Source organism: Hibiscus syriacus, unplaced genomic scaffold (assembly GCF_006381635.1).
Source record: "Hibiscus syriacus cultivar Baekdansim isolate YM2019G1 unplaced genomic scaffold, ASM638163v2 tig00110607_pilon, whole genome shotgun sequence".
NCBI classification, from domain to species: Eukaryota; Viridiplantae; Streptophyta; class Magnoliopsida; order Malvales; family Malvaceae; genus Hibiscus; species Hibiscus syriacus.
In genome coordinates, this window is record NW_024062799.1 from 665,424 (window position 1) to 737,512 (window position 72,089).

At 32.2% G+C, this 72,089-nt stretch overlaps 2 protein-coding genes and 1 pseudogene across 2 annotated transcripts; 2 read left to right on the forward strand and 1 right to left on the reverse strand.

Annotated features, from left to right (window-relative positions):
* The first annotated feature begins 8,320 nt into the window (after positions 1 to 8,320).
* LOC120135320 lies at positions 8,321 to 9,770 on the forward strand. The gene has a single exon (XM_039151603.1). The coding sequence runs from the start codon at positions 8,444 to 8,446 to the stop codon at positions 9,611 to 9,613; it is 1,170 nt and encodes a 389-aa protein (XP_039007534.1). The 5' UTR covers positions 8,321 to 8,443; the 3' UTR covers positions 9,614 to 9,770.
* A 1,699-nt stretch (positions 9,771 to 11,469) lies between these two features.
* Positions 11,470 to 26,242, reverse strand: LOC120135382. The gene is made up of 7 exons (XM_039151652.1): positions 26,005 to 26,242; positions 25,853 to 25,901; positions 24,071 to 24,215; positions 23,552 to 23,848; positions 23,174 to 23,433; positions 22,079 to 22,345; positions 11,470 to 11,481 (listed from the first exon to the last, which is right to left on the reverse strand). Exons 1-7 carry the CDS (start codon positions 26,240 to 26,242, stop codon positions 11,478 to 11,480), a joined length of 1,260 nt encoding a protein of 419 aa, XP_039007583.1. The 3' UTR covers positions 11,470 to 11,477.
* Positions 19,999 to 21,797, forward strand: LOC120135267 (annotated as a pseudogene).
* Positions 26,243 to 72,089: the final 45,847 nt, after the last annotated feature.

A 72,089-nucleotide genomic window follows, 5' to 3' on the forward strand; every position in this document is an offset into this window, starting at 1 on the left:
TTTCATTGTAAACTTCATATTCTTTATCCTTTCCTTTTTCAGACAGAAGAAATCATCCTCATTAAACTTGATTGTTCTTCTTTCTTTTAGTTATCTCCACCAATTGAAAGGTATGTAATTATTTAGAAATTTTATTTTTTTAGATTGAGAGAACTTGAGAACCTTGAATTTTATTTGTTGTTTTTCTAAGTAATTTCGACTGTGAATTCTTCTAAGGCAGATGTAATTAGTATATAGATTCATGATAGGTTCATTCTTAACTTGTTTCAAATAAAAGCTAAGAAATAATAAGTATTTTAACGTGCAATTTAATGTTAAATGATCTTTGTTTCTTTTACTATTAATGGGTAATATCTTTCATGTATGAAGTTGTCTCATGTTTGTTGGATAAATGCTACTAATTGAAGATATTGACAAGTAGCCATAGGAGTGCAGTAGTTCCTACTCTGTTAAGCCAAGACTACAAACTATCCATTTGTTGGTTTCCCTTTAAAACATGATCAAGTCTCCTCTTCAATGATTGATTGTGAACGTGTTGTCTACTTTTTATTGTCAACACTCAGACTTCTGAATAGTCTTTTCCTATTCGGTTCTATCTTCATACAGACACACTTCAAACCAAATGTTCTTTCATAATCGATCATGTGTGCTACCTAAGGATTCTTTCTCATTCCTAATTGTTAAAATGTGATTTTTTTTTTTGTTTCCTCATTCGGTTTACAATAACAAATTATGCCTTATTAACCAGTCTTACCATGAAAATATAATCAACGTGCTGTTTTTTTTATAAGCTGCCAACTAACTCGCTTTACTTAACAGATGTTAACAGCACATAATATGAACACCATATTAGTTAAAATGATGACTCATTGTAGTAGGTGGAATTCATGTAATTGGTACTGCAGTTGATCAAAATCCATGTTCTTCAATAGTTGTACCATAGTTGATTAAACACTTTTTCTCTAGTTCCAGGCCCATTGTAATCGGTGGAATTCATATTTAATTGACTTCTTTTTACTTTTTCAGTATAAATTGTTGAGATGCGTCTTCGTTTGATCTCAAGTAGTTGACAAGCACCATTTTCGTCCAAGTTCAAGTTGTAGATCGAAAGTTTCCATGGAGCTTTGAAGGTCAATAAATAGAAAAAATGTTTTAATTTGTATTTATATCAGGATACTTTTTTATGTAATATAAATGCAATAAAATCTTTATTTTTTAGATTTTTGCATTAGTATACTAAATAATATTAACAAACAAAATAATCAAATTGAGAGTACTATTAGGAAAGTATGCAAAAGGCTTCATTTGTGAAATTTGACATCTCATAAATGAGAAAAACAAACGCAAATAAAGCATTTTGATCATGGGATGTTTCGATCAGGGAAAAACAATATGTAACTATAGAAAGAGAGTAGTTTATAAATTAAAAAAAATGAAATAAATACATTATACGTAAGAAGAATTCTTTGATCCTCATAATGTGTTGAAATAATTCTCAAATATTTATTGTTATTATATTCACTAATGTCTTAAAAATATAATATAAAAAATTATGTTTTCAACCTCACATTTTTTTTTAAAAAAAAATTGATAGTCTCGTTAAAACCCCCTTCATACTTATCGACCTACCAAGGAAATATATCAACAAATAACGGAAGGAGGAAAAATGTATCTCATATATTAAAAAGGGTCCAAATTTCAATACAACCAAAGATGAAACAACATTTTAAACATGAATGAAACAACAAAAATAGAGCGCTAACACCGCCTAAGCCGAAAAGAGTTACTGCATCACTCGTCACATTCATGTTGATAACTATTAGCATCAACTTGATCTATCGCCAATCAAATGTGAACCTGAAAAAATATTAATAATTGATTTTGTTATAATATTTTTCATATGAAAATAAATATATGTAAACTTAACGGATAAAAAATGTATATCTTTCGATCTAAATTACTAGATAATATATTTGTAGAGTTCTCTATTCCTTTACAATTACGTTTATTATGATCGTATCCTCCACAAATTTGACATGAACGTCTTTTCACAGTTGTATGTCTCAAAGTTATCTCAAGACCTTTAAATCTTCTACTCTGAGACCCATAACCATCCTTTAGTTTAAGAAACATTTGGATCACCAATATTAATAGTTGAAGGATTGTTATTACCCCATGAGTTTCTTCATTTGTCAATTGTTGACTTGAAACAATATCTTTCTCCATAACACCAATGACTTCAGTTTCCATCATGGGAACTTTTTGATTTATTTGATCCAAGTCTCTCACAATAATTTTATACATATCTTTAGATTTTTTAGCAAAAGAGGGTAATATGTTTACAAGACTACAAACGCGCAAACTCTTTAAAGCAATTGATTTTTCAATATCAACTTCAAGACTTGATCCATTTTCATAAATTCTACAACCTTAATTTGCTTCTTTTGTCCAACATCTCAAAACATAATGGCTTGGTATATCTATAATATTTTTGAAATGAAAATTTGCTAACATATGTCTGCACAAGCCAAGTCTCAAATAACTAAATGAAACTTTGCTCAGCTTCATCTTGCAATAAAGCACAACAAAATAAAATTGACTGACAGTGGTGATTTAATTCAGCAAAAGGAGCAAACGGCATGCTATACTTATTTGTCTTATAAGTAGTGTTGAATGTAATAACATCACCAAAACATTCATAAGCTAACCGAGATTGAACATCAACCCAAAACAACTTCAGCATCTCCAACGTCTAAATATTTTCTACTTAAATGTCTAAGATGATTCCAATAATCTCTATCTGTGAATTGTTGATTTGCACTAATAAACAATGTTGCCACTTTTCCTGAAAAAAATTCTTTCTTCGTTTGAAAATGACTCTATAACCTACTTCTAACTTTTCTTTATCTTTGTTATCTTAAGAAATGTTCCACATCCAGTTTTTAAAGTTGAACATCTATGTTTAGTTGTTTGGACATCATTGTGATTATCATTTTACTCTTAATTTTTTTCTTGTACGAACCTTCAACAGCATCTTTGATTGTGTCGTCCATGGATTTTTTTTATAAGGGGATGAAATCAAGAAACTGAATAAGATTGATCAGGGGTGCAATGTTCAATTATTTCAAAATCTGCAAACCAACAACTAAGTGTGTGATTATTTTGTACTATGAAAGCTTGTTTGCACACTGTATTATTTTTCATAATAATATATTGTTGCAACATAAAACATTTACACTATTTTGGGTTTGGGTATTCCACCAATGTAACCTTCATGCTCAAGTGGGAAACAAAGTAGAAAGTAAGAAATGGATAGGTTGTGGCATCACATTTTAACAATTAGGAATGAGAGAATGTCCTTAGGTAGCACACATAATCAATTATGAAAGAAGATGTAGTTTGAAGTGTGTCTGTGCTAAGGTAGAACCGAATGGAAAAAAACTATTCAGAAGTGCGAGTATTGACAATAAACATTAGACAACACGTTCACAACCGATCATTGAAGAGGAGGCTTAGCATTTTTTTAAAGGGAAAACCAACTAATGGATAGGTTGTGGTCTTGGCTCAACAGGGTAGGTACTAGTGCACTCCCATGGTTACTTGTCAATGTCTTTAATTAGTAGCATTTATCCAACAAACATGAGAGAACTTCATATATAAAAGATACTACTCATTAACTGTAAAAGAAACAATGATCATTTTACATTGAATTGCACGTTAAAATACTTATTATTTCTTAGCTTTTATTTGAAACAAGTTAAGAATGAACCTAGATTTCATGAATCTATATACCAATTATGTCTGTCTTAGAAGAATTCATAGTCGAAATTACTTAGAAAAACAACAAATAAAATTCAAAGTTCGCAAGTTCTCTCTCTCTCTCTCTCTCTCTCTCTCTCTCTCTTCTATATATATATATATATATATATATATATATATATATATATATATATATATATATATATATATATATATATAAAATTAAAATTTCTAAATAATTACATATCTTTCAATTGGTGGAGATAATGGGTAACTAAAAGAAATAAGAACAATCGGGTTTAATGAGGATGATTTCTACTGTCTGAAAAAAAAGGTGGAAAAGATGAAGTTTACAGTGGAAAGAAGAAAAAGAATTCTTAATTTTTTTAAAAAAAATCTACATATGTCGGTTCCTGATTCTTCTTTCAAAAAATGGGTAAGATAAAAAAAAATAAGAATGATCAAATGAATGGAAATTCATAGTCGAAATTACTTAGAAAAACAACAAATAAAATTCAAAGTTCGCAAGTTCTCTCTCTCTCTCTCTCTCTCTCTCTCTCTCTATATATATATATATATATATATATATATATATATATAAAAATTAAAATTTCTAAATAATTACATATCTTTCAATTGGTGGAGATAATGGGTAACTAAAAGAAATAAGAACAATCGGGTTTAATGAGGATGATTTCTACTGTCTGAAAAAAAAGGTGGAAAAGATGAAGTTTACAGTGGAAAGAAGAAAAAGAATTCTTAATTTTTTTTAAAAAAATCTACATATGTCGGTTCCTGATTCTTCTTTCAAAAAATGGGTAAGATAAAAAAAATAAGAATGATCAAATGAATGGAGATGATTTCATTTGTCTGAAAACAAAGAAAGGAGGAAGATGAAGCTTACGGTTAAAAAGAAGGGTTAGAGTTTTACCGTAAAAAAAATGGCTGTCCCTTCTTTTTTTTATATGTATGGGTAAGGAGAGGTAATATAGTAGGATGCCTCCAACATCAAGTTGAAAGCAACTTTCCTATAAGACCTCTGAATTATGAAATATCCTCCGTGAGAGTAGTTTTACCGTAAGTTTGGGAAAAATTCTTTCATTGATTATAATTTTTTATTAAATCTAGACCGTCTATTTATTTAAATTTAAGGGTTATAAATATATGTAAAACTAATAAATTTTATATCGTGTAAAGATCTTACCCCCTATATATATAGAGATGGTCATCATATGTTATTTTATTAAATTTTTATACAAAAATATTGAATAAATTTATTTTTTTACAGTATATCTTTTTGTTCTTGGAATTAAATTTAATATTATTTCTCTAATAATTATTTATTTAATTATTTTATTGATCTACTCATACTATTATGTTGATTTTTATTTATTAATAGATTATTTTATTGATCTACTCATACTATTATGTTGATTTTTATTTATTAATAGATACTTGCAATCATTAAAGATAGATTATGATTCAATTGTGATAAATTTGACTTATCAATATGTGTTATTGTTTTATAAAATTTTATGTTAGTGTTGACGTTTATTTTTCACTATTAATAGTAGTGTTTGTATATATAATTTATTTTAGTTATTTGGTTAAATTTTAAATATTTTAAATGTAATTTTATTTTATTGTTTAATGATTAATTTTGAATTTTTATAATTTTTAAAAATAATTGATTGATATGATTTAATTTATTTTGATATTACAGATTATTTTAGTATACTTTCATTTTATTTAATGAAATCCATGATTATTACTACTGGAAATAGAAATTAACGGCTAAAGAATTTTAGATGGATGTAATATAGCATCAGCAGTGAAGATAGAAATAAATGGTTGTGAATAAACAGAACCGAATTGATAGATGGGGCGTAAATTGGGAGAGCATATTCATATTTCACATAATAGAATAGTATGCAGATGGGAAGTCAGAGTCAAAACACAAGACAATGAATGTGAAAATACTGCCATTCTTTAAGAATTTAAGATTAAAGGTTTGCACGGGAAGGTGAATTCACTTCACATTACATATTTTATTAATGACTTTAGTATAATTAAGGATTCATATAATACGCGTCTGAAATATATCGATTTTTATATTTATTTTTTTTTGGCTAAAATTAAGTATATAATATTTATAACATTATAATTTTAAATGTTTAGACCGTAACGATTATTAAATTGACTGCTATCTACCATGTATCGTGTATATAAAATTAAAAAAAGATTTAATATTATAATTTAAAAAATTCAAAAATCTTAAAATTTCACCGTTGATCGATAGTCGTCGGTCCGTAGCCATCATCGTTGATACTATTAGAATCGTCTCGCCGTCGTGACCAAAACTCAGTCTCTCACCCACCATGTAACTACGTTGATCGTAGGAAAAAATGCCGCGAAGAGTCGTCGATTTTTTAAGTTTTCCTTTGTTGTTTTTTGATGATTTCGATAACTACAGTTGTTTATACGTTACACAGTCGTCAACATTGAGCTCCTCATCCTGTTCCAAACAAAATTTAATCGGTAGTGATCCTTTGTCTTTGTCGAAGTTGAGGATGGGAGGAAGAGGGATGATGAGATATTTGATTTTTTTTTTGAAATTTTTTCTTTTTTAAAATAATATTTTTATTTAAAAATAAAAAAATATATAACAATATACTCCTAAAAGTATAACAGTTAAAAAGTTATACACCTAAAAATATCTTAAGACTATAATTAATAAGAAATACAAAAAGTAAAAAAAATCTATGGAAAGTGTGAGCCGAGGCTAATTTAGTCATATTAATCATTCTTGTAATACTCTTTCAAAATTATTTATAAGAATAATATATATTTTCGATAATTTAAGTGAACATTTAATAATGTATCATAGTTGAGAGACTAAAATAAAAAATATACCATATTCAGGGGCTATTAGGATAGTTTACCCTAAATTGTATTCCTACATTTTCCTTTCTCACTCTTGTTTTTTTATTGCCATACATACCCTCGTTAATCTATCAATTATTCATGGTAGGATGTAAGGATGATAAGATAAAATTAAATTCTAATATTAATAAATTTCAATTTTTCAATTTTTATTGATTAAAACGGTATTCAATTTTGGATTTTCTTAATAAATTGAAATAATTTTAAAATAAATGTAAAAAATATTTTTAAAAAAATATAATATTAAGTATTTATTATTTAAATTTATTTTTACAATAATATTAATAATAATTTGAATTCATATATCAATTATTCAAAGTCGAAAATTTTAATATGACTTTGATAGTGAAAGAATTGTTGAGGTTCTTAGTTCGAGCATCATAAATGTTAAAGATGTAAACATTTAAAGTTAAATTATTGAGGGTTATATTTTAAACTGATATTATCTTATACTTATCTTTGATTAATATTTAATCAAAAAATATGTGTGTTATAGTTTAAATATATGGTTTACTTTAGCCCTTGAATTGTACACAATGTTTATTTAAATATCTTATTTATTTAAATCTATTTAATTAACTTTAATTATACATTGTAGTTTTATTCATTAATTTTATATAAATTTGTCTGATACATCAAATCAAAAACTCTAAAAGAATAAGAATCATATTTTTTTAATATTCTCTCACGGTTGCAAGATAATATATGTTCAAAATTTTCTTAATTAATTAATAACACATATACTCTACAAAAACAATTACTCGAATTCGTTTAAAAAGAATAATATTTTCTTTTATCTTTAAATCCTATTGATAAATTTTAAAACGATATAAATTTACTTTTAAAATTAGAACAATGGATTAAACAATCCATATTAGACATTGAATATCCATAATTTACTTTTTACAAGTTACAACATATGCTTATTATTTATGGATTATTGCAGAGTATGGCCCCGTTTGGCCACTGACGTGGTTCTTTAAACGTACTTTTAGTTGTAAAATTTGTTTCGACTGTAAAATTAATATTAAATGGGTAAAAAATGGTGAAAAATATATTTTAAACCAATAGTAAAAATTAGATTCGTAGGTTTTTCATTTTTAATTTTGGTTTGAAAATAAATTATAATTTTATTTTTACGAATTCTACTTAATTATATATTTATATTTTATTTTAATAATTTAATATTAACATTCTTAAAAAATAATTTATTACTTAATATTTTATTTTAATTACTTGAAAATAAATAAAATTCATAGTTTATATATTAAAATTCACTTTAATTTACAAACTCTAATATATTTTTTTGTAAATTGTTTTCGTCAAAATAAATATTTAAATTATTATTTCGTAATAATTTTATATCGACGTATTTAAAAGTATTGATAATATATTATCTTTAATAAAATATTTTATTTTTAAAAATATTATTAATAAATTATCTTAAAATATTTATTTTATATTTTATTATTATTTAAATTAATATATTTTATATATCATAGTATTAATAAATATAAATATAATTTAAGATTGTTGGATTGGACAAAATTAAATTCTGTCCGTATATATATATATAAATACTTCAACCTCTATTGCTGTTAGTCGAAAAAAGCAGCCTATTACACAGCGCCTTCCTCCTCGCTCCCTGCGCACTGTCTACTCCATTATTACGTGCACCGCAAGCTATTCCACCAGCTTCCCTCACATCTAAATCTTATCTAAGCCCTTTCTCTTTCTCAATATGGATTTAACTCAAAACCTTAACAATAATCATAGTACTGGAACTGGAACTGGAACTGGAACTGGAACTCACCTCTCTTCTTCTTACAATGATGGCGACCACACTGAAACGCCGCGTTTCAATGAAGACTTTGGTTCAACCTGCTCCACTCCCTACGTTAGTGCACCATCGAGCTCCGGTCGTGGCCCCTCCTCGGGATACTTCTTCAGTGCGCCGGCTAGTCCCATGTATTTCATTCTGTCTTCTTCTTCTTCCCCAAACTCTCATCTTTCGTCCGATTCCTCGTTTGTTCCGTCTCAATCGGATGCTTCGTCTCTGGAGTTCGAGTTCTCGTCTCGCTTCTCCAGTAATGGTTCTGTCACCGCTGGATCCATGAGTTCGGCTGACGAATTGTTCTTGAACGGCCAGATCAGGCCCATGAAGCTCTCCTTTCACTTGCAAAGACCCCAGAATCTAGCTCCTTTATTAGATCTAGACGTCGAGGAAGACGATGAAGGTGGAAACAAGCAAGACGCTTCACGAGGAAGGGATCTGAAACTTCGAAGCAGATCACTTCATAGAAAGGCGAGATCTTTATCACCGCTTCGAAACCCATATTTTCAATGGGAAGATGAAAAAGAAGAACAATGTAACAGAGAAGAACGGAAAGAAGTCAATAAGCTCATTTTGGAAGGATTGAAAGAAACCGACGTGTCAAAGGAAACGACACCGTCTTCCTCTGCATCTTCATCAAGATCTTCATCTTCGGGCAGAAACTCCAAAAAATGGATATTCCTGAAAGATCTTTTGTATAGAAGCAAAAGTGAAGGGAGAGCGAATGGGAAGGAAAAGTTCTGGACTTCCATTTCCTTTTCACCATCAAAAGAGAAAAAGGCTCAAATGGAACAGGAAAAGCCTCCACCTTTGAAACGTAAGCAAAAGGAAATCAAACAAGGCGCGGGCAATAAAGCGGGTTCCGGGAAACCGTCCAACAGTGTAGCAAAACGACGAGTCCCGCCGTCGCCGCACGAGTTGCACTACACTACAAACAGAGCTCAAGCCGAGGAAATGAAGAAGAGGACTTACTTGCCTTACAGACAAGGATTATTCGGTTGCTTGAGCTTCAGTTCGAAAAGTTACGGTGCACTTAACGGCCTCGCCAGAAGCTTGAATCCAGTCTCATCCAGTTAGTTCACGGTGGACGGAGCAATACTGTTTTATGAATAGTTCCTTAAATTGTATAATACTGTTTTATGTATTAATTTGATCTTTTTGTGGTAAGCCTATAGTTACAAAGAAGCTATGTTATGTATTTAATCAACATTGTTAAAGCTTCTTTTCGTTGTGATTCCGGATTTAGACTCTGTGTTCATGGTCTGAAATGACTGTTGAACAATAGCGACATGTTTAGGGCCATTGTCTACTTTTCGTAGGGTAATGTTTGGATTTACGTAAGTTGATCGATGTGTGTGGGGTATTCGGCATGTATCACCGTTCACCACTCCTTTCCAAAGATGTGATTTGTTATTTCAGGTCATTTTTATCAAATGTGCAAGTACCTGTACCCATGGTATCAAAGGCAGATGACCCACATGGATTACGTTCTTATTTGTTAGTTGAGCTGTAATTCTTTGTTATTATCTGAGTAATGAACTTCCATCAGACCCACATGGGTTAGGGGAGAGGAGACCTTGAGTGGTTTGGTAGTAAAGATAATGACCCATTTTCCGTTGTGTTTGCCGGAGGTTGAGGGTTAAATTATGCTTAAATTAAAAGATTTAATAAGAAAATAAACGTTCAATCTGCAGGCGTTTTTATCTAAAAACCACCCATTTTTCAAAGAATGGTGCCTTATATGTTACCCACTAACCCCTGACTGATCATAACTCTTACTATAGTCTCAAAATTCAAAAATTTTAAACTCCTATAGTTCAATCTTTAATCTCTGAAATCCCAACCCAATTCTTAAATCTTAATAATAATCATCGGCCGCCCTTAATCTGGAATATAAAGTTGTCGACCCGTCGGCCACCATTACTTTTATTTATTGTTCTAATTGGGGTTTCAAGGTTGTTTCAGACTTTCGGTCGGGGGTTTGGGGAGAGAGGGAGGGCACGAAGGGGTGAGGGGAGGGGGCATGTGGGTTTTGGGGTGGGGGTGGGGGTGGGGACGTGAGAACTTTTAAAAAAATGATGTTTAAATAATGTTTAAATTTTTATTTAAAAAATAAAATTACAATAACTTGACACTTGTCCTACAACGAGATTTTTTAACTATCAATATAATCGATACACCTAAAGTAAAAAAATTATAACGTTAAGTATATGGATAAATAAAAAAAGAGTTTGAACACTTATTTTATAATTAATTTAAATAAAAAAATTTAATTTAAATATTCAATTTTTTTAGTTAAAACAAATGCTTAACCATTTTAAAGTTAATTTTGTCACCATCATAAAATAAAATTATGAAAAATTAATAATTAATGTTTGACACGAAATATATTATTTTAATTTTTTTTAAAAATAAAAATAAAAATCATTTTTTTTTCTAAAAAATCACTTGAAATTTGTAAAGTTCTTTATATACCTTCAAAATTGAGTTTATTTCGTTATTAGCCACCATCACCGTGAGAGAACACTGATCAATGTCAAAAGCCATTGTCCATTTTCCAATTTAATTCGGCTGTCACCGAGGAGAGTGGATTCCCCATCAACAAGAGGACATGAGATGATCATTTCGAGACACATGACGACCAATAGGCATTTCCGACGAGACTTGAGAAAGTAACTCGAATTAGACTTATTGATTGTGAATTTGAAGTATTTGAGATTTAGTAACTTAAGGAATTAGTAACTTGAGGAATTAGGGAAGTTATATCGTACGATAGTTTTAATATACGATTAAGAAAAGATGTTATCAATTTTATTAATTTTTTTAACAAAATCGGTAAAAAATTATCAAAAATATTATTATTTCTACCCAAAATATTATTGAGCGTTTTACCGAGTTTAGTAATATATCTAATAAAGCGCTATCTAAAACATTATTTTTTCTACCTGATATATTACCAAGTCGGGTAAAGTGTTCATTAATAATAAAATCAATAAAAATAATAATATTTTTTATAATTTTTTTATCGATTTTATTAAACAAAAATAATAAAACTAATAACACATTTCTTTAATAATTGCCGTACGTAAGACTTCCGAAGAATTAGGAAATGACTAAGAATGAAGGTTTGGTAACAATCGAGTAGACATCAACGAGTACATACAACAGAATTGATGCTTTAGGATTAATAATTTTATTTCTTCTTAGAATTTAGAAAAACTTAACTTTTCCATTTAAAATTTAAAATTTTATAAATAAATTATATCCCATGCTCTGTTCTGGATGATGAACGAATATTTTTTTAACTACTGTTAACGGTGAACGTACATAATCAATTACGTCTCATACTTTACTAAAAAACTGATGGTAAACTACGTATTTAGTATATAAATTATTAGTTTTAGTTTGTTTTAGTACTTAAATTTTTAATGTTTTTTAAAATCATATCTAATATTTATTTTTTATTTCATTTTAGTACCTCCACCGTTAAAAACTTAACATGTTTAGTACGTAAACTATCAGGTTTGATATGTTTTAGTATCTAAACTTTCAATTTTTTCAAAATTAATCATTATATTTTGAATGAGGTACTAAAATGAAATAAAAACAAAATTTTAGGTATAATTTTGGAAAAAAATGAAATTTTAGGTATTAGAACGGATCAAAACTGATAATTTATATACTAAACACGTAATTTACCTAAAATTTTAAACATCTTTTTTAACATTTATTTTTGGAAAAAAGTAGGGGTGTAAATGATCTGAGCTTGAACGAACAAGGTTATGTTCATGTTCGTTTGCTTATTTTTGAAGGTTTTCGTGTTCGTTTAAATTTTCAATATCGTGTTCGTTTATTTATTTTTGAAGGTGTTCATGTTCGTTTATTTCTTGTTCACGAACATGTTCATTTAATGTTCGTGAACTTGTTCGTTTATATGTTCATGAACATGTTCATTTAACGTTCGTTTATATGTTCATGAACACGTTCATGAACATGTTTGTTTAGCGTTCATTTAGTGTTCGTTTAGCGTTGTTTTAGTGTTTGTTTATCGTTCGTTTATATATTCATTTTTTAATTTCATTTGCAAGCTAAACAAATGATAAAATTATGCCATTGGTGCTTAAACTCATTAAAATTCATAGTTTAAAATACAACTTTTATCATATGTTCTATTTAATCCTTATATTCATCAAAATTTAAAATGTAAAATATAAAATATAAAAGGAAAATGAGAATTGGGTAAACGAGTTTGTTTCAAGTTGATAAACGAACTCATAAATGAGCTTATAAATGAGCTTATTCATGAGCATAAACGAACCAAACACGTCTTTGTTCATGCTAATTCATTTATTAAATGAACATTACTTTTTTTTGTTCATGTTTGTTTATTTAGCTTAACAAACGAACATAAACGAACGTTATACGAACGATTCACGAACAGTTCACCGAACGTTCTGTTCATTTACACCAGTAGAAAAAATACATAAGAGATCCATGTTCTTTTAAAAAAAACCATTTGTTGCCCTTGTATTATTTCTTCTCACAATGTGACACTCAAACTTAAAAAATAAACTCAATATGGCCCTTTACCAACGTTTTTCATCATATGACTATTATGATACTGATGTGACAGTTCATAGTGTTGACATGGCAATTTACGGTACTGACATGACAATTCATCTACCACGTTTGAATTATCAATTTAGTTCATCTACCATGTTACACGCCACATTATCAACCACTTCGGATAGATACACGTCAACTCCATAGATCGTCACATCAACTTTCGTATCAGTACAATAACGATTGAATGATGAAAACATTGGTTAAAAGATCACATTAAACTTATTTTTTTGGTTAGAGGACTAAATTAAAAAAATGATGTGATTGTCACATTAATTTCTTTTAAAAGCACAACAACCTCTATGTATTTTCTATTTTATTTTTAATGAAATTGATAAATTATAATCTTGAGATTGTTGTAAATCCATGACCACATTTAACTGGGACCATACGTTTCCCTCAGCTGGGTTTATGTGGTTGGACCGTCTATACACATTTGGGATTTCATTGAAAATGGAACGATATGCACATGGCACTGAGATCAAGAATGATGGTTGCTAAGAGGGGAATTTGGGAACACCTAACCTTTGTTGGGAATGAGGTTGGATCTTCCTCATGGGTAATTGGGGGGGACTTCAATATTATTGCAAAAGCAGAGGAGAGCTCTGATTTTGATATTATGGGTATTCACTGCACCCCTGACATGAAAGACTTTCAGGATTGCTTGGAGAATCTTGACCTCATGGACCATCCGTTTATTGGGCCATTATTTACATGGTCGAACAAGCAGGATGAATCTTATTTAGCTCATAAATTAGATAGGATGTTAGTCAATGATCAGTGGCTGCTTGATCACCCCTGATTCTTTTGCTGAATTTGCTGCCCAAGGAGTTTCTGACCACTGCCTTGGTTTACTCTGGTCACACAAGGATGGCATGACCAAGAGACCTCGCCTTTTTAAATTCTTTAATTGCTGGACCGGGCATGAGCAATTCTTGGGTATTGTTAGAGATACTTGGTATGGACAGAGTGGGGATAATGCCATGAGCTGCTTGTTCCTCAAGTTGAAAAGGCTCAAGCCCCGTCTAAAGGAATTGAATAAGGAGTACTCTTTTGATATCTCTGGCAGGGTAAGTAGCAAAAAGGCTGAATTAGAATTGGCTCAAATTTTTAATCTGACTCACCCGGAGCAGCGAAAAGTTGATGATGAGAGGAGGATTCAAGCTGAGCTAGTGGATTTGGAGATTGCAGAATCTATTTTCTACAAGCAAAAAGAAAAAGCTCACTGGCTTAGGGAAGGTGATTTAAACACCAGATTCTTTCATCAGAGGACACAAGTAAATCAGAAAAAGAATACAATCAGATTAGTTATGGGTGAGGATGGACAGAGATATGATACCTTTGATGGTATGGCTGCAGAGTTAGTGAAGTTATTCACTAATCTTATTGGCTTCACTGACCCTTTGGTTAAGGGTTCTCCTATTGAGAGTTTGAAAGATTTACTGAGGTATTCTCTGCCTGATGGAGCTGTTTCTTTTCTCACTAAGGAGGTTAGTAATTTGGAGATTAAAGAGGCTTTATTTAGGCAAGGGAATGACAAAGCCCCGGGTCCAGATGGCTTTACTTCTGGTTTTTTTCAAAGCTGCATGGGAAATTGTGGGCAGTGACTTTATTTCTGCCGTGAGGTATTACTTTTAAACTTATTTCTTGCTGCCTGCTTTTAATGCTACAACTTTAATGTTGGTTCCAAAGTCCTCAAATGCTTGTTTTGCAAAAGATTTTAGACCGATATCTTGTTGTTCTGTAGTCTATAAAACTATAACTAGAATCCTTGTAGATAGACTTGTTCCCTACTTTCTTGAAATGATTTCCAAGAATCAGACAGCTTTTGTTAAGGGCAGGAATATAGTGGATAACACTTTGTTGGCTCAAGAAGTGGTTAGAGGATATTCAAGGAAAAATCTTTCTCCTCGGTGTGCTATTAAAATAGACCTCCAGAAGGCTTTTGACTCTGTTAATTGGGATTTTTTGCTGAACATTCTTAGAGCAATGGGTCTTCCTGAAATGTTTTGCAATTGGATCAGTGGTTGCATTACTACTCCTATGTATTCTGTTTCTTTGAATGGCAGCCTGGTGGGGTTCTTTAAGGGGGACAGGGGGATTAGGCAGGGTGACCCATTGTCACTCTATCTTTTTGTTATAGTGATGAATGTGTTGTCTTCTCTCTTGAATATTACTGCTATGAAGGGTGTTTTTAAGTATCATCCCAAATGCAAACGAATCCAACTCACCCATCTTTGTTTTGCGGATGATCTATTGGTCTTTTGTCATGGTTCTCTTGAATCTGTGCTTGGAGTCCAAAGTACTTTGGAAATGTTTTATGACAGGGCTTAAGTTAAATGTCTTGAAAACTGAATTCTTTGTTTGTGGCTTGAGTGAAAACACCATTGATCAGATCCGGTTAGCTACTGGCTTTAGAGTGGCTCAGCTTCCAGTTCGGTATCTTGGGGTTCCCCTAGTCACTCGAAAGCTCACTGGTAAGGACTGCACTGCTCTGCTTGAAAGAATTAAGGATAAGTTGAGCCAATGGTCCAGCAAAAAAACTCAGTTTTGGAGGGAGATTGCAGCTTGTTAAGTCGGTCATCTTCAGCATTTTTAATTTTTGGTGTAGGCAGCTTATCATACCTAAAGGGATCATTAGGGATGTTGAGAGGCTTTGTATGCGGTTTTTTTGGAAGGGTTGTGACGCCTCGGCTAGAGGAGCCCGTGTAGGCTGGAACCAAATTTGCTCCCTTAAGTTTGAGGGTGGTTTGAGACACAGGGATCTTTCTCTTTGGAGCAAATCTTGTTGTCTGTTGCTTATAAGAAATATCTTAGCGGAGGAAGGCTCATTGTGGATCGCCTAGGTGAAAGCTTATTGTTTTCAATCTGCGAATTATTGGGAAGCAATTTGTAAACCCCACTTCAGCTGGATTTTGGCTAAACTTTTGAGGCTGCGAGATCTTGCGAGTAATCTGTTTTCTCCTGGTACTAATTTGCGCCTTATTAAAGGCATATGGGTATGGGACTGTATTAGAGTTAGAAGGGAGAAGGTGAGTTGGCATAAGCTTATCTGGTTCACGTCCCATATTCCCAAATTCTCCTTAATCTCGTGGATGGCCATCCTCGATCGACTGCCAACTAAAGACAAGCTTTCCCGTTTTGGTTTAACTGTTGATGTTGCTTGTTTGGTATGTGGTTCGGACTCTGAATCAAGGGATCACTTATTTGCTGCTTGTCCTTTTGTTATGGATGTTTGGAACACTGTTATAAGCCTTTGTGGTACTCGTTGTGCTGCTCTTACCTGGGATCAACGCCTTAGCTGGATGGTTGGAAACCTGAAGGGCAAAACTTTTCGGGTACAGATTCTAAAACTTGCTTGGACTGGTTTTTTGTATTATATTTGGGAAGAGCGTAACTATAGGCATTTTATAGGCATCTCAAGCTCAAGTGAGGTAATTGTAAAAAGAATTAAGGTGGCAGTGAAAGCAAAATTGTATAGCCTTAGTTTACATAGAGTAGATGATGGTCAAGTGAGGTAATTGTAAAAAGAATTAAGGTGGCAGTGAAAGCAAAATTGTATAGCCTTAGTTTACATAGAGTAGATGATGGTAATAGATTCTTATACATAAACTGGGAACTTTTTAGTTTGTGACAGTTCATTTTGTAGCAGCTAAACTGCGATTTTTTTGGATGGAATATAATTTACTTATAAAAAAAAGAAAGAATGATGGTTGTTATCTTTTTCTTTTTAACTTAGGAATATGGGTAAATGGAAATGGTGAAAATAATTAAAATTTATGGACCCTATTAAGCAATGTGTTTAAGGTTTTATTTTGAGGGAATTAGGATAGCTGTAGCCTGCAGTGGGTGGTGGCCTCATGGGTTGTGCAGTTGTGCGTCAGATATTTATCGCCAATTGCGCCGACCGTGGAGCCACACTACCACACAGATTCCTTCCCGCTGCTAAACGCATCAAAAACATCAGACTTTGGTTTACCCTTTTACCTTTTTATATTCCCTATGTGCATGGAATCATTTTTTTACTATTCATTTACCGTTTTGATTCACTTCATTACGATAGTTAATCGATCAACTTTTAAGCCACTAATAGCTAGGTCTACCCCCGTTTTAGAGCCCACATTAAGGCCCATATCACTTTCTTCTTTTATGTTTCATTGATAAAAAAAGTTATATATCAAATTATGAGTAAATATTATTTTATAATTATTCAAAAAAAAGTTATAAATTAAATTATGAGTAAATATTATTTTATTATATGCAAAAAAATCAAATTATGAGTTTTTAGTTTAATTTATATATCAAGTTATGACTTAATACCCAAGGGGTGGTTTTCTCATGTCAGATCATTCATTCGTTTATAATTTATTTCTATTGTGATGGTGAGAGTTTGGGTACATCATTTAATTTGCCTTTTTATATTTTTTATTTTTATATGTTAAGTTTGGTTGAGGTTGACATCTCACTTATCTTATATGCTTCTTCAAACGAGTCGATGATTTTTTTAATGTAAAAACATAGTTTTTATGACATATATATTTAGTAATATATTTTTAGTGAAAAATTTGATTTGACTGTAAAATTATTATTTATTAGGTAAAAATTTAAAAATATTATAAAATATCCATTTCAAACCAACATAAAAAATTAGGTTTTTTAACTTTTTCACTTCTTACTTTGTGTTTAGAAGCAATTTTATACTTTTACTCTTATTAATGTATGAACTCCAATCATTTACCTTAGAAAAATAACTTTGAAATTTAATTTAATTTATTAATTATATATTTATATTTATATTTTAATAATTTAATGTTAACATCTTAAAAAATAATTTTTTACTTAATAATTTATTTAATTACTCAAAAATAAATAAATTTTTATTTATATATTAAAATATTAATAGTGAGTTATTATAAAATATATTTTTATTATGGTTATATTGTTTATTTGTATTTGTATATTTTTATTATGATTTAAATTGATATATTTCATATATAATAATTTCTTTTAAATTTATTTATAATATATTTTTTTTAATTTTTGAATGGTTGAAAATATAATTATATCATTTACATTATTTTATTTTAAATTTTAAATGAATAATTATGGTTAAATCAAAATAATTAAAATATTATCTTAAATTTCAAATGATAAATGAGTGGTTGTAGTTAAATAGGAAGAATTATTATTCCACAATAATTTTAAGTCCACACGTTAAAAGGTATGATAATATATTTTTTCTTAATAAAATATTATATATATAAAAATATTATTATTGACTTATCCTAAAATACCTTTTTATATTTTTATTATAGTTTAAGTTAATGTATTTTATATCATAGTATTAATAAATGTAAGTATTACTTAAATATTATATTTTTAATTTATAACATAATGTATATAATATACATTTTATCTTTTCAAAATCGTCATTTAGTAATAATTTCAAACAATTAAATTTTAAACTGCATTTGAAAAGAAGTTTTAAAAGTAATTTTCTACGACAATTTTAAAAGTTATTTTTCAACAGTAATACCAAATTGACCCTGTTCGAGTCAAAAATCACGTTTCAAACATAAATTTTAGTTGAAAATGAATTATTTAAAAATACTTTTATAATAAAATGAAATTTTGGACAAAAACAATTCCATAAACATTCCCAAAACGAAAAGCTTTCAAAAAGAGCTTTGCCCATTTTAATTTAAAATTTTAATTTAAAAATAAAAATAAAAACCATAAAATTAAAAAAAATCATAAAAATAAAAAGAAGTCCATAAAGATTCTTTAAAAAACCAGTTTTTTTTTCTTCTTCTTCTTATGATTTTCCAAACTTTTATGATTTATTTGTTAATTTTAAAAATATAATTTTAATGATTATAGAGGTCAAAATGAACAAATTAAAAATTTTAGAATCCAATAGTTATTTAGATAACAGTCAGTAGTGAATGGCAATGAAGGTGGTGAGTCGTAGATCATGAAAGGAGATTTTAGTTGAATTTAATGGTCAAATCGATATTTTACATACGATTTAGAGAATAAAATTATATTTGATCTAAAATTTAATATTAAATTAATATTTTATCTAAAATTTTAATAATAAATTAAAAATTAATATCTTTCATTAACATGTCACGTCAACAAATTAACATAAATTAAAACTCAATGATTAAAATATAACAACTGCTGACATATATGACCAAAACATAACCTTTTTAAATTTATTGAAGAATGTACAAATACAAAAGGAAAATGGTAGTTTATCCAATTTTATATTAAACAATGACCTCCTCCCATCCTATTAAGTATTAGGATAAATTAAATATTTAGTATATAAACTATAAGTTTTAGTTGGTTTTAATATCTAAACTTTCAATTTTTTCAAAATCATACCTAATGTTTAATTTTCATTTTAGTTTAGTATATCATCATTAAAAGCTTAACGCGTTTAGTACCTAAACTTTCAAAACTTAACTTTTTTTTATTAAGTTAAGGTGATTACAAAGTAGTATTCATTCTAAATATTCTCAACTATTTAACAATGAACGCTTAATCACTTTACTATAGTCGCTGATGCTCGAACTCGTGACATATAAGAATAATTATCATTTGATTCATTAAATTTTCAAAACATAACGTTAAATTTTGAACAACAGTATTAAAATGAAACAAAAACTAAATTTTTTAACAAGTATTAAAATGAAATAAAAATTAAACTTCATGAATAAATTTAGATACTAAAACATATTAAAATTAATAGTTTAAATACTAACGTGTCAAAATTCCAAACCTATTGTATAATCTCAATCTTACACCGGCGGAACGGATCACTATTAGTCTCATTCATCTTCCTGTTATATGTCTCAAATCTCCAGCCAAATATTTCACTTTATTTTCTGCATTTTTTCCCCATCACTCAATGTCCCCCAATCCCAAATATTTTCCTTCTTTAATGAGATTTAACCCAAACGAAACAAAGAATTAGAGCTCACAATGCGTGCTGAATCAAGCTCCGCAACAGCGTCGTCGTCGTCGGCGCCGTCCCCAAGTGGGAAGAGAAGCAGAGATCCCGAAGATGAGGTTTACGTCGACAATCTCCATTCTCACAAGCGTTATCTCAGTGAGGTTTTTTTTCTTCTTCCTTTATTTTATTTCACTCGTTTTTAAAATACCCAAGCTCTCAATCTTTAATCCTTATTTAATTCTATCCTATTAGATATTCGTAGTGTAGAAAGTTTGATCATCTAATTTTTTTTTCTAGTTTAATTTATCTGGGTAGTTGACATTTCTTTATCTCGGTTTATTTTTTTTGGGAAATTGCATTAAAGGGTTTCAAATATTGGGAAATTGAAGTATTTGCTTGCAGATAATGGCGTCTAGTTTGAACGGATTAACAGTTGGGGACCCACTTCCTGAATATCTCCTGGAATCTCCTGCTAGATCCGAAGCTACTTTCTCTCCAAGGTTAGTTGTTGCAGATAACCAAACCCAGAATTATGAAAGATTGAAGAGACTAAATGTTATGACCCACCCTTGGATTTAAGCTACTGATTGATAAATGTTGATAACTACATCAGCTTGTTATACATGCTTTTCTATGTTGATCAATGGCTTGAAGATAGCAATATATAGAAACACATTGTGCAATATCTGTCTTTGGCATTGTGCTTATGTGGGAATCCATCTTTTCTAACAAGATGCTGATATTATGTTAATCTTGCACTAGCTCTTATTTCGATATCTTGGTGATTCTTGTGTTGAATTTTGCCTGTGACTGGACTGCATTCTATGAAGGTCTCGTCTTCAATTTTTATGTGATGAGGATGGATTGTATTTGTATGAGGTTAACCACTTAGCTAGTTATCTGTAGGTTTGCTTAAGTTGGATTAGGTTTCAAATGCTCAGTTTTGCTAGCATTTCCGGATGCTAATTTCGAACTTAATATTTGTATGATTTACTTCAACGGTGTAAAATATCTGTTTCTATGTTTCTCCTGACAATGTGATTAAGCTTTTGCATCTTTGTAAAACTCATCCTCATTTTTGTTTCTAGGGATGAGATGGCATGGCAATATTCACCAATGTCTGAAGATTCAGATGACACGCGATTGTCCGAGACACCTATGAACACTTACTTCTCCCATCCTGATAGTCGGCCTACAAGTCCTGTTTCTCCATATAGAAAGACCTCTGAACGCATTCTGCTCCACTCCTTCAACCAGTTCACACCATTTACCTGGAAATGTCGGCGCTGGTACTTGTTCGCAGCCTCGTAAAAGAGGGTCCGATACAGAGGGCCGGTTTCCATCCTCACCAAGTGATATTGTCCACTCCTCTGATTTAAGGAGGGCAGCACTCATGCGGTCTGTTCAGATAAAACACAGCCAGCTGGTCAATCATCATTAGAATTGCAATTTGGTCCAGGTCAAGAGAATTCGCCTAGTATCGAAGTTGAGGAACAACGATGCTCATGTGTGAAGTCTTTAATCGGTATGTTCCTCACTGGGTATGTCTGATCCTGAATTTAGTCGAGAGATCGTTTGGAGAGTCTAATTTGAATTTGAAAGCGGATGAATCTGGGGATTAGATGCTTTGAGAAATCTTCGCCAGCCTTTTTCATAGCAGTATGCATAAAATCTCGAACGAAAATCCTTTTTTGTTTTCTATTGTATTAATAACTTGATATTAATAGAATACTTTTTATTTATATTAAATTATGATAATATCAGTAATGATTAATGTGATCATGAATTTTATGAAAGCAATGAGAGGGAAAATTGGTCACGTTTATACGGGTTAAACCCCGATTGAGGCTCTAACAGGCTTATCTCGGAAGCTGTCGTAAGCAAATGCCGTTTATTTGATACTCAAATTCTAATGAACTCATTCTAGTAATTTGCTGCTGCCTACTGAGATTCACAACTCAGATTCTTTTGATGGCGGAAAGCTAGCATCTGCCTTCAGAGGGTGATCTTCAAGGTGAAGCAAGCTATGATGCAGAAGCTGCAGGTCGTTGACACAAATCTTCTTCATCCGTATTTCCCTTTCCCAGTAAGTAAAATGTCCACCAATTTTAAACGCCAAGTCATCATCTTCAGCATTGCCATTTTCGGTCATTGCCATTGAGGGAGACTCACCATCTTGTAAACGGGCTGACCATTTGGACTCATCCATGACTATAGAGTTCAATCTAACAATAAGAATATCTACAATGTTAGTATGAACCAACTTACAACATGCCTTAATGTTACTCAAACCATAATATTGGCAAGACCTACCGAAAGCAAACCATTTATTGAATGGGTTGAAATCAGAAGAAATTATATATTTGATGACAAAACTTCAATAATTGTGTAAATCAAACACACTATTAATTGATGCAATCGGAACGGTTCTTCTTCTATGGTTCAACTAAGCTTAAAAAGGTTGCCTTCCAAATATGAGATTCAAATCTGCACAGAAAATTTCCATTCATATGAGACTAACCTCAGCCTGCTTGCTGCTCACCCCTCTCTCTAGTGGAGCTTACGCCTTCCACTTGTTACGACTAAACAACTAAGCTAGGAAAGGAACATCAATTTGCTAATCAGTGACTTCAACATGAACAAACCTCCAGTGATTTCTGATTTAGACCTGAAGACACCCTATCCCTCCCACGCTAAAGAGAAATTCATTTCAAAAGTGGAGGAAGAATCTCCTCAGTTTCAATAGAAAAATGTTTCATTTTAATATCACATTTCTAATATGGCACTTAATTACCTATCATTATCGAGAAAATCTAAAAGCAACAAGAGCAAAGCTCAATGTGACTAGCATTGCCAACAAGAAAAGCGCTAATAAGCTTATTAAGACTTTAATTTCACTCAGATAATTGCCTGTGGACTTCATATCTGCCCCACTAACAGCTTACCGCAAGGGTGACAAACATGCATGACCACGATTATATCCTAATAAAATAAATTTAAAAAGATCTGCAAGATTGTAACCACTATTAATAGAAATGGTGAATGTTTCTTACTTTTTAAGTATGGTCTTTGTGTCTGTCTCACCATTCACTCTAAATGAGGCATCCACAACATCCTCTTTCAACTTCACAAGACCCTCGAAAAGACCACATGATTTGCATGTAAAGTGTATTGCTGATTCTGCAGTCTCTAAGCTGATGTTCCTAATTCTAATTATAACAGTTTCCGAAGACTGCAGTGGCCATATTAGGAGAGAGACTTCCTTCACTGTTACATAGCCCATTGATAATGCTTCCTTTCTTGACTTCTCAAGCTGGAAAATCATATATTAACACTTTATGTTTTACCCAAAAGAATAGGTGACCGTATGAAGAGGGGAAAAAGACATGGAAAAGGAGGAAGGAAAGTTCTATAGTCAAGAAAGAAAATACCTTAAATTCAATGTCACAACAATCAAGTCCGTTTGGAACTGACCTTTTGGAAAACTTTGACACCTTGCCAAAAACTGAAATTGTTTTCTTCAACTTGAGACAGTCGATTATAGAAGGTACATTCTTAATCGTAACAGAATGTGAAGTTCTGAAATTAGATTTTTCGTCATTATTGTTCTGAAGATCTAGAGAAGGAACAGAAGACTTTGCAACTTTATGTGACACATCCTTGATGTTAAGGTGGCTGTCTGCCTTAAAATGTGACCCATTTAACTTCTTTTCAGCACCACCAATTTTCTACATAAATTAGAGAATTTAGATGGTGATCAAGTCAGAGCACAATTGACAACATGGAAAGCGGAAATAGCAGTGAAAGTTTATTCATTATACATGCACTAGCAGTGAGATGTCAAAAGGAAAATACACAAAAGAACATGCAGGAATGATCGCGCACACACAGCCAGCTCAGACATGATTGGCAATAGAGAGAGGAAAGGGAGGATAAGAAAGAATGCTTACCACAAAATGCTCAGGCTTTCCCGTCTTCAGTTTCCGAATAATACCTCCAACCCTTTCCTCTGGTAAGCCTAATTCTGCAAAATCATCATCATCTGTTGAAGTATGCAATGACCGCTTTAAGCTCTCAAACCCTTTTGACTGAATGCTGCAACCACCCGTACATAAGATAACTTCATATATAATATGTGCAAATAGAATCTATGAATTCCAGTATTAGATATATAATGCAAATAGAATCTATGAATTCCCGTACATAATGCACTACTTGAATGTATGATCTTATTGGAAAATAAAACAGCAGCTTGATTCTGCTCCTAAAAACTGCAAGAATGTTCGCACACAGAAAAGCTTTTCATTTACAAAGCGACACTAATTATTGCATTATTCTTATCTTCTCACACATTCCAAAATACTAATATTAAAAATGAAAGCATGTTGATGAAAAACAGGAGCACGATGCTAGTAGAGAGTATTGATTCAAATGACTCCCTCATTAATGCAATCATATGAGCACGTCAAAACAGCTGTGGAATAATAAAGCATGCATTACAGAAGAATTGTAGAAACTCTTGAACATACTACTGTTGAAATCACACTACATCTCAGAGCCAATACTACCGAGGCATGTCAACAAGCATATCCAAATAATGGCCTCAACTTCACATAAATGAAGTTTCATCCATCAATATACTAAAACAAACAAAGTAAAACAATGACTCCTATCATAATAACAAATAAGCTTTCTCATCCTCCAGCAAGAAACCATGCTAGGTGCCTTACTGTATTCTTTTATGCGATAATGTAATAAAGGCGACAATAGTTGCTACACTCATGTTAATCCTAGTCTATAGTGTCCAAATTCCTTGCAAGAGAGAAATGACTTACTACTACTAAGGGTGTGTTTGGTTCACGGAATGTAAGATTACCAGTGGGAATAAAAGATTACCAGGGAATATGATTACTGGGAATGTTGTATTTTGTGTTTGGTTGGTTTAGCAGGAATGTAAGATTACCGTGTTTGGTTAAAGGAATAAAAGATTATTGGAATGTATATTTGACCAAATTATCCTTATTATATATTTGTATAATATTACAATTGTAAATATTTATATATTTTCTTTAAAAAATTAAATTCATATTTTAATTGTTTTACAAAATAAAAAATATAAAAAAGGTTTAATGAAAGGGTAAATTTTTTTAACCCCTTAACTTCATATAAAATTTTAATTATAGGTCTTTTTTGTAAATCTAAAATAATTTAAGGATAAATTTATAATTTAACCTTCGTAGAATTTTTATTATTCAATGACAGAAGAATGATATTTTCGAAAAAAAATAAAAATTTAAAATCATTTTAGTCCAAAACGCCGGTAATATTACAATACATAAGGGGAGGGAGGTAATGACATTCCCGGTAATACACCCAAAAAATCTACTATTGGTAATAAAACATTACCGGAAATGAGATTTCCGGCCAACCAAACATGTCCTTGAACCAAACACCCCCCTAAAAGATAAACCCTTAACAGAATCACCCACAAATGGTTTTTTGTCAAACATCATCCCATCATGGTATGAAACTTAAGAAACAAAGCACAGCTAAATTGTCAAGAATCAGATTTACAGAGGAACGTGAAATGCCGAAACTCCTTTTCGCATAGTTCGATCAGTTAATACCATAACAAAAGGAAATGTATAGCATTGAGAAGGCAAAATTGTAAACGAGCCATAATAATACATTAAAGAAAAGCAAGTCGTAATAAAATAAGCAGAGAAACTTGCCAGGTAATAGGAAGCGCTGTTTTCCTCGCTGAAACAAAGCCACTATAACCTGTGGGGAAATTGTTCGGTGCGTCAGTTTCATCGTTTTGGGTTTATTGCGAGTTAAAAGATAGGGAAGAGGGGGGAAAGGATACAGTTTTTTTAGAACTTACCGGTGAATAGATGATAGACTGGAACTCGGAATCTGCACTTAAGCATCGCCTCCGAGCTTGCTTGCAGCGCTCTTCTCGTACGATAAACGAGCGCGGCTTCAGGGCATCGAAACGACAAAAATGGAGAATCGAAACGACCGTGTTTAAAACCATTCTCCAAATAATGGCGTGCTTGTTTAGGGCTAGATATGGGTCGGGCATAGTTGGGTTTATTGCGGCCCGTATTTTCTCGTGACATAATATTTTCGTTTATTTATGATTCTATCGTATATGTTTAGAGCTAGGATTGATGTAATTTGATGATGGTTTCTTCCTCTTCAAATCAGCTCTCAAGTACTTAAATCCACCTTAATCTGCAACTCTTCACACACCTTAGTAATCCTTCAAATGTCGAACCACACACAGTCAATACGCAGCCCAAAGGATTCTAAAACCATCATCCAACAATGCCAAAAAGAAGGAAAACTTTGGTTACATATACCTGCATTCTTGGGCAATGATCTCCGGGAGCCTTGTCCATGAGCTTGGTCAAAATGTCATCCTCTTCCGCCGTCAATCTCCCGATTCTCACAACACTGCGCCCGGCCCTCCCCCATGACAAGCACTTGCGCCACTCAGCTCCAAAAAGTATACAACTTTGTCCCTTGCTGTAATCCGATGAGAGCAACAGGAAGATAGTAGCAGTTTGACTAGCGGAGTGGTTACTTATTGAATTGCTTGTCGTTATATACTAGACAATGATCAAATTATAGTTTAAGAAATAAAATTAAGTGTAAAGGGTACCTGATAGCTCGAATTTTAATTTTGTCGATCTTATTTTATAACCTCGATTATTAGTAATGCAAGGTATCATTTTAATAAAAAATTGAATTAGTTGGGGAAGACAAATGCTTACCTCTAAATTTGTCATTGGATGATTTTTATATTTCCTACACCTAAATAATTTTTAACTTTTTTTATTTGTAACTAATTAATCTTATATTTCAAATGAAAAGTTTCTCTATATTTTACTGAATTTAAATATAAAATCACAAATGAATGATTAGAGGCTTATATGGAGATTTTTTTATTAAACATGTAGGGGACTTCTTTCAACCGATTATATGGATAGAAATAAAATCAAAATAGAAACTTGTACCTCTCTCGATGTTTAGAATTTCTCTCTGCAACACGCTGCCGGCCGAATCACCATAGAAGCATCGGAGCAACAGGATGCGACCAAAACAGTCCGCTTCAAACCCCCAAGAGAGGCAGAGGAACAACATGATGAGATGGATGTAGAGGGTGGCGAAACTTTGGCTGAAAACATATCTACCCAGGCGCCTTCATACCCACTAGTCCTAACGGGCAGTGGTAACCAAACGAACGGTTCTGATTCGGATAAGGACTCTTGGATGAGGATATAATCACTGGAATCCAATCCGGTTTACCATCTATTCAATTTTACGATCGGGCTTATAAGCTCATGGAAGCGAGCATGGCCAGGACTGCTGTGTTGAAGTTGCTGGGCAGGAACATAAGTCTAAACGCTCTATCCAACAGAATTTTCACGCTATGACAGCCTTCTCAGCCGTTTACTCTTATGGATCTCGAGAATGGCTATTTCTTAGCCAGATTCAAAATGAAGGAGGATTACATCAAGGTTCTAACAGAAGGTCCATGGATCATATTTGACAAATATCTCACAGTTCAACCTTGGTCGATGGACTTCCGTACATCCCAACCTTACCCGACGTTAGTCATTGCTTGGATTCGGTTCTCCAGTTTACTGGAATATATGTATAATAAAAAAATTCTCAGCAGCATTGGAAACCTAGTGGGTCGAGTGGCCAAATTAGACTTCCATAAAGACACGAACCATCGTAGAAGATTTGCAAGAGTGGCGATTTACATCGATCTTACTAAGCCACTTGGGTCGAAAATCATGATCCTGAATAAGGTTTAGATAGTGGAATACAAGAACCTCATATCTGTGTGCTTTTCTTGCGGTTGCTTTGGGCATATGAAGGAGGCGTGTAAGGCCGAGAAAACGTCCCTCCACTCTAACCCGACTGATCCGGAGACCATTATCCCCAACAAAAATCATATCGAAGTTGTTGGTGACGATAACCGGACTAATACTGACACCATGACACCCGGTGAAAATCAGGCCTCCTCGGAGTTCGACCTGTATGGTTCTTGGATGGTAGTCGAACGTCGTCGACGACGTTCGACCTCATGGTCTGGCGAAAAAAAAGGATCAACCTAAACATTTATTGTAAATACCACTTCCAAGGACATTCTGGACATGAGCAATCAAGAATGCATGAGTAATACGCACATGCAGAACTCAAATGCACGTCCAAATTGGCCTTTGTGTCTAAGGATGTGGTGGCCCCCATAACTGCATCACTCAAAACAAGTGGGAAACAAAATGGGCCCATTTTGGAACATAATGATGGCTCTACATCCATGAAGGAGACCAAGTCCACTGATCCCATGCACGTGGAGCTGCAACAACAAATTAATTATGTGCACTGCACCGGTTCGGTAACACTCAGTGGCTCTAATTTTTTCCTCTTGTTCTAATCCAATTTTTGACGACGTCGGAGGTTTGGAAGGACAAAATTTGGTGACTACCCTCGACTCAAGGCACCACCAAGCTGTAGGATTTAACAGAGAATCATCGAGGGGCCAACAAACGCGTACTTCCCCACAAGCCACAGTCCCTTCTAAGGTATCGGTTGGTCTTAAATTCGTTCTAACCCTTATGTGATTAGAAACAAATCGAGGGCCAAGGCCGAAGCTTCTATTAACTCACCTATTAAGGCAACCATGACCTCGACAATAGAGAACATAGACGGCCAACTCTCGAAGCAGGCCAAGGATATTGGTAACAAGGGCAGTGTTTAAGACCCTAGATCGTTACGGTACCCCTTCCAATCTCTCTATGGATTTTAAGCTATTAACTTGGAATTGCCAGGGATAAGGGAGTACACCAACGATCATAAGCCTCATTTGGTGGCGCTCCTGAAGACCCGCATAAGCAGTTACAAAGCTGATCAGGTGATCACCAAATTGGGTTTCCTTAACTACTTTAGGGAGGAAGCTGTTGGCTTCCGGTGGAATATGGCTCTGGAATGATCACATCATTTTTAAACCCTCAATTTGTTCAGGTGAAGGTTTCCTCGCCAAACTATATTATCTCATTTTTTATAACTATTATCTATGACAGCCCGAATAAAACAAAGCGGAAGAATCTTTGGACGGACCTTGATGATATGCGGCTGGCTGATAATAGTCCTTGGGTTCTGGAAGGTGACTTCAATGCGATTCTCTTTAACGATGAAAAGCGTGGGGGTGGTCGTTGTGGTAAAGGTTACAGACCGTTCACTGATTTTTTGAATAAGCATAATCTGATGGATTTGGGATTCAAAGGTCCACCCTTCACGTGGAATCGTGGCGACATCTTTGAACGGTTAGACCGCATGGTAGCCAATGATGGTTGGATCAGGATGGCTCCGAACTTGGTTATTAAACATTTGCCCCGTATTAAGTCTGATCACCACCCCAATCTGCTTCAGTCGGCCAGGACCTATACCCCTCCTCACTCCAAAACTTTTCGTTTCCTTGCGGGATGGGCCAAACACCCTCAATTCAATAATTTTGTGTAGGAGAACTGGCTCCCCGGAGGTAATATTTGTTACTTTCTAAACACTTTTACCAAGTCTCTAACTAAGTGGAACGAGGAAGTTTATAGGCACATCTTCCTAAAGAAGAAAGAGCTTAAAACTGATATGGCTACTATTCAAGAAGATATTGATAAACGAGGCCACCCCTATCTTTTTGATAAAGAGCTAGAGATTCATACCAAGTTTGAAGAGGTTTAGGACCACGAAGAACCGCTTTGGCGCAAAAAATCGAGAAGTGACTGGATCCTGGAAGGAGATAGAAACACCAAATATTTTCATAAAAGAGCTATTACCCGGAGGAAAGTCAATTGCATACAAGCCTTGAAACTTAATAATGGCGAGTGGTGCTGTGTCGAGGAAACCCTCCAACAGGAGGCTACCTCCTTCTATGCTTCGTTGTATGGAGATGAGGGTGGTAGAACCAGTTCTTTCCTCATCAGGAACTCGTTTCCTAAGTTGAGCCAAGAAGATTTCAGGCGTCTCAATGCCACGGTTTGTGATGATGAAATTAAGAAACACTACAAGAAATTTCTACTATGACAAATTTAATTTTCTCAAAATTTATTTTGTCACTATTAATAATTTTTTTGGCGACAAAATAAAAAATCATCGTATTTGATTAAAAAAATATATACAATTATGACACAAACTAAATCGTCATAATAATTTATCACAATTAACAAACATGTGTAACATATGATGACAAAATAAATTTTATTACTAATTTTTGTCACAAATGTTTCCCTCCAATTTTTTGACGCAAAATTGAAAGTATATGGTGACAACTTTTGTAATTAAAAGTTTTAGTAACTATGACAAAAAAATTTGTCACGACAAAAAAATTTGTTACAACAAATAATGAGATTTAGGTTTGTTGTGACAAATTTTGTTTGTAATTATATATTTTAATTATAGTGACAAAATGTATAATCACAAATGATTATCTCTAATTTTTGGTAAAAAAACAAAATCATATAGTGATATGTTTTGTAACTATAAGCTATAATTATTGTTACAAAAAAAAATTATCACAACAAATAATGAGATTAAAGTTTTTAGTAAAAAATAATATTTGTCGTTATATGTTTTAATTATAGTGACAAAATATATTGTCACAAAGATTCCCCTCCATATTTTTTGCGCAAAAATAGTCATATAGTGACAAATTTTGTAACTATAAGTGTTAATAATTATTACAAAAAATAATGATATTCATATGTTTTGTGACAAATTATATTTGTAGTTATAAATTTTAACTATAGTGATAGCATATATTAATTGTCATAACTATTTTTCTCCACTTTTTTTGTTTAACAAGTTATATTGAAAATTTTTATAATTATAATTTATAGTTATTGTTATAGAAAAAATTATCACATCAAATAAAAAATTCAGGTTTTTTTGTAAACAATTATTTTTTAACTTATATATTTTAATCATTATGAAAAATTATACTATCATAACCATTTATCCCTATTTTTTAGTGTCAAAAATATTATATAGTAACAAAATATATTATCATAAAGATTTTCCTCCATATTTTATTGCGTCAAAAAAATCATATAATAACAATTTTTGTAACTATAAGTGTTTATAATTATTAAAAAAATATTGTCACAAAAAATAATGATATTCACATTTTTGTGACAAATTATACTTGTAGTTATAAATTTTAATTATAGTGATAAATATTTTTGTCAACTTTTTCTTTTTGTTTCAAAAATTTATATTCATATGTTTTGTAATTATAATTTATAGTTATTTTTATAAAAAATATCACATCAAACAATAAAATTCAAATTTTTTGTAATCAATTATTTTTGTAGTTATATATTTTAATCATTATGTAAAATTATAATGTCATAGACATTTCTCCGTATTTTTTGATGCCAAAAATGTTATATAGTAAAAAATTTATAGTTATTTTTATAGAAAATTATAACAACAAAAATTTTATTTTTAATTAATAAATGATTTTAGTTTATTAAGAAAAAATATGTTTGTAGTTATTCATTTTGAGTATAATGATAAAATACAATTATTACTATTATTATAATTTTTTTAAAAAAATCCAATTTCTGTGATGTATATATATATATATATATAATTCAATGACATTTTCAAATAAAATATAATAACAAAATATATTATCAAAAATGTTTTCATTTATTTTTTACGAAGCTAGTTTGAAACGTTTTCTCTTAATTATAATTATGTAAATAATTTAATCAAGTAAAGAATTTGAATAAATCAATATGCATAATTGAACAAATCAAAAGTAATTTATCAGAAGCATACAACCAATCTAATTAATTAAACTAAATAATATTTTTAATAAAATAATTATCTCAAGTGAAATTATAACTAATCTTTCTCCTCTTCGTCTTCATATTGGTCGTCCATATCTTCGTTATCACCACCCACCATTATTTATCATCTCATAATAAATAATCAAATCATCATCATCATCATCACCTTCATCAAATAAACTAGTATGAATTGTTCTTTCATTTGACATTGATCCATTGTTTGAAGACAAAAGACTAGAATCAATCTCATAAACTTCATCTTCTTGATTCAACAATTCATTGCTTTCAATATTAGTTTGTTGAACATCATTGGAGCCAGGTTCAAATTGTTGATATGGCTTATGAGCTATATCACTTTCATTTCCTTCGATTTTTGGAACATCGTATATATGTATGGGATTTGTCTTTTGCACAAATTTCCAGTTATCTCCATTTTTTACATCATCAATGTAAAAAACCTGCTCCACCTGAGTAGCTAAGACAAAACGGTCACATGTATACCATTTTCGACTAACGTTTACACTTATCAAGTCTCCATTTGTTCTTATGCAATTTTTCTTGTCACCAACATTCCACCAGTCACATTCAAACATAAAAACTTTATTTCCATTGCAGTAATCAAGCTCAATAATATATGTTAACTGACCATAAAAATCGGTTCCTTTTGAATTATGAACTCCGTGCACTAAAACACCACTATTTTGAGTGCGACGACTAGATCCACGCTTGATAGTATGAAACCTAACCCCATTCATAATTATACCATTATAACGACTAACACGTATATCAGGACCAATACCTAATACATATAGATGACTGTTCGATTCAAGTGAAGCATCCAAATTCAACTTAATAAACTGTGAAAATAAGTTTAAAATTCTAATTAATAAATATATTTTTTATTAATGGATATGATATGAATTGAGAAACACTTACATATCGTTTTAAACAAGAGGGAAATTCAGCTTGATGTCTTTGTTGCAAGTTAGCATTCCCTTGTTTTTGAATTTCCTCCATATGCATTCTATATATTCAATATACACTACAGCAAAAGTGGCTTATTGCGGCGTTTTTTTACTTCTAGCGGCGTTTTTAAACGCCGCTACACGGCGTAAAACGCTAAAAGTGCCTAAAAATCGCTAAAGTTTGCGTTTTTCAAAAAAAAAAAAAAGTAGGTTACAACATATAGCGGCGATTGTTCAACAAACGCCGCAAAAGGTATTGATATTTAGCGGCGTTTATCATTAAAACGCCGCAATAGGTGTTGATATTTAACGGTATTTGGCAGACAAACGCCGCAATAGTCGTTGATGTTTAGTGGCGTTTTCTTCCGCAGTATTTTTTTTTTTTACCGGCGTTTCCTACAAACGCCGCAGAATATGTATTGAGATTTTGCGGCGTTTTTATCAAAAACGCCGCTAACTGTATGGTATATTGCAGCATTTTTGTTACAAACGCCGCTAAATAACACAGAATTTAACAATTCTAAAAATTATACTTAATACCCCAAATCTGTTTTTTTAACTGTTCCATATCTAACAAACAAAACAGCAATAACATCAAATCCAATATAATAAATAAAAGTTTTAACGTAATATAGGTTAAGTTAAACACGGTTCAGTAACATTAACATAATGCTCATAACATAAATGAGGCTACGATGGTGGATTCTGAGGTTGCGTTTTTGTATCATCAGCATCATATCATTGAGTCGTTTTTCAAATTCTTTACATCTCTGCTGATATATACTTCTCTGTTCTGCCACTACCTCTCTCTGTGCTGCCGCTGCTCTCTCTGCTTCCACTGCGCTCTAGCTGCTTCCGCTGCTGCTCTAACTGCTTCCGCTATTGCTCTCCCTTGCTTCATTTTCCGCTTTCAAGTTAGCCATTGTTGATCCATCTTAGCCAACTTTTTTTAAACGACCAACTTCTAATTGGGAAGATCGAGACTGTGATGACATGTACTGTGATGAACTGGATCCAAAATATTTGGTGGGAGTAACGAATGATCCTTGACAGCGCACCCGACCATATCTTTCAGGACCCAAAACGTCATTAATAGCTTGGTTTTCAATGTCATCATCATTAACAATACCTTGACTCGAAGCAGTAGCATGATACTCTGTCCTTTTCCCTCAATTTTTCCTAATAAGTGAATAATTAATTAAAATAAAAAGTCATGGTACAAATATAAATAAGTCAGGTAAATTTAAAACATCTACCAATAAACGTACCATAATTTCTGCAGCGTCAGCAGTCATAGGAGTGCCATCCTTCTTCGTATGTGTCATGTCGAAGAGTTGGATTCGACCAACTTTAGAACCGGATGTATTTTTCTACAATGTACCATAATGTAATTACTATGAGTATGTACATGGAATACAAAAAAACTATTTCAATAATCTATAATACTCCTCATGAGCTATACAAGCAAAGCTCTTCGATCCAGCCGTGTGCGTAAACGTTTGTTGTTGCCTACTAGCAACACCACATGCTCTCGGTCCTACAATGTCAAACAACCACTTATAATGATGATTTAAATTTGTTACAAGTATTATGAAAAATACATCATACCTGTCCTTTTGAGAACTCCAAAATCTGACTGCATCTTCCCATTGGTACCTGAGCATTCCTGGTGGGACTGTTTGCAACTTCTCTCAAGGCTGAGATCATTCTTGAAGTATTTCTTCTTTAAGGAGCTCTTGTGATCCCTCCATCTTCCCTAACGCTTGCTTCACATAATCGTCAGAGACCTCTAAAACAAATTTCTCCTATACAGCAAATAAGTGTGCACCGTAAGTATAAATTAGTATGAATTTATAGAGTATCTATTATAATGACATTATTACCTTAACAAAATCCAACGCTTGATTTTGTTACTATTAGGCATTTTGCGCCATGACTCATAATTGATCGGTAACAGATTCGCATTACGTCCAACTATGCCTAAGTAACATGCTAGAAGACGTGATTCTGGGCCAATAGGTTGGGCATCGTTTCTTGAAACTTTGACACGATGCCCAGGAGGAAGTTGGTATAATTCCTTTAAAGTGACGACCTCGAGTCTTGCGCGTTCCAGCATTTTCAAAATATAAGAATTATTAAATGTCAGTTTTGAAATGAACAAAGTAGTAATAAATTTTCGAAGATTACCTTGAATTTCTACTTCTTCAACAGTTTCAGGAACTTCGGAAGACTCAGGTGCATTCGTTTCCTCGTTATTTCTTTCTACATGGTCTTCAGAAGCGAACAACCCGTAAATCAGATATTTTTCTCCTCGACATTATATCTGTAATAAACAAAACATGAGTAATAAAAAATGATTTAATTAATGAATACATTGAAAGACAACATATTAAGGGTTATAACATTATAAATAAATAAATGAAGATATAAAATCGTACAACAGTCTTATGTAATGTCAGTTGTCATAAATATCTTCATCAACGTCCTCCCGAACCCATTGAAATTGTGTTGTATTACTGATAGTTTCATCTAAGTTTTGTGGTAGTAGAGGTAAACACTCTGATCTTGTTTCAATGTATCTCTACTTCCATCCCCGATGTCTATCAAGTCTTTGGGAGTATTTCGAAGCACAACATACCAACCGTCATCCATTGGATCGTGACAATAAAATACTTATTTCACTTGAGAGGAAAATACATATGGTTCATCCATCAAACGTTGACCCGTGTGAATTAATCGAGAGAAATTCACCATTGAAAACCCTCATATTTTCTTGGCTTGCATTCAGAAAAGCTAAATTTAGAAAGTTTTCGACTCCATTTCGATATTCGACGCTTACCCTTGAGAAATCCATCCAACTCTTATCCATTTCGTATTTCTGGAGTTTCAATTTCAAATGTTAATTGCTAATAATATAGATAAAATTAGAACCTAAACAGAAGCATTAAATTATCATATTTAGTGCATAATATTTGCATAGTATAAAACTAATCACTCGTAAATTATACAACTTTTAAATTGATAAAATTGTAGGGAGCAAATGTATCTCAGTTAATTTATAAAATTATAACGAGAATTATAAAACTGCATACTATAGAACTAAATACTTACATGTTTCATCGAAATGTAGCATTTCATCTAAAGACTCATGTTTCATTGTTACAGAGAGAGGCATTAAGAACTTAGAACGAAATATAAACCCCCCAAACCGTGTTAAGATCTATAAAACTTTTACTTACATTTTGAGCAAAACCAAAGCTTATCATGCAACCAAAAAATCTTTTGTAACAACAATGCAACAATAAAATAATTAGACTTTCCAGTTTTCCATGAAACATTAGCTTATTAGTAGCAAAATCCGAAAAGAAGGATGTGTTATGTAGTTTTCAAGCCTACCTAATATAAATTTCTAAACTCATCACCAATAAATGTTATGTCTCTAATTTGTAGTATATCCTGGGAATGGAAAAAATTAAACACCATGTTATATTAGCTATTCAACTTAAATCAATGGGTTTTTTGTTTAAACTTGAAACCAAAGTTCTTATTAGATGAAAATACTTAAATAAAAAAAGTAAACAATTTAATATTTGTTTAACTATTTTATAAAATCTAAATTTTGTTTAACATAAAACTAGACGAAAGCACAATCAATATATTTCTTTCTTTCAACTGCTCGGTGAATGGTATCTGAAAACATCACACTACCTTAAACCCAAAATTTATTTATTTAATTTGGTGCTTTCTTTGTACCTCGCATTGTCTAGATTTGCACCACAAATGTCACAATACAACCCTTGCTTACACCCAAAAGTCACTCAACAAACGAGCAGCAAAAGCTCATGTACATACTGTTCCCTCTCAGATTTCTATGGTGAAAGGTGGCATGCCCACTTGCCCCTAATCAGCTCCAACCAAAATTGCTTTGTAACTATTGTTGACATGATAGTTTTATCATCTCTACGCCAATTGGGTAGCAAAAAAAACATCATGTCATCTCATGTATAGTGGCATCCATGCAATCCATTTAATAATAAAAGTCATGACGTTAAAAATAACCCTAAAAAGGGCCATTTCTCTCAAATAGATGATCAAATTAAAGACAATAACTTAAAGCTACCTAATATCAAATAACCCTAATTTGTAGTTTTATCATCTCTACATAAATGTATTTTATTCAAAAAAAGTAAAAAGTTTCTAAAACCCAATATTTGCAGTGAGATTGATCATTAAAGTTCAAACAAACATAAATGATAAAAAGGGAAGAATCTCAAATAGATGATCAAATTTCTAAACTCATCACCAACAGTTACTAAGAGCAAAAAAGTCCAGCAGTTACTAATTGCATGGCATGGCTGCATGATCAAGTTTCTAAAACCAATATTTGCAGTAAAGATGTAAAACCCAAATCTCTATTCAAATTTGCATGGCATGGCTGCCATTCTCTCTCATCATTTCATGCTATTACTAATTTTTCTCATCTCATTTGAATTTCTAGTAAAGATGTAAAACCACTTGCTCAATTTAATTGGGAGAATTGTACTCGTTTAAGGCATGGCTGCATCGAGAAAACAACAATTAAAACCCTAAACCAAGAAACAACTCATTTCATGCTAATTACTAATTTCTCATCTCATTTGAATTTCTAGTAAAGATGTAAAACCACTTTGCTCAATTTAATGGGAGAATTGTACTCGTTTAAGGCATGGCTGCATCGAGAAAACAACAATTAAAACCCTAAACCAAAAACAACTAAATGATAGTTACTAATTTTCTCTGAAATTGAAACCCTAAATCTAACAATAGGTTGAATAGAAACATGATTTTCATATAAAATCAGCAGAAAATCAAAAACAAAAGAGAAAATACTTACCTAATAAAATTGAAATTCTTCACTCTTACAAAGCACCGATTGTGAGAAGACAAGTTAAAAAAATGGAACTCTTAAAGGCATAAATTGAAAAAGAAAGATTTGAGTTTTAGTGGGTGATGAAATGGGTGATGAAATGATGAACTAAAACTCCATAAAATTCAATTTTTTGCACGAAAATGAAGAGAGAGAAAAAAACTTACCTTTCGTTCGTGAGTTCTGCGCAGAGACACAATGAAAAACTAAGACTGTTGGATAGCTGCCTATTGGTAGTACAAAAGCTCACTAAACAAAGTCACAAATGGTGAAAGAACTTTAAACTTAGTACTTCATTTACAGTATTCTGTACGAAATGAGTGACATGATAAACTAACTTGTGGTAACAACGCAAAGACCTTCCGTAGCAAACCTTTGGAACCCTTAACCTTGTGGTTCAAAAGACCCTACAAAAATCCAGTTTAGTGATCCAATCGAACTGAAGTCACGGTAGAGCTGAAATACCTCAAGATTGCATTCAATTCAACATCTCCAAATTTTAAGCAGAAACTGTCTAGCATCAATAATCACAATGTTATGTATGATTAAATGACCCCGAGATGAAATCGTTGAACTCTTTAACACCCCGACCCTCTCTTAACCAATGCTCCATGACCTCTGATATTCCAGTCCAAACAAATCATTTTACAAAACTCAACGCATCATAACGGGAGTTTACTTTGAATCTAGCAAAAACCGAAACCTTTCTTAACCAAACTACACTCAATGAAGTTACCCGACATGGGATTTGGACTAAATTACTCAACAAAGCTTGCCAAGAGTTCCTAAAATATGGAAATAAATGCAAGAAAAGAGACCATTTATGTATAATTTACTTCAACTCATGATGAATGTCATTACCACAAGACAAACAAGTATGGATGCGAATGTATCATACAAGCTCAAAATGTCAGCAAGTTATTCAACCTGAAGCAAATACTTCGAGTTAGCAAATCACTTCAATATCATAACTAAAATTCTTGCATACCAAATCATACATACATTGGTCATGTACTTCCAATTAAAACCAGATTCTAATAATTAGCATGTTTAAACCAGCTTTTTCAGCAATGAAGCTAATGTCATGTGCAATACAGAGCTCATAAGCACAGAAGCACTTAAAAACATTAGAGAAATGCATATTTATTTCATCAGAACCCTATTTAATACTAGCATAACCAGGCAGAAGTGATAAACTTACTTCATCAAACATTTATCGAACACCTTTTTGATATTCCGTTAAATTTCTTCGAAATTTCTTGGATTTGATTTCCTAATTCATATTCAATAACTGTCTAAAACAACATTCCCTTAATTACGAAACATCATTCGTGTTCAGTAAAAAACTAATTGCTCGTTAAGTTTGTTAAATTAACTCCACTCGAGCATGAGGAAACAAATCCAACCAGGAAAAGAAACTAGAACCCTATGAAGCTTCGAATAGACTAAGAGAACAAAATTGAACAGAGTTTACTAACCTTTGAACAGAACTAAGATCTGAAGGCCTGGCAAAAATTGAGTCACCAATGAGCTTTGCCAAATCTGGATTCCCTCGTTGAAAACTTTCGTTGGAGGTTTAACGACAAGAACCCTATCTAAAATTTAAGGAGGAATAAACTGCAATGGTTGGTCTTCTCCAACCGCAAACAAATGCCTGTAACTCAGTTTCCCTGACCCAGCACCGACTTCCAAAGAACGAGAATCAAAATGGGAAAAGGAAATCTAGAAAGAAAAATAAACAAGTGATAGATCAACTAACCGTTTGTTCACAAAATTATAAATTCGTAATGAATAGATATGGAGAATCAAAATGAAGAGAAGCTGTTGTATATACTAATCGTTTGTTCTCGCACTGCTAATTCGAGGAAGAAGATTTGGGGATAAAACAAATAAGGGGTTTGGGCTGAGCAATTAGGGATATCTGATAAATTAAAGGACAATTGTGGCGTTTATATTAAAAACGCCGCAAAATAACTACTCTATTGCTGCGTTTTTTACGAAAACGCCACTAAGGAACTATTCTATTGCGACGTTTTAGGAACAAACGCCACTATATGTGTAATATATTGCGGCGTTTTTTGTCAAAACGCCGCCCATTTACCGCTCTATTGCGGCGTTTTGACTCAATCGCCGCAAAATTTATACTATATTGTGGCGTTTGTGGTAAAAACGCTGCCAGTTTACCACTATATTGCAGCGTTTTGGCTAAATCGCCGCAAAATTTATAATCTATTGAAGCGTTTGTGATATAAACGCCGCTAATTTAGCACCCTATTGCGGCGTTTTTCTAAAAACGCCGCTATATGTCAATTATATTACAGCGTTTTTACTAAAAACGCCGCTAAAGTATCAATTAGTGGCGCTACGATTGTAAACGCTGCTATATGTTTAACTTTTGTGGCGTTTTCTCTCCAAACGCCGCTAAAAACGACGCTACATATCAGTTTTGCTGTAGTGATATATATATATATATAATTAGTAAATCATAAAGTATAATAACATTTAAAGTTCACATGTACTTTAATGAAAAAAATTAACTTACTTTAAGTACTTTTCTATCACTTTGCAATTGATAAGTATATACCATTGAATCGTTCTGAAATTAAAATTGGACAATGTATCATATAATGCAACTCCCAAAGTTCTTGCTTTTTGTGAAAAAAATAGAATACTCATTTTCAATCATTATTTGCAAAGTTTCTTTCCAATATGTTATATCTAGTTTCAACTCCATGAAAGTACATAGAACAAAAATTAAGACACTCTTTGTTCATGCACGATTCAACGATGGAACCTTTAGGGTGAGCTTTATTACCCACAGAGTCTTTCAGTGTACCTAAGAACTTATTCATAAAAAATAAATCGCGAATACATAACGATGAATGAACATAAATAAAAAGGTTAAAGTAAAAATTTGATATTACCTTTCAATAAAATACATCCATCGATAGTGAACGGGACCACCTAACTCAACCTCACTGGGTAAGTGAATAGACAAGTGTAACATAACCACAAAAAATAACGGAGGGTATATGCTTTCAAGCTTACACAAAATTAGAGCTATGTCACTTTGCAACTTATATAACTTGTCCTTTTTAACTGTCTTTGAACATAAATCTCTGAAAAAACAACTCAATTCAGATAACACAATGTAAAGATCCTTTAGTAGATAACCATATGCTGCTGTCGGAAGGACTCATTGCATAAAAACATGATAATCATGACTTTTCATTCCAGACAACTTGCCATCATCAACATTTACACATCGAGATAAGTTTGAACAATAGCCGTCAGGAAACTTAATAAATCTAATCCATTCACAAAACTTTTTTCGAATTGATAATGGCAATGTGTAGCATGCTATAGGCATTTCTAACCTATCACCATTACGTTTTAAGTGCAACTCTTTTCTAATACCCATTTCTTCCAAATCCAGATGGCTCTTAATATTATCCTTTGTCTTTCCATCTATATTCAACAATGTTTCCAAAATATTTTCACAAGTATTTTTCTCAATGTGCATCACATCCAAATTATGGCGTAATTTTAAAGTTTTCCAATACAGAAGGTTAAAAAAATGCTTCTTTTCGTCCAATTCAACTCTCCATCAGTACGTTTGCGCTTTCTATTAGTATGTAGCTTCCCAAAAGTCATAGAAATGCAATTTGTCTGTTCAACTATATCATCTCCGGATAATTCTGGATACTTATCCCTATACTCTGGCTTACCATCAAATTTCTTACTTTTTTTCCATGGATGTGTTTTATCCAAGTATCTACGATGACCCATGTAACATTGTTTTTGTCCATGCTTCAAAGTAACAGAATATGTCCACTTGTTGCAAACAGGACATGCCAACTTTCCTTTTGTACTCCACCCAGATAACATACCATATGCAGTTAAAAGTAACTCCGAATATGGTACTAGAGAGCCAAATACTGAACGCAAAGTGAAAAATACTAAACGTAAAGTGAAAATGTAGTTAAAAGCGACTCAAATTATGGTACTAGAGACCCAAATTCTGAACGTAAAGTGAAAACTTACCTCCAACGGACGAAACAAATAGCAGAAACTGAGATATCTTTATTGAATCAGAAGCAAACAAAAGGGTTTTCATTATTGTACTATATCCCGGAAAAAAGAAAGAAAAAAATTCTAAAAAAAACTTCTGGGGCATGGGTTGTACTGCTTCCACCGCCATTTAGGTGTTATAAAAATCATTTTATTGATCAAAATTTCAGATACTCTTAATTTATTTAGGATCTTGTTTATTGTACTTAAATTAATAGTTTCTTGACAAAGGGTAAAACTAGTTTTAGTAAAAGAGAGAAAGCAAAACAAGAAGGGGAAAGGAGATCAGTACCTTTGTTGTGGAATCTAGGCTATGATTGTGTTGGTAAGATTGTGACTACTTTTTGCCTGCTGGTGCTAAAGTGCCATTGTCACCTTGCGAGAAGGGATAACATAAGAAACTGCTTAGAGAGGTAGATAGATCAAGAGGTAGGGATTTTAATATTTGGGAAATTTGAAACTCTAACAAACTCAAGTGATGACTCTTAAGTGATATTTTAGTTCCATTGAATTAAAAAGGACAAATTTTTATATGATATATAATGATGTTCTAGTAAAAGACTTACAATTCAAAGATATATACATTTAAGTACCATTATGTTTTCACTTGTATTCAGATTTTAATTTTATTTACTAATTTTATTATTGTGTGAAGTAGCTAATTATTTTTTAGATGAATTGCAATAAAAAAATAAGTAATTTATTGTTTTAAATGTCTAAAATTGATACTTATATAAATATATCGAACATGAAATTTAAGGTGAATACTTTATCGTACAAAAAATAGATAAATAAATAACTATACTAAAGGTGACCCTTAAACTTATAAAAACCATTCATCATGGTCCTTTGACCGATGACTTTCTTCATTAATCGTTATATTCTCGATGTAACACATCTCGGTACTGAAATGTCAATTTACTGTACTTACATGGTTGTCCAAGGTGGTTGTTACGTGACTGACAATCTAAATTAATTTTTTATCGAGATCAAGGTATAAATTAGTTTTATCAAAACTTCAGGGTGTTATTTATTTATTAAAAACATTATTATAGATTTAAAATTTAAAATATACAAAAAATAAATATAAAAATACTAAAAATGAAAACTAAATTTCTAAAATACTGAACAATATATATTAACCAAAGAAGGACAAATTTATTATTATTATTTCTACATTAAGTTCAGGTGAAGTTTACTTCCGTCAATCATGTTATATTTACTACAAAGCTCTTCTTAGTTGTATAACTACTTTTTACTATTTTTTATTTTACAGTTTCATAATGGTTAACGATAGAAACCATTGATTAAAGGGCCACGTTAATTTTTTCTAAGTTCGAAGGTCACACTGAATGCAACAATAATTAGATGGCTAAATTGATCTTTCCGAAAAAAATATAAGAGCCTTAGGTATCTTTTTTTGTTAAAAATTAAACTAAATTAAAGAAATAAAATAAATTTTAATAGGGTATCGATGACCTGAAAATACGGGTACTAGGTTTTATAGTTACTCGACTTACAGATACCCGCATATTATTGGTTGAGACATAGACCGAGGTTTTGGCACTCGAAAATCTCAAATATTTGAAAAAGCGAGTACATAGATATAAACTCTCCTAACTAACACCGATGATAAAAAATCATGTATTTAATAAAATTTTATATGTTATATTATTACATGTAGTCTTATATTTAAAATTCATTGTGATTATTTTTATTAATTATAACACATTGAAATTTAACCATAAATTATTTTTAATACATGAATTTAATATACGATATTTTATCGTTTCTATTAATATTATTATAATTTTTTATTTATTAATCGGAAAGCTACTAAAATTTGTTGCTTTCCTTAAACAAATACTCAAAAACTACATTTCATATATTTATAATTAATGTTCAAATTTGTTTTACGTATATTTTAAAAATCTCAACTTTAAATTTAATTGACATCCATTTCAAATTGACATATTTATTTTACATGTTATATCAATAAATAATTAATAAATTATAAAACATTTCACTAAATAATAAAATATAGAAAATAGAAAAGCGTAAATATAAACTATCATGTGAGTTCCATTAAAAATTGGTATTTCTCATCATGTTCTCTTGACTATGCTTTAATTATTATTATTATTATTATTATTTTCTTAAGAAGATATCTAAAAGATATTGTAATTAATAATAATAACTGTGTTACGCTATTAATAGGAGTATGATTTTGTTTAATAATTAATTTATTGTTATATTTAATTTTTAAATTTTGTTACAAGTTGGACGACAATATTTAAATTTAAGAGTTCCATAAATATTTATTATTATGTATATGACAAATAGGTCATATCATCCTATCATTAGTGAGTCAATGATAGATAAGATCTATTCAAGGGTTGAACTACTCGTCCAAGCCTAAAGGCCCTGAAGAGGTGTTGTGCACAAATATTAAGTCATAAAAGTAGTATTGAATATAAACATTAGATCAATTTAAAATATATATATCAGTCTAAGATTTCAATATTCATTATTAAATAATAATTAATTTAAGAGGGAAATTTTCCTCTTCTTTCTTTCAAAGTAAATTGAGTTTTAGGGGGAAAGTAGTTTTTAGAGAAATTTATTTATATTTATAATATACATATTTTTTAAAATCCTAGTATAACCGTTTCAGCCATTATCTCAACTTCATCTTTTTTTCTTTCATCGTGAAGGCAAAGAAAGGCGGAAAAAAAAAAACAGTGAGATTTTTTATATTTGATATAAGGCAATCATGTATAAAAGAAAGAGAGTAAGAGCTATCTCAGTGATCCTAAACCCTCAAAATCCAATACAAATGATGAGACAATCAACAATCAAGGTAAGAGTTTTCATTTTATTTTTAGCTGTTAATTTTAGATTTTTACCATGTTTGATTTATAAGTTATTGGCAATAATTCATGGCTTTGCAAAACCTTTCAAGAACATAGTTTATTTGGTTTCCCGTATTCACAAAAAGTAACGATTGAAATAAAAGAAAAAAAGAGGGTTGAGGGTGGCCACGCAACCTTCACCCTTTCCTCTGGAAATACGAAAACTAAACTGAGGGTGGAACTAGTTACATTTAAAGGTGGAAAGCTAGAATGAGGGTGGTTTATTAGGAAATAATGGTTTGAATTGGGGTTCAATGCCCATGTGGGTTTGAATTGTAGTAGATGGTGAAACAATGATTGTTGGCACTACTGGATTTATGTAATTAGAATTTAATGCAGGAATTGAGAGATTCTAGTTACTCTTGGCACCATTGTACACCAGCTTGCATTTGCATTTGCATATGTTTTCGGCTCCACAAAAGGAGACCTCTTTTTTGGACTGTTTCGGCTCTATTAATTATGATTTTCTTCTGCTTTAATCTCCATTTACCTATTATAATATTCTCTCAACTAATATTTCTTGTCAAGCCTTTTAGTTGTCGGTGTTCTTAATAAAATATTGAGGAATTCGTCCTGCTATCTGACAAAGATTTTACTTCTACCATTCAGATTTGTTTTTCTTTCAAACATTTACTTATGATCTTTCAAACATGAGTAATATGTTGTGTTCATTGATTTGTTGGTTAGATAAACCATGTTCTATCTTCATTCAAGTTGAAATTTTTATGGAGATTTAAGCTTAATTAATTATTGTAATTCCTATTTTGTATTACATTAAAAAAAGTCAAACAGAGTCTTCACTTGCATATTCAATAGTTTTGGATCCATATTTTAAAAATGTTATATCTGCTACTGTTGATTTTGACGTGTAGATTATTAAGATAAGGTAACAACTTACATGAAACTTTATTAATAAGTCTTTGTCCTAGTTTGTTTGAGTGTAAGAAGGGTTTTCATGTTATTGCTCATATTTATAGAAACTTTTAATTTGTTTAGGTTCTTGTTTTTTGTCGTTAAAGTAATCAATGTTCGTAATTACTATTATTATTATTTATTTAATAATTTATTTATTATTTTTTCTATCACTCATTTATTATGATATTAATAGGTTTAGGAAATGTTATTTTCGGCAATGAAAGTATTGACATTATGCCCGATCAAAGATCATTACCATCAAACTTGCAAAATATGCCAAGCGAGACAACACCAATCGAATCATTGAATAATGAAGGTAAGTTGTGTCAACCACCTAAATTCATCTACATTTTTATATTTTATCTTAAATATTAATTTATCATAATCATAATCATATATTTATATTTATATGTGTACATATATATATATATAGTTATGACAAAAAAAGGTTGTGGAGTGGCTAAAAAAACGATTCAAACAAACTGGTCAAATTAAGGGTGTAAAGATAGAAAAAGGATTGCATTTACCAGTTGGTGATGATGAACGTCTACTTAAAATGGAGGTAGGAATTACCACTCAAACTTTTGTACTAGCTAATGTATTTTATTGAAAGGATGTGAAGGATGAAGATAAAGTACATATGTTCCAGAAAATTAAGGTAGATATATTGCTAACCATTACTTTTTAAAATTTTATTAATATTATTATGTTTACATTCTTAAAATACTATATTTTTATTAATTTTTTTTTATAGAATGAATTTGACTTACCTTTGGATGATCCACATGCAAAAAAAAAGTAATAGATAAAATGATGGCAAGGCGTTTTACGTCCTTTAAACACAAATTTCATATGCATTTCAAGAAGTTTACTTCTTTAGAAGAAGCACAAGCTAACCCTCCTAGCGATGTGAAGATAGATGATTGGAAGAACATGTGTAGGCATTTTGAAAGTGACAAATTTCAGGTAAAATATTTTTTTTATATTGATTAATTATGTATTATTAATGAAATAAAATAAACAAAAAGGTATTATATATGCAGGGTCAAAGTAAAGCAAATAAGAACAACAGGGGAAAAATGAGGATTCCACATAATTTAGGTTCAAAATCATTTGTCCAACGGATTTATGAATTGGTATGTCTTGAATTTATTTATTTATTTTGTATTTTATTTAGAATAAAAGCAATTATAAATTACTTTTTCTTCTTCAGTTTTATGTTTGATATTTTTTAATTTACTAAATTTAGGAGAATACCCAAGAAAATATTGAAAACCATTCAGAAGAGTCAAATATCGAGCCTGTTGAAATGAAATTTTATTATGATTCGCATCATAAAAAAATGGAACATGGGTTAACCAACAAGCTGAAGAGAACTATGTAAGATTTTATTTGTATAAAATATAATTTTCATTTATTAAATATTTCAACCTTTTGATTTATTTCACTTATATTTGCAAGAAAAAATGAGAACAATCTTAATTGAAGAAACTGAAAAAGGCATTGAAGTGAACGAACGTCAAATTTTAGAAAAAAGTTTTAAATTCAAAATACAGTTACATTCGTGGACTTGTTTATGGAGTAAAGCCAAGTAGTTCCAAAGAATTGGAATTGAAATCTGCTTTAGAAGATGAAAAGGTTGAGAATGAAAAACAAACACAAGAATTAGTACTTCAACTACAAAGCCAAAATGCCAAAATTCTTGATCAGAATGCAACAATCAATGAGTTGAAGGAAAATCAAAATGTTCTCCAAACTCAGATTCAACAATTGCTTCAACGATTTGGAGGAAAAGCATATGCTTGAATATTCAAGATAATATTATAATTTAATTTTTTTTTGGATAATCAAATTTGTATATCATCCAAAGAAAGCAGCAAGCTGCTACAAAGTACAGAAGAACATCTAGAATAGACCCCAATCAATACATAACTAACTATTAACACTATCTAGCCTATTCATGTAATGTCTATGTAACTTGATTCTAACAGCCTCTTTAATGGTATGTACAATAGAATCTATTGAACGCATCACTCCTCTAAAACATCTGCGATTGCGCTTCTCCCAAATGAAGTAAACAAAACCAGTCCATGAAAGTTTAAGGATGTGCACTAACAGGGATTTGCCTTTCAGATTCCTGACCAACCAGTCAAGCATATGATCCCAGCTAGGCCACTGAATTTGCAGCCCACAAAGCTGCAGTATAGTGTTCCAAACCCCCTAGAAAAAAGACAGTCCATGAATAGATGATTCCTCGATTCCAGATCAGCGCCACACAGTCCACAACTAGAATCAGTCACCATAGCAATCCTACAAAGTTATATTTCATGCAGGTGTGGAAGAATTTATGGATCTTCATGGTGGATTTTAATTTACTTTTATTTATAGGGAGGACTTTGTTTTTTTAGCAAATTTATTCTAAACATTTTATGTTTATTTTAATGATGTTTAATATTAGTTTTATTGTTATAATATTTTAAAATTTAATTTTAGTTATCATAACCAATTATTTTAGTTATAATAAAAATTTTAAATAAAATTATATTTTGTAACATCAACAAATTATGATAATTTATTTAGACAAAATAACAAATTAAATTTAGTTAAAATAAAAATTTATGTCAAAATTATTTAGCAAAAATATTTTCTAAAAATAAAAAATTATGACTAATTTAAATAGTTATTATAATAAATTATAATAAATATTAATTTCTCAATATAAAAATTTATGACAAATAATATTTTTTCACAATAATCAATTATAACAAGTTTATTTAGTCAAAATAACATATTAAATTTAGTCAAAATAAAATTTTATGTTAAATTTATTTCGTCACAATATTTTCTTAAAAAAAAAAACTTTTGACAAATTTATTTAGTCATAATAACAATTTATAACAAATTGTGACAAATTTATTATTTTGTCCCAATATTTTATCAAAATATTATTTCGTCCTAATAACAAATTGTAACAAAATGATTTAGTCACAAGAACACGTTAAGTTTTATGACAAAATGATTGTCATAATATTAAAAAGTTATGTCAAATTTATTTCGTCCCAATATTTTATTAAAATGAAAAATTGTGACAAATTTATTTAATCAAAATAATAAATTATAACAAATATTAATTTATCATTATAAAAAATTGTGACAAATAATATTCTTTTACAATAACAAATTGTAACAAAATTATTTAGTCACAGTAAAAAGTTATAAAAAATATTTAGTGACGAAATAAAATAGTGAGAAAATAAATTTTGTTGTAATATGTCTTTTTTGTCACGAAAACCTTTTTTGTTTGATGTTATAATTTGAGTTAATTGTAACGAAATTAACTTTTTGTGATAAAATAATTATTTTATTTTAACAAATATTTTGTCTCTGTAAGTTACATTTAGTGACAAAATAGTATCTGCGACAAAATAGCATATGCGACAAAATAATTATTGTTGCCTTATGTATTTTTGTCACAAAAACTCTTTATATTTGATGTTTAAATATAAGTTAGTTATTGTTGAAAACATTTTGATATTTCGATATAACAAATTAAGTTAAACTTATGCTTGCATCTAATAGGATTATGCTTGTTGGTCATAGAATAGGAAACATATACATGGTGCATTTAGACTCTATAGAAATGACTAATTTATGCCTAGTTGGAAAGGATGAGCATGATAGTTGGTTATGACATAGGAGACTAGGACATGTTAGCATGAGTGTTTTGCAACGGTTAGTTCAAGGAGAATTGGTTCGAGGGCTGCCTAAACTAAAATTTGATAATGATAAAATCTGTGATGCTTGTGCTAAAGGAAAACAAAAGCGAGTTTCTTTTAAATCCATTAATGATGTGTCAACTAGTAGAGTATTACAATTGATCCATATAGATCTTTTTGGGCCAACTAAGACTACTAGCTTGGGTGGAAAACAATATGCATTTGTCTTGGTAGATGACTATTCTAGATATACTTGGGTTCTATTCTTAAGTACTAAAGATGAAGCATTAGAAAATTTCATCACATTTTCAAAAGTAATCCAAAACGAAAAAGGTTACTCTATCACTAGTGTTAGAAGTGATCATGGCACTGAATTTGAAAATCTTGGATTTAATGAGTTTTGTAATTCTAATGGTATTAGCCATAATTTTTCAGCACCTAGAACCCCTCAACAAAATGGAGTTGTTGAGAGGAAAAAACGAACTTTAGAAGAAATAGCTAGAACCATGCTTTGTGAAAATAATTTGCCAAAATATTTTTGGGCGGAAGCCACAAATACTGCTTGTTATGTTGTAAATCGAGTAATGATTAGGCCAATTTTAAAGAAAACTCCATATGAAATTTTCAAAAATAAAAAGCCTAACATTAGCTATTTTCATCCTTTTGGATGTAAATGTTTTGTTTTAAACAATGGTAAAGAAAACCTTGGCAAATTTGATGCTAAAAGTGATGAAGGAATTTTTCTGGGTTATTCCTTAAATTCTAAAGCTTATCGAGTATTTAATAAAAAAAATTTAGTTGTAGAAGAGTCTATACATGTTCGATGATAATCTCCTTCCGAGGAAGAATTCTTGTGTTAATGATGATGTAGGTATTATAAATACAAATGACGTTAGACATGACGTTGGAGAATCATTATCAAAGGAAGAAACGAAAGATGAGGAAACTCATGATCCTCTCGAGAATCCAACCATTAAAGAAAGGGAAGCATCTTACCCAAGAGAGTACAACTTTGTCAATGATGGTGAAATCATAGGTGATCCATCCAAAGGGGTAACAACTCGATCTTCTCTTAGAAATATTTGTAATTATGTTGCATTTATCTCATGCATAGAGCCTAAGAATATTAAACAAGCATTAAATGATGAACATTGGATTATGGCTATGCAAGAAGAGTTAAATCAATTTGAGAAAAGTAAATTATAGACATCAGTTGAAAGGCCTAGTAATAAATCTACTGTAGGTACTAGATGGGTATTTAGGAATAAGCTTGATGAGAGTGGTAATATAGTGAGAAACAAGGCTAGACTTGTTGCTCAAGGGTATACTCAAGAAGAGTGCATAAACTATGATGAAACATACGCTCCTGTAGCTAGGATGGAAGCAATTAGAATGTTATTAGCATTTGCATGTTTTCATGAATTTAAACTATATCAAATGGATGTTCAAAGTGCATTTTTAAATGGTTTTATAAAAGAAGAAGTGTATGTGGAACAACCTCCAGGTTTTGAAGATTCAAAATTTCCAGATCATGTTCTTAAATTGACAAAAGCACTTTATGGTTTAAAACAAGCTCCTAGAGCTTGAAATGAAAGACTGTCAAACTTTTTAATTGAAAAAGGTTTTTCAAAAGGGAAGGTTGACACTACATTGTTTTTAAAGCATAAAGGTAAAGATTTATTAGTAGTTCAAATTTATGTTGATGATATAATATTTGGTTCTACTAATGATGTTCTTTGCCAAGAATTTTCTGAGCTAATGCAAAGCGAATTCAAAATGAGAATGATGGGGGAGCTATCATTTTTCTTGGGACTCCAAATCAAGCAAAGAAAAGATGGCATCTTCATCAATCAAACTAAGTACGTCAAAGATATGCTCAAGAAGTTTGGATTGGAAAATGGGAAACCTCATGACACTCCAATGAGCTCTTCTACAAAGCTTGACTTGGATGAATGAGGTAAATGTGGGGATGTTAAATTATATAGGTCAATGATTGGTTCTTTGCTCTATCTAACTGCAAGTAGACCAGACATTATGTTTAGTGTTTGCTTATGTGCTAGATTTTAATCATGTCCTAAGGAATCACATTTACTAGCTGTTAAGAGAAACTTTAGATACCTTAAGGACACTCCTAGTTTAGGACTTTGGTATCCTAGAGACTCTAGCTTTAGCTTGCATGCCTTTTCTGATGCGGATTATGGAGGATGCAAATTAGATAGGAAAATCACCTCCGGTACTTGCCAATTCCTTGGAAATATGTTGATTTCTTGGTTTTCAAAGAAACAAAATTGTGTTGCATTATCTACCACTGAAGCCGAATACATTTCAGCTGGTAGTTGTTGTGCACAAGTTTTATGGATGAAACAAAAACTTTTTGATTATGGAATTGAAGTAGGTACCATTCCTATCAAGTGTGACAATACTAGTGCTATTTGTCTCACTAAAAATCCCATCCAACTCTCTAAAACTAACCACATTGAAATAAGACATCACTTCATTAGAGACCATGTCGCTAAGGAAGATGTAGTTCTAGAATTTGTTGATACTTTGCATCAATTAGCAGATATCTTTACAAAACCTTTACACAAGGAACATTTTTGGACACTTAGGAGAGAACTAGGTTTAACTGACCTATCTTCACTTAGTGTTTAAAATAATTTTAGCACTTTTAAGAATAAATGAAAAATGCATATAATAATATTTTTGATTGCATTCTTTGCTATTAGTTAGGGGAAGTTTATGATTATTTGTGAAAAATTGATTTTATGTTCAAATAAATTTTAATGATAAATTTGATTGTTTGAACATAGTTAATTTTCGAAATATGAGTTGCCAATACCACTAGGATTAATTATTTTAGCACTATTGGATGTTTAAAATACATATTTTTTAAATATTTGGTAGAGGGAATCGATACCCCCATAAGGGAACCGATTCCCCCTTTGAATGGGAACCGATTCCCCCTGTAGGGGAATCGATACCCCCATGGGGTTCTGGTTTTAACACGGGCAGAACCCAATATTTGCTCAAACCCTCTCTTCTTTCTTAAACGTCGTCCACTCTCACTTTCTCTCTAAATCTCCATTTTTGCCAAAATCATCAAATGCAAGTCGGAATTAGATCGTTCTTCAACTTCTAATCCTTGCAAACAACATCACATTCTCATAAAATCCAAATTTTAAAGGTAATATTTCAAAATCTTCTATTTCATTGATTTTTGAACTTAGGACCATTTTTGATTAGTTCTAAGATGAACATTACATCGGGCATTGGTTATATGATGATTTTACAACCAATTTCGTCAAAAACACTCAATTTTTCAAAACTATCTTTAAATTTCGAAATAAAAAAAAATCAAAAATTGTTGTTTTAATTGATGTTTTTGATTCAATTATGTTTTCATAAAAACTATACGTATTATGATTTTCAAACATTATTTTCCAAATAGTTTTTCAAAACATTGCCCTTTAGGATTTGGTTTAGAGAACCTTGAAATACTGAGGACTCATTTGAGTTTTGGGTTTGATTATATTGCATAAATGTGTTTAAATTTGCAGGTTACATATTCTATTCTGATTCTTAAACCATGTCAAATCCTAAACGACCTAGGACATTGTCTAGTAGCTCAAGTAAAAATCAACCTCTTATTTGGAAATTATAGGAATTCAATCCTATCTTTTAGGATAATTCATTTTTATTGACTCCGGCACAATCGCTGCCCATTTTGGACTAGATAACTCAGGTTTAATGAAAAAGAGACAGTGGATTTACCCTATAAGTCTAAGGATAGTGAGTGTACCCTAAGAACTCATTGTGATAGATTCCTTCATTATTTGATCTCTTGGTGGTTTAGACCATCCGGAGGTAGGTACTCCTCCCTTAAGAACATAGATATATGGTGGATATATTGTATCCAACATAAAAAGAAGATTAATCTGCTACAGATCATCTTTAGTGAGTTTCCATAAAAACTATTCCTTCCAAGAATATAGAAACCTTGGTTTATAGTTGTCTCCTTAGTAATTTGTTTATCAAACTCGGTCTTAGGGTCAATGGGTCAATGGGTTTAGAACTTTTAATTGTGAAACATTTTGATGTTCATGGATTGTTTTATTTTGGGTGTTTTAATTTGTTGGATAATTGGATATTTGAACTTACATGCTTATATATTTGGTTTGATTTTCACTTTCATTTTGAGCTTAATGTTTATTTTTGCATCATTTACATATTAGTTGCATTATGACCAATTTTGCCATGTCACATTATTTATGAATATTGATTATGAAACTAATGGCTAACGTTTCTCTTGATTGTGATCTTAGCAGCCTAAGCTATATATATTTATAATCAATTGGCTTAATGACTTCAAAACATTGTTTAAAATCTTTTAACAGTATTTTGGATTTAACAAAAAGGGGGAGAAATGTTAAAGAAATGTTAAAGTGTTTTAAAGGGGAGAAGTGTTAAAGTAAGGGGGAGTAATTTCAAAACTTGATTTCAAAATCTTAAAATTACTAAAATGTTTTGTTATATCAAAAAGGGGGAGATTGTTGAAAACATTTTGATATTTCGATATAACAAATTAAGTTAAATGAATTTTAAGATTTTCCAAAAAGATTTTCTGAGTATATTCGATATAATTATTCGAATATCAAAATATTACTCCAAATCTTTCAAATGTCATTTTTAATCCTTACTCAAGTGTAAAATTAAGTTTTAATCTTAAAATAATTTCAAAACAATTTTACAAAATATTTCGAACCATTTCAAAGCCAAAAAATTCCAGATTGCTCAGAGGGAACCGATTCCCCCCCAAGGGGGTAACGATTCCCCCTGAATGGTTTTGCTCCGAGAAATTCCAGTATGCTCGAAGGGAACCGATTCCCCCAGGGGGTATCGATTCCCCCCACTGTTCAACGGTCGAAATATTTGAATTTTACACTTAGGGAACCGATTCCCTATGAGGGGTACCAATTCCCCCCACGCTCAAAGCTGTTGTATTAATGGTTTTCACACTTAAACGGCTCCATTGACTCCACTAATCATCCCCAACGTTCAGAATCAATTAAGAGAGTATTTAAACAAGTTCTGAAGCCTTTGATCAATAAGAAATCATAGAGAAGCAAGAGAAAAAGCATCAAATACCAAGTTTGTGCAAATCAAACCAATTTTCCTTTCAATATTCATTTTGCTTTCAAGAACACCATTTGTGCTCATTTGTAATTATTTTTGAGTGTTCTTTTCTTGTTCTAGAATTGTGCAAACATCTTACCTTGTGAGGTTTTCCTTGTAAGTTTGCAAATTTGTGTATTTCTCTTTGAAAAAGAGTGTGCTCAAGAATTTGGGGTATAATTCTTGAGGGAGTTGTAAGGTTACTCTTTGTCCTCAAAAGAAAGAACAAATTAGTGAATTTGTTGGAAAATCCTTAGTGTGGATAGCTAAGGTAGTGGATGTAGAATTTGGTTGAGAAAGTCGAACCACTCTAAATCGTTGTGCAATTATTTTCAGTTTTCTGCAAAAGCTTCCACCAAATTTTTAATTGCCAATTCACCTCCCTCTTAGCCGATTTCGTCAATCGATTAACTCAACAGTTATGACAAAATGTACTTGTCGTAACGAAATGGTTAATTGATTGTGACAAATATTTTATTGCGATAAGTTAATTACAGTAACGAAATTTCATTATTACAATAAATACTATACTATGGTAACGAACATAATTTTGTCACAATATATTTTACATGAAAAGCTTATTCTAACAAACATAATAACAAATAAAATTGGTCAGAATAAATATATCATGATAAATTTAGTACTTTTAGTGATAAATAATTTTATTGAAACAATCTAAATTTCTTGTATTGCTCGCAGGAAGAACTGAATCCACGCCCCTATTTTTCAGAGTTAGTGGGAAACGGTGGGACCTTTTATTTGCGCATAGATAAAAGGTTTCTTTAGCGACAATCCCATTGATCCGAAAATCAATAAAACGCTCATGAAAATCCTAGCTACAGGTTCAGAGTAATATTACCAAAAATTATTGCTCCGAATCAAGCGAGTTTTATTGCAGGGTGAAACATTACAAATAACATCCTAGTGGCCCAAGAAGCAATTCACTTGATGCAGAGGAAGAAGGGGAAAACACAATGAATGGCGATCAAAGTGGACTTAGATAAAGCCTATGACCGAGTGGGTTGGGACTTTATTGACAACTCGTTTACCGATATGGGGTGTCCACTGAACATTAAGCGCATTATTATGAAAGCAGCCACCACCTCTTCCATGTAGATCCTTTGGAATGGCTCGCTCATTGAAGAATTTAAACCATCCAGGGGAATCCAACAAGGCTGCCCATTATCTTCATATCTCTTTGTGTTGTGTATCGAAAGAATGGGCAGAGTATTCAATATCCTATGGACAACAAACTTTGGGAGCTGGTGGTGATGGCAGGAGGTAGTCCCCCTTTATCTCACATGTTTGTCGTTGACGATTTGGTGTTATTTTGCAGAGCCACACAGTATCAAGCTAGCATCCTCCATGCTATTCTCGACCAGTTTAGAAGGTTCTCCGGACATGGGGTGAATTCGAGGAAGACGATAGTGTTCTTCTCTAAAAACGTGGATCATTCTTTGGCGTCTTCTATTTGCAACTTTCTTGGATACCAATTTGCGACGGATCTCGGAAAGTATCTTAGCATGCCTTTATTCCATCAACGCTTTACCAAAAGCACTTTCCAATTTATCATTAAGAAAGTTCAGAAGAAACTGAATGATTGGGTGGCGACGAGTCTCTCTTTCGCGGGAAGGGTAACACTTGCTAAGTCAACTCTGCCAGTCGTTCCTAACTACTTCATGAAAAATGCTACGATTCTGAAAGGCGTGTGTGACCGGCTAGAATAAATTGCCCGTCAATTCATATGGGGAGGCTCGAGCAATAAACCCAATTCCGCTCTAGTCAAGTGGGATGTCTGTTGCCAACCTACTACTAATGGGGGGTTAGGCATCATACCTTTATGGGCGCAGAATGAAGCTTTCCTAGTCAAGCTCAGCTATAAACTACTTATGAATCCGGATGATCTCTAGGCCAAAATTTTGCGTGCCAAATATAAAGTTACTGAGTCGGTGTCTATTTCCATAGATAATAAAAATGGTTCCTAGGTTTTGAAGTCCATTTCAAAGGTTTGAATTCATATTCTGGTCCATTACCATATCTTATTCCCCAATGCCACAGTTCGTGATCTCACAATTGATAGAGGCCTCTGGGAATACCTCCTTTTGTGTCGAATGCTTCCCAAGAGTCTAGTGCTCAAGACTCTTGGTATGCCACCCCCAATGATGAAGTAGGCCATGACTGTCCCATTTGGTGGTATACCCATGATGGAGGCTGCACGGTCCGCTCAAGACTCTGATACAGACTTATGACAAATGCTAAGCGGAAGAGACGTGGTATCTCAGATTCTGATCAATTTCCGACTTGTGGAACTAGCGGTGAATCCATAATCAATGCCCTGCGGGATTGTCATGATGCGCGCTTGATTTGGACGCAACTTATTCCGAGTAACAAAGCGATGGTATTTTTCTCTCGCCTTCTTTTTGACTAGTTACATTACAATCTCTCTAATGGTGCAGGATTGGACACAATCAGCAACGAGTGGAAGCCGCTCATTGGCATCATTATTTGGCGCTTGTGTAAGAATAGGAATTGCTTTATTTTCATAGGGCAAGTTTGGTTTTCTACGACAACCATTTACTATGCCAAAGCCTGGGATCGGGTGATTAGAAGCTTTTGCACAAGTTATCCCGATCCTTCGAATCATAGGAAGGCCACCCACAGTTGGCAAGTGACTGATACGAACAATTTCACGCTTAACACTGACGGGGATATGGATCCTGTAACGAAAGAAGTTGCGTATGGTGGAGCTATCCGTAACAACAATGGCGACTGTATCTCGGGATTCTATAGGAACATTGGTCACTGCCCTGTTCTCCAAGTGGAGCTGTGGGGAGTCCTGGATGGAATCGAGTTAGCCTGGTCTCTCGGAGTAAACCAGATTATGGTGGAACACGACAACAGTGAAGCAGTGAGATGTCTCGGATCTCTACTCTCCCCGCATGAGCTCTCGACGATGAGAAGAATTAGACATTAACTTAGCCGTGAGTGGACGACCACAGTCAAACTAATCCCTTGGGAAGCCAATAAATTAGTTGATAGTATTGCCAAGCTTGACAGACGTCAACCGTTGGGGTACTTCGTAATCTTGAACCCTCCAACTGAATCTCAGAGAATTCTCAACGCTGACCAAATAGAGATGAGGAAAAGTTATACCAACTAGTTGTTGTGACTCTTTGCTACCCAAAAAAAACATAAAATCAAAATGGCTTAACTTTGATGTCCAAATGGATAAACCAAGAAGAATCCAAAATACAACATATGTTGAGCCAGCCTATTCACTCGCCTGATGTTTTCTAAAAGCACATGACCAAATATTTACTCTCTTTTTAAAAAAAAATGAAAAAGAAAAACAATGCCGTTTCATAAACAACACCGACAACATAAATACTCTAAATACCATTGAAGTTAGTGTTTGTATTAATTTTATCATTAGATTTTAAGTAGATATGATTATATCATTAAACTTTAATTTATTAATAAAATGATGATATGACAATTCAAAGTTGATGTGTGCTGACATCAAAATTAAAAAAATTAATTTTTTAAAATTTATTTTTAATCAAAATTATGATTTTTTCATTCACTTTTAGTTTTTGTCAGAAAATTATCGTTCTCAGGTGTCTTTTGAGACCACATTAAACACCAAAGAACTCATTTCATCGTTTTTTATCATTTAATTAATTTATATTTCCTCAAATTTCTTTAAAATCCATGAAACTAAATAAAAAAGAGTAAACTATACAGATGACCTCTTAACTATTGTTAGATTTCATTTTGACCCCTAGGGTGAGATAACAAGCACCAAACCATTGAGCCAAGATAATCACTTGGTATAATTTAGACAACAAATAATATATATCATGTATCTTAGCATATGGACACTTTACTTAAATTCATAATATTTTATATTCTTAACTTCTAAAAGTATATCTTTTTCTCTTAACTTATTATATATATATTTTATTTTTATTTTAATATAAAAATTTATGTTCTAATATTATCTTCACTTAATTATATTTTATTCTTATTTTACCTTTAAAAATACATTTAGTCTTATCTTAATTTTTAAAAATATATATATTTTTAAAATATCTTAACTTAAAAATAGGGACATCCGGTTGCCATTAGTGGGGTCTTTATGCAACAGGGACATCCGATTGTATATGAAAGTCAAAAGCTCAATGAAACCAAGAGGAGGTACTCGGTTCATGAGAAGTAGACGACTATGGTGGTGCACTACTTGCACATTTGGCGACACTATTTGCTTGGGTTCAGGTTTGTAGTATTTACCTACAACGTTACAAATAATTATTTTCTTACCAAAAAGAAAATTTCTCCTAACAGGCTGAGTGGCATAAGTTTCTTACCGAGTTTGACTTTTTCATGGAGTACAAGCCATGGAAGGTGAACTACGTTGTGAATGGCTTAAACTGAAGGTATTCCATTCGAGATTGTAGATGGTCTTTTTCTATAGAAGATTAAAAAGGGTTTGCCTCATGAGCCTGTGGTTAAAGCGTTGATTGATGACACTAAGGAGAGGAGAACCAGGAAGTTCTGACTCAAAGGGGATTTGCTTTATGCTCAAGGACATCACTTTTTTGTGTCTCAGCATGGAAAGTAGCACAATGACCTCATGAAGGAATTCCATGATTCTAAATGGGTGGGATATCAGGGAGTGGATTGGACGATGACATTACTTATGAAGTGATACTATTGGTCGCACATGGCTGAAAATGTGCAAACCTATATGAGGACTTGTCTTGTGTGTCGATAGGACAAGATCGAGATGAAGAGACCGATTGGATTATTGTAACCTTTTTTCATTTCCCAGCGACCATGAGAGAGTGTCTCCATGGGTTTTATAGTTGAATTACCCCACAATGATGGGATTTCAAGTATCATGACTGTGGTTGATAGATTTTCAAAATATGTGACATTCATTTTGGCATCCAAGGTGTGTCTAACCGAGGATGCAACTCGAATTTTCCTCAAGCATGTGGTAAAGTTTTAGGGAGTGTCGAAGATTATCATTAGTGACCAAGACACACAGTTCACTGGTAGGTTCTAAACTAAGTTGTTTAAGCTAATGAGATCGAGCTTGAATATTTTCCACCTCTGTTCATCCATAAACTGATGGTCAAACTGAGTGAGTGAATGCTCTGTTGGAGTTATATTTGAGGCATTATGTGAGTGCCACGTAGCGTGACTGGCCAAAATTGTTGGATATGGACCAGTTTTCCTAAAACTTGCAACCGAGTAATACGACAAACTAAAGCCCATTCGATATCATGATCGGGCAACAACTATTGACACCTATCACGATTGTTACCAAGTATGAGGGGTCAAATCCAACAACACACAAATTTGCCAAGGAGTGGTAATAGCATCATAACTTCGCTTTAACTTGTTTACACAAGGCATAGAAGCAGACTAAGAAGTGGGCTGATAAAAAGATGAGGGACATTAATTTCCAGGTTGATGATCTAATCTTTGCCAAGTTAATTGGGATCTTGTGCAACCAGATGGTACGCAAAGAACTTGTACAAAGATAAGAGGGTCAATTTTGAGTTGTGAATAGGGTAGGCACCATGGCCTACAGATTGGAGTTTACTTCGACCATCCAAGAATATCTTATGTTCCATGTTAGTATACTAAAGCCTTCCATCAGGATGAGGAGGATCCAAATTGGTGTAAGTCACACCGAGTGCCAGTTGGAGTGAAGGTCTCTTATGATAATGAGGTTCAAGATATCCAAGCAGAGAGAGTTATTCAATAACTAGGCCATCACCCAAGGCATGGGTGCTTTGTTTTTTTGGAAAAGACTTCTCGAAAGTGAAGGAAATTACGAGCATGTCAAGAGACTTTGGCAATTCAGATCCAAAATAAACTAACACCATTTTAGGCGAGTGACGAAGACATAACCAGAATCAGTGGGGGAGAATGTCAAAGACCATGAGCGCATGATCGAGCACACAAAAAACAGTCTAAAACTACCAGAATGACGTATTGAGCTTGCCAAATTCCATCCAAATTGACCCATTCCACGGAGAAGAAGAGCCTTGCATGATTATGGCAAGCAAACCAATTTGTTAATGAATAAGCATATTAATTATTTCCATAATCTTTGTAATATTCTATCTAAGGGAACATTTGTCTAGCTTGATATAATTTCCTTAGATGAGGAGATCTTGTAGATATGATTCTTTTGATTAGGAAAATTTTATAGATATGGACCGTTGATGTACTTTTATCTTAGTCATTCAATGATAAAAGCTTTCACTATAAATAAAGGCCCCTCCTCTTTATTTATACTCATTTCTTCATTTTGAGAAATTACAGATCATTCTCCCAAAGTTCTATTGTCTTATTCTTATGCTTACAATTTTCCTTTCAAAGTTCTTCATTTTCGTTGAAATCTATGTATTTTTTCTTGGATTGTTTTCAGGCTTACTTAGCCGCGATCACTCAAAATACGATTAATCTGCATGTTCGAGGCTTTTGAAGTTCCAAGGGTGTGACAAGTGGTATCAGAGTAGTTTTTAGGCGAGATGGTACTATAAAGATAAGATGAGGTCTCGACTATTATTGAAGGGGGTGGAAAAATGTCACATATTCCTATGTGGGCTATTTGAGGGTATTTTTTCAAAATAATGTTGGATGGGTATCATTTTTCTAATAATTTAATAAAAAATGGTTTTTGATTTAAGAAACCTAATTTTTCCTTCACTCTATATATAGAGATAGACAAAAATGAGATATGGTTATTTATTTTTCATCATATTCCTTAAAAAAACTAAAGAAAAAATGCGACAAGAATTAAGAAACCATGAAATCCAACAACTGGCTGAGACAATAAGAAATATAAGGTCATTTTTTCGCCAGTTATCTTCAAGCTTCATAGAATGCTACCTTGGACCACATCATGTTATTTTCCTTTAAAGAAAATAATGACTACGACGTCACGTTGCAGTGGACAACAATTTAGATATTACCAACTTTCAAGCGTATAAGAACATCATTATTCAATCGTAAACTTTTAATTGATGATACTAGTAAAGAATGAGATAATATAAAAACCAACGGGAAGATGAAGATGATTGATATTACGTAGCTCAAAGCTATGGAACGTCACGTTTTCATTGAGAAGCTCATTTTCAATATCGAGGATGATAACCCAAGGCATGAGTACTTTGTTTTTGTGGAAAGGACTTCTTGAAAGTGAAGGAAATTACGAGCATGTCAAGAGACTTTGACAATTTAGATCCAAAGTAAACTAATACCATTTTAAGAAAGTGACGAAGACGTAACCAGAATCAGTGGGGGATAATGTCATGGACCACGAGCCCATGATTGATCACACAACAAACAATCTAAAACTACAAGAATGACATGTTGGGCTTGCCCAATTCCATCCAGATTGACCCATTCCATGGAGAAGAAGAGCCTTGCATGTTATGGTAAGTAAACCAATTGGTTAATGCACAAAATATTAATTATTTCCATAATCTTTGTAATATTCTATCTAAGGGAACATTTTTCTAGCTTGATATATTTTCCTTAGATGAGGAGATCTTGTAGATATGATTCTTTAGATTAGGAAAATTTTATAGATATGGACCGTCGATGTACTTTTATCTTACTCATTCATTGATGAAAGCTTTCACTATAAATAAAGGTCTCTCCTCTTTATTTGTACTTACTTCTTCATTTTGAGAAATTATAGATCATTCTCCCAAAGTTCTCTTGTCTTATTCTTATGCTTACAATTTTCCTTTCAAAGTTCTTTCTTTTCGTTGGAATCTATGTATCTTTGCTTGGATTGTTTTCAGGCTTACTTAGCTACGATTACTCAGAAAATGATTAATCTGCACATTCGAGGCTTTCGAAGTTCCAAGGGTGTGACAAGTGGTATCAGAATGATTTTTAGACGAGATGGTACCATAAAGCCAAGATGCGGTCTCGATTATTATTGCAGGGGCTGGAAAAATATCACAAATTCATATATGGGCGATTTGAGGGTAATTTTTGAAAATAATGTTGGAAGGGTATCATTTTTCTAATAATTTAATAAAAAATGGTTTTTTATTTAAGAAACCTAATTTTTCCTTCACTCTATATATAGAGATAGACACAAATGAGATATGGTTATTTATTTGTCATCACATTCCTTGAAAAAACTAAAAAAAATGCGACAAGAATTAAGAAACCATGAAATCCAACAACTGGCTGAGACAATAAGAAATATAAGGTCATTTTTTCGCCAGTTATCTTCAAGCTTCATGGAATGCTACCTTGGACCACATCATGTTGTTTTCATTTAAAGAAAATAATGACTACGACGTCACGTTGTAGTGGGCAACAATTTAGATATTACCAACTTTCAAGCATATAAGAACATCATTGTTCAATCATAGACTTTTAATTGATGATACTAGTAAAGAATGAGTTAAAATAAAAACCAACGGGGATATGAAAATGATTGATATTACGGAGCTCAAATCTATGGAACGTCATGTTTTCATTGAGAAGCTTATTTTCAATACCGAGGATGATAACCTTCGCCTATTGAAGAAACTATAAGAAAGAATAGACAGGCAAAAAACTCTCATATCACTTTTGTGTTGAATCAATTACTATTACTATTCACACATAAAAACTTCCATTCAACGAAAAGATATATGAGATGCCTTGCTCATTGGTTCTTTTGCTGATAAAATTTTGAATCACTTGAAAATTATAATCTTACTTTTTAAAGCTAAAACTTTAAAAAGAAAAACTTATATTTATTTAATGATGGCAAACGCTAAACCATATGCATGTAATGTTTTTAATCTAATGGCTTGTGTATCAAAAAATCAAAATGAAAATGATTTATGAATAATAATAGGTCAAACAAAAGAGAAATTATTTTATAGATTCATTGACTTGCTACTAACAGTGACATTTATGCTTAGTGTCACGGACCTCAAGCCAATGATTGAGGTCACTACACAACAAACAATCCAACCTTAATGGTGTGTTGGGCTTGCCATATTCCATCCACATTGGCCCATTCCATGGAGATGAAAAGCCTTGCATGATTATGGCAAGTGGGCCACTTGGTTAATTCACAGTCATCTTGATTATTTCCATAATCTTTGTAATCTTCTATCTAAGGTAACTTTTGTCTAGATTGATATAGTTTCCTTAGATGGGGATATCTTGTAGATATGATTCCTTAGATTATGAGGATTGTAAAGATCTGGAACATCGATGTACTTTCATCTTAGTCGTTCATTGAGGGGAACCTCTATTATAAATAGAGGCTTATCCTCTAATTTATACTCACTTCTTCATTTTGAGAAATCACAGAGCATTCTCTCAAAGTTCTTTTATTTCGTTCTTGTCCTTGCCATTTTCTTTTCAAATTGCTTTGATTTCGTTGGAATCTAAACATCTTTGCTTGAGTTATTTTGAGGCTTATTTAGCTGTGATTACTTAAAAAAATGACTAAAGGCACACGTTCGAGGCTTTCGAAGTTCCAAGGGCTTACAAGTGGTATCAAATGGAGTTTTAGATAAGATGACACCATAAAGCTAAGACGAGTTCCAACTATTGTTAAGGCGACTAGAAAAAAAACCTCGAACATGCCTATAAATCCTTGTATCATGGACTGAAAATACATGGACCTTGCTTTCTTCAGGGCGAGGTTCATAGAATAAATCCCGCGATAAATTCAATTTCTCGGGGACTTCGTTATGTACAAAAAGTGAGGTCCTTTATCGAAATATTAAATTAGGTTATTTGAATTTTTTTTCCACATTGGATGGATCTTACGACCTTCAAAACATGAGATAATTAAACATATTTTGTAGAACGCAGTGTATTCTTACATGGGTGATTTGAGGGTAAATTTTTAGAATAATGTTGGATGGGGGTCATTTTTTAATTAATTAATAAAAAAAGATTTTTAATTTAGAAAAACCTAGTTTTACCTTCACTCTATGTATAGAATAGAATTAAATAGAATTATACACAAATAAGACATGATTATTTATTTTTCATCACACTCATTGAAAAAACTAAAGAAAAAAATTCAACAAGAATTAGGGAACCATGAAATCCAAAAGTTGGCTGAGACAATAGAAAATCTAAGGTAAATTTTCGCTAGTTATCTTCAAGCTTTAGGAATGTTACCTCAGAACACATCATGTAGTCTTCCTTTAGAAAAATAATGATGATAAGGTCGCGTTGTCGTAGGTGACAATTAAGAGATTACTTGTAACACCCCAAATTTCAAGTTAGTAGTTTTGGGTTTACCTGAGAGGTACGTGGGCCTTGTGTATTTCATAATTTAAGTCTTTGAGCTTAATTGGGTTGGAATAGGGCCCATTTAACCATAAAAAGATATTTTTGAATGGTAAAAAGATGAGAAATGACTATAAGTATAATTATACCATTTTAAAAAGATAAGAGCTTTTATTTTCATTTTATTCTCCCATTTCTACTCCAAGTGTCATAGCTAAAGGCGAGTCTTTTGAACTATTTCATACTTCTTTTAAGCACCAATCTCATCCTTAATTCTTCCAGCAACCTTGTATTAAAGATTCAAGCTTGAAATCTCATATTTTCCTAGAGAAATTAGGGGTTGTCATTTAAGTCTTATAGGAGAGTATTTGGTGGTTAAAGGATCTTCATTTCAGGATTTTAATATAAATGTAGTATATTTCTAATCCTTTTTGGCGTTAAGGCTTTCATAAATATGAAGAATTTCTAAGAATTAGGTAGTTGAGCATGTTAGGGTTTTAACTTGATTTCATGATTAAATGATATTTTAGATGTAAAAAAGGTGTTTTATGCCACTTTAAGACCCTAAGTAACCTTATAAAGCTTTAGAACATGATTAGAAACCAAACTAAGACATTTAGAATGTTTTTTGGGTGTTTCCTAAGACTAAATAAGACATATATAGGTTCAAATATTGATACTTGATGAACAATATCGATACTAGATGAATTCAGTCAAAATCTAAGGATTTCAGGTAGGGAGTATCAATACTGCTAGGAGAGTATCGATACTGCCCCTATAGTATCGATACTCAAGGTGTACAATATCGATACTGACCATCATTTTCAAACACAGAAGCCATTTTTGGTAATGATACTCATAGGAGTATCAATACTTGACCCTAAGGTATCTATACTACAAGTAGAGTATCGATACTACTTACTTTGGGTGGTTAGAATTAACCTATTTAAGGCCCATAAGATCTACAAATGATCCATAATGGTCGAACTTAGTTCGTGGGGGATATAAATGGCCAAAGGGGCCCATAGACACTTGTAAGAGTGGTTTACAACCATAGTAGCCATAGTAGGCACTATGAGTCTAAGTATTTTTAGTTGAACACTTAACAAGTATCTAAGAAAGCAAGATCGTTGCAGAGGATATACTGAAAAATGATATGATGAAATAATTAGATTATGAAATAGCAGAATCGTGTACTAAAAGAATGAGAGAGAATGGTGGACGTACGATTGTCTCTCTAGTTTGAGGGAAAGTGTAGTAAGAGTAATAGAGTATCACTAGTCAATAATGAACCCGAGTTAGGTATCATGCTAGCTAGTATCACAACCAGTAGACAATAAACAAAATAATTATCGTAAACTCACGAAATGCGTAGAGAATCCTCTAGAGACAGAGAACGACTAAAATGCCCTAAGTAACAAATGCATATAATAGAGCATCTTAATAAACAAGCAACATTAATAGACTAATAGAATATTGTATAATGTTCTAGATAAGTGAACAAGCGAAATAACTAGTGAGAGGGTGACATCACTTTAGTACGTCTAGTTATGCTAGAGTGTAGTCATACTATCTTAGTTGCCCTAGTGGTACATTGTCAGTACATGAGACACTTCAGGGGTTAACTAGGGCACGAGGCCCAAACACTCATGAGGATTGGGTTAGAGATATTAGTGTTGTGTGGCCTTTAGGCCCTTAGATATGCATGTATAGTTGCATCAATCCAATACAATAGTTACCCTTAGAGCTTGGCTTGACGGTTGTGTGAGACCGAGCCAATGCTTTAGTTGAGTGGGAATTATATTGATGTTATGTGACACCAGGTTCCACCTTTTTTATTTATCTAATGGCTATGTGAGGATCAAGAGATCATTCAAAAACTCAGTGGCAATTTCACTAGGCTATGTGATACCGAGTTTCCTAAGTTAACTAGTGTCTAATGGTTATGTGAGACCAAATACTGGTAAATATTACATTCAGATAATGCCCATTAAAGTCAGTATTGCATTCAGATAATGCAAAATGGAGTCAGTGTTGCATTCAGATAATGCACAAGAGTGTTAGTGTCGTATTTAAATAATGTATAATAGTTACAGTCATTAGGGTTAGAAACTTTAGAGGTGTACTCATGGAGAGGACCTTAGCAGAGGATTAAGGGAAGTTTGAGAGTCATACTTCAGTGATAGAACATTTGATCCTTAAGTAGGTAGCACTTGATTAAGATCATGCATGTACCTACTGCTTAGTGCCATATCTTTAGCATCCTTATGTTTATGAGACTCATAATGTTGCTCTAGATTAGTGATTAAATTATTGGGCTTTGTAAGCTCAACGTTCAGATGTTTTTTCGTTCGCAGGTCAGTAGTCAGAGTTATTTGTGTAGCACTGTCACAAATGGATTTTCAACATCTCCTTTAGAGTACTATATTGTAGCTTTAATAGGTATGTATATTTATAGAACCTCACTCATGTATTCATATTTGAAACTTTGAGTTTGTACTATTTGATTTAAACTATGTGTCACAAAGCTCCAATTTATAAAATATTTTTATAACAATTATTTATGTTTATTATTGATACCATAATGTGTTTAAAATGAAAATGAACAGGTTTAAAAAGAATCAGGGGTTGCCTCGATGGTCCAATGTGACATTTTAGGCCCATTTGGGTTTTGGGTGTTACATTACCAATTTTCAAGCGTTTAAGAACATAATTGTTCGATAAAAAACTTTTAATTGACTACACTAGCAAAGAAGAAGCCAATATAAAAACAATGAAAATAAGAAGATGATTGATATTATGGAGCTTAGATCTATAAAATGTCACGTTTTCATTGAGAAACTCATTTCTAATATCGAGGACTAATAACTTCTACCTATTGAAGAAACTGAAAGAAAGAATAGGCAAGTAACAAACTCTCATCTCTCTTTTGTTTTAATCAATTATTATTATTATTATTATTATTATTATTATTATTATTATTATTATTATTATTATTATTCACTCATGAAAACTTTCATTTAACGGAAGGTTATATGGGATGACTTACTCATTGATCCTTAGATTAGGGGGATTATATAAATCTAGACCATCGATGCACTTTCATCTTAGTCGTTCATTGATGGAAGCCTCCACTATAATAGAGGTATCTCATCTTCATTTGTATCCACTTCTTCATTTGTATCCACTTCTTCATTTTGAGAAATCATAGAGCATTCTCTCAAAGTTCTCGTGTCTTGTTCTTGTGCTTACCATTTTCCTTTCAAAGTTCTTTGTTTGCGTTGGAATCTAGGTATCTTTGCTTGGGTTACTTTGAGGCTTGCTTAGTGGCGATCACTCAGGAAGTGGCTAATTCACACGTTCGAGGTTTTTAAAGTTTTAAAGGTGTAACTGGTATCAGAGCAATTTTTGGACGATATGACACCACAAAGTCAAGACGATGTTCCAACTATTGTTGAGGGGGTTGAAAAATTCTAGGTATTCCTACGTGGAAGATTCGAGGGTAATTTTTCCAAATAATGTTAGATGAATGATATTTTTCTAATAAATTAATAAAAAAAGTTTAATTTAAAAAACCCAATTTTGCCTTTACTCTAAATATATAGATAGAATCAAATAAAACCATACAAAATGAGACATGATTCTTTATTTGTCATCACATTCCTTGAAAAAAACTAAAAAAATGCGACAGGAATTAGAGAACCATAAAATCCAACAGCTGGATGAGACAACAAGAAATCTCATGTCATTTTTTCACTAGTTATTTTCAAGCTCCAGGAATGCTACGCTAGACAACGTCATGTTGTTTTCCTTCATAGCAAATAATAACGACGAGGTCGCGTTGTAGTGGACATCAATTTTTAGGTTACTAACTTTCAAGTGTCTAAGAACATCATTTTTCGATCATAGACTTTTAATTGATGATACTAGAAAAGAATAAGGCAATATAAAAATCGATGGGAAGTGGAAGATGATTGATGTTACTAGAGCTCAAAGCTATGAAATGTCAAGTTTTCATTGAGAATCTCATTTTCAATATTGAGGACAATAACCACCACCTACTGAATAAACTAAAAGAAAGAATAGACAAGCAAAAAAACTCTCATAACTCATTTGTTTTGAGTAAGTTATTATTACTATTCACACATGAAAACTTCCATTCAATAAAAAGATATTTGGGATGCATTGCTCATCGATCAATTGGCCGATAAAGTTTTACATCAGTTGAAAATGAAAATCTTACTTTTAAAGCTAAAACTTTATAAAAGAAAGACTTATATTTATTCAATGCTGGCATAAGCTAAACAATATGTGATGTAAGGCACTTATACCTTAACAAATTGATTGTGGATCTAGGAAGGAAGCAACCAACATGCACAAGTGAATGGCTCAAAAGAGAGGGTTAAGGGTGGTAAACGTATGGGTGAATAGGAGGGCTGTTTGAAATGAGTGATGGAAGCGAAAGATGATTGAAATGGCTATGGTTATGGCGATAAAACAAAAGGGGTGGCAGTGAGGATAATATCTTGAAGAAGTCTCAAAGAAGAACCAATGCTATAGAGAGCAAAGACCCAGACTTTATATTGCTTCTTCAAGGGGTGGTGTTAAGTACTTTGACCCACTAGTTATATGAACTAGGAACCAGAAGTATCAAGATGAAAAGAAAGGGGTTGACGCCACAAGTATAAAATACTTGATAAGTCGATAAAAGTCACCAGGACTTAAGGAAGAGAATAATCTCACTTATATTAATCAAAAAGGTCTCATTACAAATGAAATAGGAAAACCTATTTATAGTTTTTGAAGGGACTTGGCCGAATAGGTACATGTTGGTTCGGCCAGCCCTTGTACCTTCCTAAAATGACGTGATTTTTAATGAAAAAACAAGACTTTAATGAAAATACATGCTCTTGGCCGAATGATTATGTGTTGGTTAGGCCCTAAGGATGATTTGAATGCATTTGGAAGTTATTTGGGCGCCAAAATGAAGAGAAAAGAGTCTTTGGCCGAATAGGAAGCATCCCTTGGTGTTTTGGCGCCAATTTGATGTCACATGGAGTGCACATGCTTGAATGATGCACATGGAAGCCTATATGAATGCACATGGGTCTTCTTGCTATGCTTTGATGACGTTGCAACCATAAGATGATGTCTTTAAGTCCATGGAATGAAGATAGGCAACAACTAGGCGTGAATTAGCTTCCAACGTGTATCTAGATGACATGGAATCCATTGGGCAGCCTAGAGAAGAACTAGCTTCAAGGTAAGCTAGATGAGTGTCTTGGTAGTTAACTAGGTGAGTTATAGCTTGATAAACTCAAGCTAGTTAACTTTGGTCTTTTCAGCTCCTCAGCTTCTCTCCCAGCTACTTCCAGCTACCTTCAGTCCACTTTTCAACACTCTGGTCCAAAGCTCTCCTCCAGCTAAGTTTAGCTACATGCTAGCTCCTCTAGCTAAGTTGAGCTTTACTTAGTGTTCCATGAGCTGCCATGATATTTGTGAGCTGTTTTTGAGCTGCATTTGATGTCCAAATAATCCACCAAGCTACCTCATCGTGCATCACACTCCAATGTACCTATATGTGCAAGGAAACATGGTAAGTCCATGATATTGGGCTGTTATGAGCTAAATACCTTGCTTCCATGTAAGAATATGGTAATATGAGCTATGATTGAAGGTCATGAGCTAAATATATCATCTCATAATATGTGTAAGATAACGCATGAAGCTTAAGAGCTAATATGAATGCATATAAACTAATGAAATGAATTATAATGATGTTGGCTTGATGTATATAAGATAATCATGCTTAAATGAATGCAAGACTAATATAGCATACTTAACATGCTTGAAATAACATTGTGGATATATGTTGTATGTATGAATATCATTTAACATGGTATTCATAATAAATGATAAATGGAAACATGTAATAATAATATCCTAAGAAATTATATGTAATCATAGCATATATTTGAATGATATGAATGACATGATCAACTAGGCATAGGATGGAATTATTATGATAATTTATAATAACATGTGAATGCATGCTTATGATAGAATAAAATGTATGAATGCTATAATATAAGATAGGGTAATGAAGAACTCCCTTAGAAACAGCTTTGAAGAACATCCATGGTGTGTTCAAGTCATGGAGAAAGTTGGAGCTAGTTTGGATCATATCAATATGCATGTAATTTTTTAATCTAATGGCCTATGTACCAAAAACATCAAAATTAAAATGATTTATGAATAATAATAAGTCAAGCAAAAGAGAAATTGTTTTATAGATTCATTGACTTACTACTGACAGTGACATTTGTGCTTAGTGTCATGGACCACGAGCCCAAGATCGAGGTCATCACATGTAACACCCTAATCCAGCCTAACTTGAAGATCTCTGGATCATGATGTCACACGAGACCACAAAATTGGCTAACCTAATTTTTTTTCCTTTTAAAACGACTATAAACTGTGATACATGAAATCCATCCATAATAATGATAAATCAAAACATAAAAAATTGAGTTTATAAGTACGAGTGAGCTCCAAAATATCCAAAATAATACAATATTGAGTTTAAATCAAAAGAGTTACGATTGAATACATAAGGGTCTATAAATAATACATTCCCTCTAAGAATAACTCAAGACGTACACTGAATACCTTGGTTGAATTAGAACTGCTATCGATGATAACACTCTGCTACTAGTCACCTAGAAATATGCATACAGAAATACATTCCAAATGCTGAGCTTACAAGCTCAGTGCCTCACTAATAATTGTAATTTACTACATGCATTCATTAAATGCGCATGCTAGTGAAAAATGTATGAAGACATGGAAATACTGAATATAACTTAATGATGTAGGTATCATGGTGCGGTTGAGGGTTCTACATCTCAAAGCTCACACACCCCTCTAGCATTTCTAAATACCTTTGGGTATTTTGGGTGAGATTCGAAGCTGCATAAAAAATGTACACATTTCCAATTTACTCCGTCGAGTCTTGCGGAATCTTTTCCCAGCTGGAAGCTGATTTGCCTTAGCACTGACTAGGATATCCAACTAAATTTCTTACTCTGCTAAAGGGACTCAGTTGTCTTAACTATTTACCGAGCGTCAAACAAGGTTAGTTTTATGTCATCCTAGCTGTTA

What these genes read in the sequence shown, in the direction of transcription:
- LOC120135320 (XM_039151603.1), top strand. Translation starts at nt 8,444, where the DNA reads ATGGATTTAACTCAAAACCTTAACAATAATCATAGTACTGGAACTGGA.
- LOC120135382 (XM_039151652.1), bottom strand. Translation starts at nt 26,242, where the DNA reads ATGTCACGAGAAAATACGGGCCGCAATAAACCCAACTATGCCCGACCC. An exon ending in AGTCTATCATCTATTCACCG is followed by an intron (nt 25,902 to 26,004) that starts GTAAGTTCTAAA and finishes ATTTCCCCACAG; the next exon opens with GTTATAGTGGCTTTGTTTCA. An exon ending in ACAAAGACCATACTTAAAAA is followed by an intron (nt 22,346 to 23,173) that starts GTAAGAAACATT and finishes TCTTATTGTTAG; the next exon opens with ATTGAACTCTATAGTCATGG.